The 72,089-nt window shown below is 38.8% G+C and overlaps 2 protein-coding genes across 2 annotated transcripts; one reads left to right on the forward strand and one right to left on the reverse strand.

Annotated features, from left to right (window-relative positions):
* The first annotated feature begins 25,505 nt into the window (after positions 1-25,505).
* Positions 25,506-35,531, forward strand: PolD2 (DNA polymerase delta subunit 2). The gene is made up of 10 exons (XM_071592192.1): positions 25,506-25,796; positions 25,880-26,007; positions 26,094-26,217; positions 26,317-26,461; positions 27,180-27,334; positions 29,346-29,494; positions 32,338-32,430; positions 33,287-33,479; positions 34,093-34,194; positions 34,275-35,531. Exons 1-10 carry the CDS (start codon positions 25,580-25,582, stop codon positions 34,379-34,381), a joined length of 1,413 nt encoding a protein of 470 aa, XP_071448293.1. The 5' UTR covers positions 25,506-25,579; the 3' UTR covers positions 34,382-35,531.
* A 22,156-nt stretch (positions 35,532-57,687) lies between these two features.
* LOC139694032 (cuticle protein 1-like) lies at positions 57,688-60,051 on the reverse strand. Its single transcript, XM_071592430.1, has 2 exons — positions 59,920-60,051; positions 57,688-58,720 (listed from the first exon to the last, which is right to left on the reverse strand). The coding sequence occupies exons 1-2, from the start codon at positions 59,932-59,934 to the stop codon at positions 58,391-58,393; spliced, it is 345 nt and encodes a 114-aa protein (XP_071448531.1). The 5' UTR covers positions 59,935-60,051; the 3' UTR covers positions 57,688-58,390.
* Between the last annotated feature and the right edge of the window lie 12,038 nt (positions 60,052-72,089).

A 72,089-nucleotide genomic window follows, 5' to 3' on the forward strand; every position in this document is an offset into this window, starting at 1 on the left:
AACGATACAACATTGTTTATAAAAATCAACCACGATAGAAGGCGTGCTGCAAAGTCTTTGTGGAGATCAACAATTTTTTGTGTTGCCAGCTCGGAGAGCTGTAATAGGTGCAGCGTCTGGATTGAGCGCAATATCAATGCGGAACATCCGCGGGATTCCAAATATTGATATCACCACGCTTGAAGCGTATGGGCGCCAAATGTAACCTTTGGATCACTTAACGGACCAGTCATATCCTAATCATTGAGTAAAAGGTTGCTCTGCTGGTCACTAGTGTGAGATATGTGACGCTGAACTTATGTGTTTTGATCCAATTGATAATGGGAATTTGATTCCAGCTTGCCTTCCCTCAAACCTCACAAATATCACCTATTCGTATGCCTGCTAAGGCATACGAGTAGGTGATATTTTTGAGGTTAGAGGGAAGGCAAGATGGAATCAAATTCCTATTATCAATTGGATCAAAACACATAAGCCTATATTATATGCGTATATACAGCGTATTATATATATATATATATATATATATATATATATATATATATATTCATTCAAATGGATTCAGATATAAGGAAAAGGAATAGAAACGCACATAAAAGACGAACATAGGAAAGGTGGGGCAAAGGGTTATATAAAACACCCGCAGATTTGAGTGTAATTTATGTTTCTTCGATAGCTCAATTGTTAGTGCTTCGGCCCGGCAAATCGATCAGTTGTTCGAGTTTCGGTCAAGATGATATTTATACGCTTGTGATCTCCTCGATTCCACCTTCCTCACCATTCCTGTGCTCGTCTTTTATGTTTTCCTATCCATTTTCCTACATATGAATCTATGAATGAATATGTGTTCACCGTGCGGCGGGTTTTCGTGTTTGAATTGCTACAAGTCTCGTATGATGCTCTATTATTTGTTTCAAGATAACCTCTGCCTGTAGCACAGTGGTCATCAGAATTAACGAGCGCCTTTTGAAAACCCATTCTTCGCTAAGTGTTGAGGAAAGAAGACAATGACATAGCATTTCCAGATTGAATGCCTCTAGAGATGGGATCCCTAAGAAGTCCGATCCGAAGAAGATCTACACCGATCGAATTTGCTTTGAGTCACGGACGAATGAGCGCGGGAAAAGTGTTGACAACATCTGTCAGTCATTTGAGATGATTGTGTTGTGTTGTTATTTTCGGTCAAATGAATGACATCATGCTAAATTGGTGTTCGTCAAGAAACAGAGAAACATCCGATATACGCGGAAATTGCTAGCTATTATTTTAGACAAAAATTTATGAACATCATTGGCTATACCATTGATTATACAGTATATACACTGTATACCTATAAATTTGCTTCTGTTTTCATCGTCTGATTCTTGTGTTACCTTTGTCTCTTGTGATGAGATTTTATTGAAGTTATGCAAACCCTACATTCTATTTGTTTGGCCCGGTGGAAAACGTCCTCATCACCTAGTCCAATGGCGGTGCATTTTAATCCCCCTTTGGGTTTTAGTAACTATCATTCTTATTGTTACTTTGTGTCATGATGTAAACTATCTGAGATTCTGAAAACTATTCATTCCTTAAATTTCGTAAAATTGGAGATATAAATTGATAAATGATTATTGAAAGCTTTATTCTGTTAATGAGATAGCATCTTTATTTGTAACTTTGATGGTATGTAATAATTTTCTGAAAAATATAAATTGAATGGAGGTCCCTATAGAATTGAACTGTAAAATATAGTGTTATTGGGAATGTCTTGGAAAATCAATAAAATTGATTTTTCTGAAAGTGTTGAGAAAAGGCAGCTTTCCATCTCGATACATTTACTGGCCATTACATCTTCTTAATAATCCACGTCTCACAGTTCACGTTAGGATTTTAACTAATCACGTTGTGAAGTTTAACAGCGGTATAAGTGTTTACCCTTATTGATTCACTCAATTAACAAAAGATATTTTTGAGTCTTCAAGAGTTAAAAAAATGCTTACGTTACTATCAGCAGATAAACATGCGAACAACTTAGTGGGCTATACGTTTTTAAAGCTGCTTTGCTTGACTACGTTGGGTGAGAAAACAATATAATCATAAAAAAAATAATATATATATATATATATATATATATATATATATATATATATATATATATATATATATATATATATATATACAACCGGAAACTATAACCGGTACAGGGAAAGGGACTGGCCCTCCTACCCTGATGTGTGACTATCAACGCCGTCGGGCTTAGTACTGGGTGAACTTTATCACCTATCAAATCGACCTTCGGGTTGATTACTGTGTTTATGGCTTTACATACATATATATGTATATATTTATTCATTCATTTATTTAAATAAATACATATTTGGACTATACTGTAAAATATGAGCTTTGGCAAGGCGGTGTCAAAAGCAATACCCATTAATGTATATATTTAAATGTGTCTATATTTCGTTATTTGTTCCGGATTAAATGCATTTCTTTGCCAAAGCTCAAATTTGACTGCACATAGCCCGTAAATGTATATATATATATATATATATATATATATATATATATATATATATATAATATACATATTTCAATAAATACATTAATGGGCTACACTCTGAAATGTCAACTTTTGCAAAGCGGTGTCAATACAATGCATCTTAAGGTGGAACAAATCATGAAACATAAGCATGTTGCTGGAGAATGGATGAATTTTTTTTCGACGTAATATTCTGGAGCATCTTTGGTTAACTGGAACACAATTTTAAAATTTTTTAAATAAAATTTTCTTGGAAACGAATGTGATACATTAAAGAGGAAAAACAAGCACGGAGTTCCTATAATGGCGCAAAAATCAACAAAATACTCGCTCGTTTTCAAGTTCAATCCCGAGAGTGGAAAGAAGCAAGTTACCGACGAACGCGCCAGGGGATGAGATACGAGTTGAGTATGTAATTACTGAAATCCAGATAGGATAATCATTTGGAAATCAGACGTCGGTCGCTCCGGTGCAACTTGAGACAGTTTTTAACGCAAGGTGCCCGGGGGGGAACGTCAGCTAGTAGAGGGAGCTTCCGCCACCCCGCCAGATCTTCTGGAAAAATCCCATCATCTAGTCTCGTTTGGGCCACTGGGAACGTCCTAAATGCGCCGTGACCCGCATTTTTCGTTAGAAACGCGATCGGCCCCGAAGTTGGCCGAGGCGCTGGCCAACCTACCGCATCCGTGTAATGTCATCCCCAGATTAGAATCCGCACCAAAACACTCCGGGGTGTGCAATCGAAACGCTTCAGTTGCTTCCGGCGTTTTGCTCAAGGCCCAGAGAAACATTTCCTATGATGTTGTCAGAGAATTCAAGTAAATTGCTGCATTAAGTAGGGAAGCGAAAATATCGTAATCTGTATCGTTTGTTGGAAAAGGGAACTGATGGTAATGTCGGGTTGCTGATGCCCTTTCAAATATTTTGTATGGTTAGTTAGAATAAGGTACGAATGAGGAGTAGGAGAGTGGGGAAATTCAGCATAGTTTCTGCTAAGCACTCCTGGGACTATATTTCAACGTTTTGGCCTAATCCGACGCTTAAGAGAGCGTTTGTTAGCGAGAAGAATCAAGCCAGAGAACGTGACGTGGATGGCGGCTAGCTCGGTAACCGACTCGCAGACCAAAGTTCATTAATTCAATATATTTATTATTGTTTGACTTGAATTGCAGGGTAGAGGAATGTCAGGATCGCGTGGTCTAAGAATTGTATAGATATTCCTTCCATTTATCGAATTTTAAGTCGAAAATATTCAAAATACGGTTATATTCATCGCATTACAGGTTACAGCCACTCCAAAACAGTTACGAAAATAATTGATGCATAAAAGCACCTATATATCGTAACTCCTTTAAAATCAATAATACCATAGATATCTGGAAAACCCTTATCCCAGTACGGCATAGTGGTCAATCAGTTAGTGGGTAGAAAACTAATCCCAGTAGTTCTCTAAAGTAATATGGAGGATGTTCTACGATACAAATAAAGTTCGAGTGAACAAGGAAATTCGTCCAACAGTCACGAGCATAATTTTATAAAGAAATTCATGTTCGTTTAGGAGATTACAATTTTTCGAAATCGGGCATTTACCATCTCGTCAGAAGATCTCAATTTATCGCTAACGCAAAGGTGGCAGATTTGGGAGCGACGACGTTCGTAATCTCTCAAGCGCGAGTTAAATTAACGGACAAGTATCTCATGCGGGTAGGATGAGGGTATGGCGGAGCTTCACCAATTTGATACCCCTTTTAAGTATTTATGTAAATAAAGGATGCTTGAGGACGTAGCAGCTCCGACCTGAGGTCAAGTCAATTGGTATGCGCATATCAGCGCGCCGCGCCGCCTCTGAAGGTAGTTCTTACCGTTTTAGGGCGTGATGACCTCGGGAGGGTGGGGCGAAGATCCTCTTTGGCCCTTTTGATCATTTGCAGAAGGTCTTACGACGTATTCCAACTGCTTCCTAACCCTACCAAACATTTCCTTGCGAAATTTGTGAGATGTATGCGTGTAGCAGCTGATTATTTACGTGATATGCTAATTACGTTATTCATTTTTTTCCTTACTTAAATCGGTTTCTTTATTGTTAATATTGAATGAGGATGTTTATTAATACCACAAATTAATGCTAAAATTAAAATGCTTCTTAACACATTTTCCTGAAAATATTGGGAAGAGTTGCGGGTTGCGAGAGGAAATAGGTTGCTCCCCACCCGAGGGCCTGTGTTCGAATCTCGGCGGTGGCAGGATTTTTCAGTAGTGTCCCGATTCCTGCTTTAGGTTAATTATGTGGAGAGTACATTAAGTGGAGTATGCGTCGGATGGGAAGTTAGATTTATGACCCATCGGTGTATTTCGTTATGAGTAGGCTAATGCAAACACCGGGTTTTTCTCAACCTTTTCTGCATACCCTGAACATCTCACCTCTACCAGATTACCCACATATCACTAGTGGCAGAAATGATCTCGGCTGTTGATCGCCAACCTGAATGGCCCTTCACATAGCAACGTTTACAGGTCTGGTTTACAGGTTTAGGGTTACAGGTTTCTGGTTTAGGGTTCTGGTTTACAGGTTACAGGTTTAGCAACCATAGCAACGTTTTACAGGTCATATGATCATTATTTAAAATTAAATATGTAAAAGTACAAATATATCTGTTGGTTAAGGAGACCCACGAATTACCATCAATTAGTTTTCCTCCCTCGGTGCTCTGATGATATTTGCATTTTATAGGCGAAATTTAGTCTTTAAACGGATTTGTAAACATTAAATAAAAGATTATTGCTATGACTTATCATCAACTATGAAATATCCTCCGCTGATGGCCGTCTCCCCTCTTTTAACTACTACTACTACAATTTGAACTGAAATAAATACAGATAATAAATCTTTACTCAAGTAATACCACACCTATGTATATCTTTCATGTCATCTTAAAAATTTCATTTCTGTGATCGGCTTGCATTTGTTTACTCCCTTATTCATTCCTTAACAGGCGGGCTGCTGAGGGTGGAATTTTAATTGGGGCAATAAAGAAGCAGCATTGGGGTGTTGGGTACACTTGCATGTTTAGACGCTTTAGGGTCTTTTTATGTTGTGTTCTGGACTTTTTTTTGGACGTTGGAAGAATTAGTTTATGGTTTTTTATGGATGTTTTCTCCGTATTAATCTGGCTCTTGGTGATATAATGCGGAAAGAGTTTTGTAATTGATAGCGGATTTATCGAAGGAAAAGGAGTAACGGATCAAATGCTACATCTTAGTGTTCCAAAGATGAATGAATTATAACGTTTAATCTTTCCAACGGAGGAGTTCAAAGATTTGTGCAAATTATGATTAAATTCAGTATTTTTATAAAAAAAACGCGGTTAATGTTTCATGCTTCATAACTGCGGCAAATTACCCACTTTCTTCCTCCTTGGTGCACTGAAATGCGTAAAGAAATGGGTCCACGACAGCGGGTGTATTCAGCAAAGTGAATCAGCCGCGAATCGAGATACCGAGCTGGAACATGAATGGCCGGTGTAATGGTCGGGCGACACATCTAACGGATATGATCAGAATTTCGGCTGAGGGGTTCATTTGCATCCTATTCTGTGAAAGTATTCTGGGCTCGCGCTATTCATGCATAGTGCAGGTCTCATACGGTTCCATGACTTACGATCCACGGAAGACATTGCAGTGTAATTTGTGGTTTGCTTTTTTTCATATGGTTTTATACCTCATCATGGTTGGGATCCAGTGAATTAGTGCCACTGGCTGGTTGCGTGTTTCTATTTGAATTACCAGATTGTGACATTATTTGTTCTACTAATTCATAAAAGGTCTCGGTTAAATTAAAGACCTGCTTAGTAAGATACAAGGGATACAAACATAACCTTTAATTGCTGACAATACTTCTCTTTTCGCGAAATGTATTCCATACCATTTACAATTACGGTTAACACTGCACAATTAATCCCTGGCGCGGCACTGACTGAACAGTTTGCTCCAAATAGGATAACTGCTGTCGAAATGTCCGCAGTTCGTTGAGGCTTTGAAAATGCGCCAGATACCGGGATGGAGGACAATCGGAGTGGTATTTTTGCCTATATTGAGAAGAAACCATAAAGGAAGGAGATGGTGAGCCAACCTAATTATTATTTACCCACAGATGTGCATGAACTTGACAGAGAAAAGTATTTATGGGAAATCGGAAAAGAATTGTTCAGTAAATGAGTGGTTAAATGACAGGGGAATCGACGCATTTGGTCATCGGGGCCACAAAGGCACGTTACCCAGATTTTCCTTGTTCGCGTTTCCTTTCTTGCGATTCGAAAGTTTAGGAGATGGACGGAATAAAAAACCGGTTGGGAAATGGCCCCGAGTAAACACGCATCAGCGGTGAATTTTAAATCTCGCACCATAGGGTTTTGAACATTAACCCCTCTCTCTTTACTCCTCGGTGCTTACACGGATGAGTGAGTTTGCCTTTCCTATGACGGCAACAGTTACTCTTGAGAACCCTTTGTTTTACACCATCGGAGGAGTTCTAAAAAAAGTTATCATTTTCCGCATCGCACCATATTCCGAGGGATTCTTTTTGACCATCGCTTCTTTTGCGTCATAACTCAAGATATTTTTGTTGAACTTTAAATCTACTTGCTTTGTTGTCATCATTGCTGTTTGCCTCCAGATTTTGTGTTGATCATGGCCCATGTTCTCAACGGATTCCGTTGTCCTTACTAATAATTCCTTAGAGTATCATAGAATGGTTCGTTGACCTCAAAATATTACCTTAACAGATTGAGTTCCACTTATGTCTCTCGTATTTTCAATCTAAGTTCGCAATTAGAATGGACATATTCGGATGATTCTCTTTAGACGTATGAGAGTTTTCTCATCCGAACATTTACTTTTTTAATCAGTTGCCCTGTATGAAAATTAAGTTGATGGGTTATGTTATTTTGAAGACTAATACTATTTTAAAGACAGATGGCATGGGCTAATTGGGTACGAGGTAGCTAGAATTCTAAATGCCATTTGCCCTTGTAAGGCTTGAAAAACTGCGAAGGATTACAAAATATACATGGATTCCAATAGTTTTATACATGTACTTAATCTAGAATGTTTGAATTAAAGTATATTTTTTTATTTATTGCCTTTTCAAAGGAGAAAACCACGTATGGAGCTAAAAAAAATAAAACGATTCGTGAGATACGCGTTTTCCCAACTTGCGGGTATAGTTTTTGTGTTCATAATAGTCAACTGTGAACGAAGCTACTTGGAAGTTGTTTTCACTCGTTGATTAATGTGTTAAGTGTGATGCCAACCAAAAAACACTACTCAGCCTTTGGAATAGAGACCGCCCGTTATCCCAACCTCAGCATCAAGAGATGTCAGTTGTTTAATTGCTATTGCTGATGTGAAGAGTGCGCCCCAAATCAACTCGAAAGTAATTTATTTTGAGTCTATTTTCTCAGTTCTAATTCGCATAGTTTTTGTTTGATTTGACGCTGCATCTTAAATGTTGTACGTAAAAATAATTGAATAATTGATAAGAGATTTTTGGAGGTTTTAGATAACTATACTAGTCGGCTTTCGGAACCATAGACTTGAATTAATAAATACCTGGCGGTGATTTATAACGCAAACTACAAGACTTTCGCGCACATAATTGCAATAGGTATAAATGCGATACTATAAATGAAAACCGCTAGCTATGAAGTAATTGTCCCTTGTTTTTTCGCTTAATAGCTTAGTTTTCTTTGGAGAACTCAATATAAAACCAATTATGACATTCATTTACAATATGTAATTATTCCATGCGTAAGCCTTTAGAATATTCCGTTTTATGTTTGTCTACAGCAATTGAGAGACGCGTCCTCAATTTCATGGCTCTGTTTTATGGGACTTTTCACTCTATACATTGTAAGTGAATCTGAAATATCGATATGGATAGTAGTTTTGAACTGTTCGGAAATTTGGTCGTTGAAGCAAGATGATAGGCTTAGATTGGAGTCTTTTGCGATATTGGTGTGGAGAAGGATGAAAATGTAAAAATGGACGGAAAGGAAAACAAATGATGAAGTACCAGGCATGGTGGGGGAGGAGAGAGGGTTGTTGAGAAAAACTCAAAGGAAGCAAGAAAAGTGGGTGTTGAGAATTTTGATTTGGGATGGTATTTTGAAGTCTGTGAAAGAGTGGAGAACGTTAGGCAAACGACAAAGAGAATGGGGATGTTGGCTGGAATGGTGGGTGATAGAATACATGTGGATTTGAAGAAGAGTTTAATGTTATGCAGTGTTACGTTGTTAGTGTCGTGTCAGGCGAGGTTGAAAAAGTTAGCTCTGATTAGTCTCTGTGTCCATACAAAACTTACCATGGCTGGAAACTCGTACAATAATGAATTCAAAGAACTGCTAGAATTGCCGCGATAGTAACTTTTAATGGAGTCATCCGCTGAAATGCATAAAAATGTAGAATGTGAATGATATTTACTCTTTGAAGTTTCTGAATTTTAATACAATAGTGATTTTTTAATGAAAAAATGGTCCTGTTGTTTTTTTTTGCAGTCTAGATTGGCATCTCATGTCCCGAAGATCAGTTAATTGCTCACGATTGTCGCCGTTTTACTCAACATCTAACGATTGAATAGCTCCCTAATAGATGGAATCGGTAGTATTGAGTTTAGATTTCCAATACCGACAGGTTGGTTTCGGGTACAAATCAAACTATTGCTTACGGATACTCCCAAATGAATCCCAAAGATATGGTCTTTGGATACCAAATCTTTCTGTGGTACTGCAGGCGGAAGGGGATGGGATCTGCCTCCCTACCCTGAGTGTGTAAATCTATGCTTCAAAGGGCTTACCACAGATTGAAATCATTCTTCGCTTGTAAAACTGATCTTGGCATCAAAGACTGCGGCTCATCAATGGATATCAAATTTTCAGGTGAACCCAGTAAAACTAATTTTTAGGACTCGTGTTTTTCCACCGCTGATTTTTAGGCGAGCTGACAAATTGAAGCCTGAAAGTAATTTTCTACATTTGATTTATAAATAAAGTTCCTCTGGTTGGCATAGAGAACGTAGCAGTCCATTGCGTTTAGCGCTGGGTTACTGACCTGATGATCCGGGTTCAATTCCTAGGTGACGCCTCTGGGTACCGTCAGCTACATCTACAATGCTACAAATATCCTGAGAGATCGCGTGAATGATAAATAAAAGTGAGTGAAGTGATGAACAAAAAACACGCAAGTGTACACCCACACACGGACGAATATATTAATGCAAATCTTATTTTATCTTACCCACATCCAAATACATATACAAGCGGCTATTATACGCTTGCACGTACACCTACGAATGAATGAGATACCTATGTTGCGTTTGTCTTGTCCTCACTTGTAGCTCTACCCAAACTACAGGATTTTTCGGGCAATTCACATTCTTGGGAAACCATTGGCGGTACAGAGAAAGAAACTGGCCCCTCTACCCTGAGTCAAACGAACCCAAACCAACCAACCAACCAACGGATTGATAGCTGTGTTGTTTTGTTTTTTTTGGTTAAAATGAAGACTAACGAGCAATAAACATGTTATACCATAATATCCTTTATATCTGAAGAATATTTAAGTTATTTTTCTGATTTCAGTAATATAGTTTTTATGAAAAATCGATAGCTCCAGATGGTCAAGGCTTTAGTAGCGATCTCAGTAATCATTTAATCGGCCAAAAATCATATTTTCGTTGAGTTCGTTTCCCAGATGGTATTTATTTTTTGGGTTACTCGACGATAATATCTCTGGGTCGAGACGAGACAAGAAAACAAAATTCGACGAAGGGTTCCGGATTCGTGAGCAAGGATCCTCCAGAATTCGGTCCTGAAACCCTTGGATGGCTTCCCCGCCCTCCGAAATTCTATGGGCGCTCGTGCGACTCGCTCATACAGTTTTTCGAACCAGTCTTCATATTGTTTACTGAGGTGTTGCCGTATCGCGGTGCAGGTGGAGGCTCCTCTCCGATCCGTGAAATCTGATCGTGTGGAAACGGAATGAAAAATATCTACGCAGGAGCGCTGGGCGATGTGAGAAAAGTGTTCATTTTTATAATCAACTTGGGGAAAGTATTAACATCCACGCCATCTCTCGTCGAATTTAACTAAGCTCTCGGGGATCATCTCTTTGTTTTCATGGGATGGGGACTTCATGTAATTTTTTTTTGAGTTACACGAATAATTTTATATAAAAGTAAATAATTTTATTTAGATGGATTAAATATCGATAGAAAAGTTTTTGGTAATTAGAGGCTAAGACAGTGATGGACTTGTGAAATCATCACATGGAACCTTATTTATAGCTTTGCATTGGCTCCACACTTACGTGAGCAGGGGAAATTATGCACTCCTCTACTTAGATACATGCTCTGACTCGTACTTGTAAATGGTCATAGGATATGCTTGGGCGTTTAGGTTCGCAGTGTATTGTGGCTTCCTACTCTAAGAGCCTGGGTTCCAATCCCGGAGGGGGCAGGATTTTTCAGTAGTATCCCGATCCCATACTCGGGTTACTTTATGGGGAGCACTTAAAGTGGAGTACTCCATTCATCGAATGAGACGTTTAACTGTGGACCCCTTGGAGCTTTTTGTTGAGTGTACGAGACTAATGCTTTAAGAGTACGAGGCTCGTAGGCTAATGCCGACACCTGGTTTCTCTCCACCCTTCCTCCATTCCTTGTAAATCCTCCCTTCCAAATTGCAGAAATGTCCTCAGCTGTCGATCGCTAACCCTAATAAATAACCATACGTACGATATATATTGTCACCCGATCGACATTTAATATTAAATTTGTACAAGCATATTTGTTGCGTAATGAAATCCACGAATGACCATCGATCAGTTTTCCTTCTCCGGTGCTCGGACAGTATTTACATTTTATAGGTGAAATTTAATCTCTTAAAGGAAATAAAACATTGAATTGAATGCTATGAGTTATCATCTTCGAGGAAGGTTGAGCCAAAAAAACTCAGATTTTTGGATGAATGCTGTTTGTTTGAAAAAGATGATTTTGTGAATATTGGTTGATGACTTGCCTGCATGTATACATTTCACACTGAAGATCCCTTATACTATTGGCAGTCGTGTTCAAATATTCAAGAGTTTGATGAGTCCTCAGCGGAAACAAGTAAGGCGTGGCTGGATAAAGGGAGTGTACTCCTCGAATTTGATGTTGGTGGAAATGATTAGGTGGTTGGTTTTTCTAGGCGAGCAATGATAAAATATTATGATGGACGGAAGACCTCTTGCACGTAATTCATTGTTGAGCCCTTGAGGCAATCTAGAACTCGACTTGACAGCAAACCAAGGAGAAGTGTTGTCGCACTCGAGAGACGCGAGGTGTTATTCGAAAATGAAAAGAATCCGGTGTCCACTGTGTCCGTTTGTTCGATTTGCATCGGAGACCCGTTGAGTTCCAGAATCTATTTGGAATTAATCTCTCTCTCCGTTATGCGTAGCGTTTTGTCCCGAGGGTGCAAACTTCTCGTTGGAAGTTAATCGTCCATTTTCCTCAATATTCTATATCCCTTTGCTATCCCTTTTTCCGTTCTTCTTGGATGGATCATGTTTTTAGTATTGCGTCTAAACCCCCGCTTTCTTACTCTTTTCACGGAAGGACCCTTCAAGCGCGCTGGATCGACGATTAATCACGTAAGGGGAGAGGATGGGGAGAAATACCCGGGGAATGAGAAAAAAACCAAGCGAGAGGCATCAAGGAGCTTCAACTGTGTACCGTTGTGTCGCCCCATCTCCTCTCGCCGAATTCACAAAGAATTTATTTACTTACGGAATGCCCTCGGAAGGACTCATACTTTTACTGTCGTTTTTTTTAACGGTAGTGGATCATCCAGAGAAAAGATGTTTAATTCATATTGATTGACGTTACCTCCAAGATTTTTTTCGAGAAATGTTGATGACGGACGCAATCGGGCGATTTGGTTTTCGCTTGATTCAAAGTTAGCCAACCCAACATTCAATAAACTCTTACGAATATGAATTCAATAGCTGAGCATTTCGTCAAAAGTATGACGCCCAGGAAAAATCGTTAAGCTTACTGAGTTCAAAAGGCTGAAATACGAAAGACTCGTAACTCACCACGCCTGTATACTTGAAGATTTAATGAATATTTAACTTCAATTTTAATTGATTGGTTGTTTACTACATTTAGTTGTTACTAGATCAAGAAAAAGATTACCTTTATCCTCGGCACTCATTAAATTAATTGGTTGTCATAATTCAAGCTAGGTTAATATTTAAACTTGGACCCTTAACTGGCACTTTCTTGGAAATGAGTCCCATCAAATACACCATAAGTTCGCGATTGCATTAGCAATCTTGAATAACTTTCAGAACAGTGGGGTGCGAATTCCTACGGCAAACGAAAAGCGCAATTCTCATTTCATTCCAGGTAAACCTTGTCCTCTGGTAATATCTCGAATTCCATGGACATTTAATATATTTGACAGAAAAATATCCTTGCCGATGAAATCCTAGCCTTTTTACGTCATCTTGGATATCAGACGAAGTTGAGAACTGTAAGTTCCCCGCATAACTCTTTCTGGGAATATAACAACTTTATCATTGACATCTTAAAGAGCTTGGGGACCGGAAAAAATTGAGTTAATATCAGTTGCTAACAAAATTCGCATTTTTATTAGTTTTTGCCAATTATTTCGCTGGAGCCCTAAGGATTTCTGCGAGGATGGATGACCTTTCTCGGTCACAGAAAAAGGCAAGGTTCTTTTTGATGAAATGAATTATTTTCTTCAGTCAAATGACCACAGAATTGACACTTATTGTGACTATGTGGGCTATTTGTTTTATTTGTGACACACTTTTGAAGAAATATGTATTTCGTGTCGAATAAGGAAGTACGTATATGCCTCAGATAAATATTGGGAAAAAGTATTGAAGGAAAAAATTTGCCCCACAGGGATTAGGGAATGCACTTGCTGAAGCTGATTCAGGTATCTTTACCGCTTCCAACAATCTTACTTTATTTTTTGAGGAGGCTCAGTAAAATACAAAATATAATCAAGTATTTCTAGTATTCTCGGTAGACACAAAAAATCGCTATCTTCTCTTAGGGACGCTTCTTGTGCCTTAATGCACTAGAATAACTTAATAAATGTTACTTTCTTGTAAAAATTAGAAATTAAGTGAAATATTCAGGTACGTAATGAGAATGTTACTTGGCTCGGGAAAAATAATGCACGAGACTGAACATCAGAGATATTATAAATAAAAATATTACCCTCGATTCAGTTGTCAGATGACTACCATGAGAGGCAAAAATATCACATATATCTTATCCTATGATCCATCGGCTATCTGTTCCTGCTTAAAAGCCATCTGTTATCTGAATCCGCGAGATTTTTTCCACCGATACTTGGCTTTAAACATCAGTTTCTAACATATGTTAAATCATTAATTAATATGCTGAAACCTCTCGGTTTTGTCATCGCAATTTGAGCGATGTTATTCACTTTTCGTGATTCCTTTCAGATGGACCTGTGGTTCTTTAGCGTGTTGACCTCATCACTCATCTTCCTCGAGGCGGCGGTGGGGACGCCTGGCACGACAGACACATCGGTTTCTCCAGCCAAACCCCGTTCCGCGTCGCCGGAAGCTGCCGAATACCTGAAATCCGCGATGTTCCAGTTCAGACCTGATCCTCACCTTACCTTCTCGTCCAAGGCCGACTTCACGTCTCCTGAGGACAACATCGAGGCCGGAGTGGTTCGAGAAGGACCAGGGCCGACTATGACGGAAGACCTCGAGTCAGGCCTGAAAACCGCCATCCTTAACAGGATCCAGATCGGTTACGAGCACGCGAAGCACGCCCAGATGATCCAGTCCCAGCACAAGACCCCCTATGAAGAGCGGCACCCCGTTTATCAGGCCCCTCAGCCTCATATGCCCCCTCCTGGAGAGGGAACTTACGGGCCGGGTCCCCTGGCCCCCCCTACGACTGATTACCGCCAGACCCATGCCCAGCCTCAGATGGACTCCGGAAAAAGCCAAGCCCAGTCTCATATGGGCTCCGGTCAAAGCCTAGCCCAGCCTCCGACGGACTACGGACTGATTCAAGATCATCCTCCGGTAGGCTACGAGCAGAACCAGGCCCACCTCGCGGCGGAATTCCACATCCAACAACCCCCAGCCCAGCATCAGCAGCAATCATATCAGCATCTACCCTCCATGGACCACATTCTACCCGAAGCCATACCACCCCCGATATCGAAGGAGGAGCTGGAGGCTCTGTACCAAGCCGCCCTTCAGAAAGGTTCCCATCTCGACCTATCCAAGCTTCCGCCCAACTCGGAAGGGCTCGGGGATCCCAATGTGGGTACGATGCCGGGCTACCATTATTACTACTACCCGATAAAGCAGTTCCCGAAGCCGAACGAAAGCGGTAATGACGGCAAGGATAAGGATCAGGGAGGTGACGGAAACGGCGACGGAAATGGGGACGGTAATGGAGACGGCAATGGAGACGGGAACGGAATGGAAAACATGAACGGACAAACCAAAGTTGAGCCGCTGTTCGTGGCGATGTCGGCCTTCATCGGCGTCTCGGTGGTGTTCATGTTCTCGCTCATATTCCTGCCTAAAATCGGGTTCCTGAGGTCCAATGGAATCGGCCTGATCTCGCGGTTGGCTCCGGACGACTTGACGGCGTTGACACGGGTGGTGTTCGAGTCGATAGACGGGAAGGATTGCGATCTAAGGATTGCGTGCGAACTCGGAAGGGTTCTGCGCAAGTTTCATTTACACGACAAGCCGATCAGGTAATGGAGTTGTACCGGAATCTTTTACTTCTTTCCTACTTATACTCCCTTCCTACTTTTTTCCTTCCTACTTATACTCCCATCTACTATATACCGATATAAATGTGATTTCGTTCATTTATGCTATATCTCTCGGCTTTGTCCGTTGATACTATGATCAGATTCTTATTCTCTGACTTATTTTCCGTTCGTGCTTACTTACATCTTCCCCTTTCGCTTTGCTCTCTAAATTTCGTCTTAATTGATGCATTAGTCCTTTTCAGCTCTCTACTTTTTCCCCTTCTGCTTTCAGTTGCTCTTGTCATGGATAATATTTGCGCTGCACTATTGCTTTATTCTTCATACTTTCTCAACAACCAACAACACTGCACCTCCCGAAGACAGATATTTCGTGCATTTGTCATTGACGATTCACCTTCAAGCATGAGAAAATAAAGCGCAAAGAGGAAACTAATTTTTTTTTGTTTCCATGAATTGGTGGTCTTGAAAGGCGTTTCGTGCAATAGCTTAAGTACTTATTTTATATATATGCCATTTGGATGTAATTATAAATGTATCAACATTTTTAGTAAGCCACTATTTTTTATTATCAGAGCGTTCAAGAGAATGTGGCACCAGAATTATGCGGTACGGTCTGGTAAAATTGCTTTAGTATAACTGCTTAAAAAATGTTTTATAATGGAAATTTACTTCAAATATGATAGTTATATGGCTATTGGCGGGACATGTTTTTTTGTGAACGACATGCGATAACAGCGCCGATTCCAGAAAGTAATTCTTCGTTAAATGTCGTGTCATACGTATGCACAAATAATTAAAAAAATACAATTCCAAATATGTTGATTGCGCTGATAATGTTTGTGACGTTGCCAGCAATTGTGGCATTTTCAGAAAGTGGCCTTCCTTTATTGGCAAAATCATTCAATTGTTCTACAATAACTCATTATGAATCCACTGGCCCATTATTAATATCTATAGAACACGAAATTTGTATGACAATTGATATAGATGAATAATTTCAACCTTCGCCAGGCCAAAAGTCTGAAAAATTAATTTTTGATATTTTTTGGAATTAAGATGTATCCTGTATGAATACATCAGGAGTAATCATGTTAGTATATAAGTGTATTGGTGTTAATTTATAACTTTAAAAATATGTGTAATGGCACTTTTATTTTCCTTGCCTTGGAGTGTTTATTGCTCTTGGCCTGGCCCCGGCTCATTGCTTCATCTCTCCAGATATGTCAGAAGGGAGCCGTACCGCATATTAATAAATTATAGTTTCCTTAATCATTCAAGTCTATTTGGTCATCCAAGGCAACTTCTAGCTTGAAAGTCTTCCAACGAGCGTATATTTGGTTGTCGGGAAACATTAACTATAGAAAAAACTAATTCAATGTGAAATGTGCTGGCGAATATTTACAGAGCAGACATTTTGTTGACGAGTAACGTTGCTTTATTGAATCATTACTTGTTCAAAATGGCACGTTCCTGGCATCATCAAAACACGACGCTATCTAAGATTCAGCGAATGACCTCACGGCACGGTGTTACTGGTGCTGTTTATTAGCGTTTCTGTGTGAAGATCTTTTTTTAATTCTACAAAATGGATCGCAAGGAGAAAAGCGTCCATTAAACATATATCCCATTTTGTGCCTTCTTCAGCCAGCGCATCGATTTCTACTCCGGAAAAAGTTATTGTTTACAACCCGAAGGACGAAATAACCCCGCGCAACTGCTGCATATCAATGTAAAAATATGGCATAAGAACGCACATTTTGAGTCTTGTGATTTAGTTTAAAAATAGTAATTTTAAATATATTCCATTAATTCCATCACCATGCGTCCTCAATCGAGGATCTTGGCGAATTAAGAGACAGTAAACTTAATGTCTCTGACCATATCCAGGGATTTAAAATAAAGCCATGCCCCTCCAAGCCCCCCCTATACCGCTTCGCGGAAATTAATGACCCCCGTTACTCTAAAAACGTGCTATTCAGCTGTTGTATTTGGAATTATTTCATATTTCTCGACAACTATTTCGTACCCGTATCATCTAATCTCAAAAATCTCAGCAGCCTAACTGATTTTTGTGGTAAAATAGTGAAACAATGAACCCCCCATATTTTTGCAATATACCCACTGATGCTATACTTTATTCACTCTCCATCAGTAATCAACCTTATCAAAGACTCAAAACAGAATAAAAGGTATTTTATGACATTATTATCTCCGACATTGATACGCCGTTTTCTAGATTATCACTCACTACTTGCACTCTTATTCTTCCGCCTCTATTCTCTTCTAAATTCACTTCCTGACAGTCTTGATCCAATTTCTTCGTCCTAAAACCCCTTCATCATTAAAACCTCATCCCATCTCTCCGTAAAATTATTAAAACCCTCTGTTTCAATATTTGTCAGTATTTTGTTACCATTGTTCTTGCTGATGTTTGTGTGTCCTCGTATACCTATCTTATTCTATGTTGCTTAGATATCCCACTGTATAAATTTGCTGTATTGCTAAATGTGGGCAATTTTTCTAAATATATAAATATGCATGCAAAATATTTCCAACGCGCTGAATTACCTGTACAATGAAATGCCGCACGGTGACGTCAAACCAATGAGAAGGCGTCTCGTACCACAAGACATACCAAAGTCAATTTTAGGGCACATAGTGATACTTGATATTTGTGGTTGAAATTCGTCCTTGTGGCTTGTATACTCAAACTCATTAGAGAATTTTCAATAATATAAGTTATGAGAAACAAATTGTAGGTATTTTTCCCCCGCTGCTTCTCTCGTGGCACGTATTCTAATCATCCACCGATTCCCACAGATTTCTGGAGTCGTTCGTGTCTAAGGAGGCGAAGGTCCAGCTGCAGAACGTGAGGCGAGCGGGTATCTACAGGCCTAAGTGCGGTGTGATTCGGTGCAAGCGCAGGCAGCGCAGCTCGTAATTTGGGGTGCTGTGGACGGGGACACTTGGTCCTTTGGTGGACATTGGTGCTTGATCACTTCCGACGGCGTTCCGAGAGTGAGCTGTGCAGCGACGCCATGTTACCGCGCGCTCTCTCTCTCTCTCTCCCAACATTATTGCCAGCGTCGGTGGACGGAGTATTTATTGATTAATTTATTCGTTTATTTATTTGATGAGTGTACTTCTGAGTGAAATTCAGGAACGTGTCACATTTCCTGAACGTGTTTAGTAATGGTATAAAGGTTGCCAAGTCATCGTTGTGGGCAAATGGTTGGTGTTCACCCACCCAGACGGTGCGCCAGAAACTTAGACAGACATTGGTTGCGACTATCAAATGCATATGACCTCTCCGGTGGAAAAACAGATTCGTGTTTGCTAATAAGGTTTTTGCCTACGAAAATATGAAAAAAATGGCGCAACTGATGCAAATAAAATTATCATCATAGGGAAGGATGGTACGCAAAAGAAACAGAAGGGCATGAAAAAAACAGCAATGATTGTAGACGGTACTGATTAGTACTCTGCCTTAACTTGAAAAATATTTTCGTGCGAATTCCAAAAATTCAAGATTTTCGATGAAGTGACGTGCCGAGTAAACAATGACGGTTGATGACGCATGGAATACCGAGTGTAACTTGAATATTTTCATTCTTGAAATGTCAATGATTTGGTTGTTTTTTTTCTAATTCCAGTAATTTTGAAGGAAATTTCACGTCATGGAGTGCATTTCGTGAATTATTTCATTCGCTGGATTGAGCAAATAGCAGTGATTAATGGGAGTGGTGATGTTACTCCACTATGCCCTCCCGCCGATGTTTTATTTATATAAAATTGAAATGTTAAATGCAAACATCCTTTATGTGGGTGCCTTTGTTAATTAAATCAGAAAAATTCCTCAGTTGTGTGCGTGTTTTTTATTTTCCCTCCCGTAAGTTTCGGAGTAGAGCAATGTTATTAAGTAGTGGAAACGCATGAACGCAAGTAATGATTTTATTGAGAAGAATTTGTCGGATTGCACCAGGCTCGGTGTGGCAACTCAAGAGCTCTGCAAAATACGATGGTATATATTGCACCAATTATCATAGGTTCTTACCTAATTCTTATCATACGTTCCAAAGATACCAGAGAGATCTCACGGAAATTTCCAGGTCACTCCAATTTAATGACTCAAGACAAAATCCTTTCATTCAACTTTTAAAAAGACATAGTAATCAACCCGAACATTGGTCCCATGGGCAAGGTTAGAGCTCTCCTAATACTAAGCCCAATGGCATGTGAATTTCACACACATCCTTTACCTGTGCCACCTGTGGTTTATCAGGACGATCTCGTATCCGAAAATTAAACAGCTAGTGTGAAGCTGAGGGTGTCTATAGGCGTTACCCAGACTCGAACCAAGGATTTCCGATCAGTAAACCAGCTCTCCTCCCACTGGACTACCACGGCCACTTCAAATGTATTGTGATGCCAAGTTCATCAGATACCATGCAAACACTTAATCTGCGATCCCTGTCCAACAAAGCCTTTACTCTTGCAAGAGTTCTTCACTTTTTGAGGTCGAAGGTCTTCCTGAACGTTCGGTGTCTTCAAAATCTTCTCTACACTTCCGAAACAATTTGTGGCACTCGAAAATACCTGATCTACCCTTGGCGGAATCTCACTATGTTGGCTTGAGCATGTCTTGAGTCTCTTTCCCGGTTTTCCAATACCCGGTTCATGACGGAGCGTAACGAGGTCACGTAATAGAGGTTTCGCAAACGAACGGTGCGCACTCAGCAAAGGCTGGGAGCCGAGTGCCGCCGGCCTCAAACCTTTCCTGAGACTCCCCTTCCTCGAACCCATCCAGAGAAACCGCCACTCGTCCATCCATCTATACGGGAAAAAATATGTCATACTACTTTTGGGTCAGACCTCGTACGTAATATATATATGTAGACTACAACTCACATTGCACAGTCCTTTATCATCCCCTTTTAACTCTAGGCACTTTTCATAGCCCTTTTGATATGTTTTATTAACCCGGTCTAGCTTTCGTTTACCGCTTTTGGCAGCGCTCCGCCAGTCACGGGGTCAAGGCTCTTTTTTTCGGACGACAAGCTCACTCGTTTGAATCGCACACTTTTCGTGTACTTCGTCTGTAAGTCCATCCCAAGGCCTATTCCTCCTTGGCCAATTGGACACGGATGGAGCGAGCGTATTTCTTTGAAATATAGGTAACGAGGGCTATTCCCCTGTGGGCTTATTTCCGTATTTGAACCGTCTGAAATTCCAAGCGGCATTGCATGCAGTACCGCTTGGATGTATCACCGCGAAAACAGTATCATAGCTCCTGATAAAGAAAACTTTTATCGGCAATAGAATAATCCCTCGCTTTCATGGGTTCTGCGTTGTCCTTGCAGCATGCAGGGGTATTCACTCATAATGGAAAATCTCATATATTTTTTTTGTAGTAAATATTATGAAGCATTTCATGCACCGATATCTAAGGTATTTCAATGACGTTTCTGCATAGAATCACTTAAAAAATAGAATTTTGATGTGAAATTGCAAACACAAATTGGTATGGCACTATGATCTGAAAAAATAACCTTAAAATTATTATTGAAACTCGCCCCTTTGAAACTTTATTTGGCATTCCCGTACGATTGTTTTGTTGGGTAACTTTTACAGGACTTCAGTTAAAAAAATTTTCTAAACTTTTCGGGCTGCTGACGATACTAATGTACGAGTTGACGCCGAGTCGCGTGAATTTTTAACTGTAGTTCGGTAAACGTTTCCCGACAATATATAGCCTTAATATTAAAGCCTGAAAGCATGACCACTTCTCAAACTAGGTAAAAATCAAGATGAATCAGATCATTGTGTTTATCTATTTTTATATCATTGAGAATTGTTCTATTTATTGTTGATCGCCCCTAGAAGAAGACTTCCCATCTCAGGTAAGTTGCTCTGTAGTATCCGATCGAGAAACATAGCTCGGCAAAAATCGGTTGAGTTTCATTACCACGCACGCCATTCATGCAACGGGAATTTATTTTAGAATTATATTATGTTTTAGGTAACCAAAGTGCCATAAGAAAGGAGCATATCATACTAATACTTATAGTTTCGTCGTATTGTGCTCGTAAGGAAATTTCCATGGGAAGTTTCCTTTGGCCGTTGGCGTCCGTGTTACATACGGTTCGACTGTTAAAAAATGCAGAACCATCGCGAAAGAGCATTCACCACCCCCATGGGACACAGTGTCGTGCCATTGTCACCGGACGGCGCCCCTCACGGACTGGAATTCGGAGCACGTGCCTCGCTGCTGCGCCCTCGAGACAAACATCCCTGGAGAGGACTGACTCCAGAACCACCGGCGACTGGAATCAGGGCCACACGACCAATCTGCATGAAAGTTGGGCGTTTCCTTATTTGAATTTTATAACTTAGCATCCACGGAAGAGTTTATATTTACAAAGACAATTTTCACAAGTACATATTCTAACCCTGTACTTAATTAATTCTTCTAGTTTGTATTGACACCTCCCTAAGGTCGCGGAGCAGAAACAGTGAACTAGGAGTAGTTATGTGACGGGTTAAGATATTTTTTCCTGTTAACTTAAAATCCTGTTATTGGCCATACCCGAATCATCATTCTTAGCACTTCTAATACTATTGTCGTAAGTGGGAAATGTTTCATAAACTCTTTGAGTTTCTATATGAATGGGTTGGGAACATTGATAAATTCCTTGGGATCTTATCAGCGATTTTTATGTGAACCGAAATACTTAACGAAACAACCACGTTCAAAAACAATTCAATGCCCAAAGAGTAATAAAACCTATCGCTATGATTTTAAAATGTTGAATATCCCAGTCTAGGTGAATGATTTTTACACTCTGAAATTGTTGCATTGAAATGCACATTAGCGGATGACTTCGCTAAAAGTTCCTGTTGCAGCATTTCCAGCAGTTTCTTTGGAATTTGAATATTCTATTCATTATGATTGTTAAACTCATCGAAAACTAAAAATAGTCATGTCTAACTTTGGCACCAAAGAAAATTCAAAAAATGCATAAGAAGACGAAATTGCGAATGTGCTGTACCACATAGATATGCACCACGTGCACCGTTTCATCAAAACGGGAGTCTGGTTTAACCTCTCTTCCTTCGACAGCAGGATAATTCCGGTTAGTGTTTCATTGCATAGTTTTTACATTCGCCCCGGGTCGCCCAGGATTTTCGTTCGTCAAACCATATATCCAACATCATTTGCCAAAATCACTTTGAACCCCAACAAGGTGACTTTGATATTCATTTAGCTGTGGACGGCGAAAGGGCAGAGCGATGGACTCAGCTCCAGAGATGGATCCCTCGATCATATCTGAGTGCTGTCTTCGTTGAGCTCCAATTGAAGTCAGACGGTGCGATATAATGGGTACCATATTTATCTGAGAAACCAGAAAGTGAACAATATCTAATCTATCAAGGGAAATTTAGGGTTTTTGTCTGATTTGCCGGTTGAAGACTACGGCATAGGCATGTCAGAGCTGATTTAATGTGTAGGAAAAGTGCAAAAACATGTGTCCCAGAAAAATTTATGTCAACCGTGATGAGTAGCTTTACTTGCGTCGAAAACTTCACTCCAATTTTGGAAGGAGTTCAACACGAAAAAAATCATTTTTTACTTAGATTCGAACAACGAATCTCCCATCAGTGGAACTAGCCAAAAAACCCGCTCAGCCACTGTTAGACCACTATGACTGTAATTATACTTAATCTGTCCTGAATTCCTCCGGAGTTTAACGTTATAAGGGTGAATTACTGGAGAAAGTCATGTTACAAACTCCTGATATGAGTATCGTAGGAATTGTACCAATGTACGTACTACGAAATTTGTTAATCTTGTTTGAAAAGTTCTAATCGACAAGTACCTAGCAAATATTCGTGTCGATCAGTCGTGTTAGAACACAAAACAGCCGAATATGTGAATACAATTCGAGACATTCAGATATCTAGCCCTTTAACAGTTAAAAAATCTCTAACTGCCGGATGGAGATTGTTTTAAAATAATTGTTTCAAACAAACGTATTATTAATTGCACCAAGATTGTGATATTCCCTAACTGTAGGCTAGAATAGCTCTAAGAAATACTCCAGTAATGAAACCTTTTGCTATTGCTTTTATGACCCCTATCATTCCATACTACATGTCCTTGCGCCACCGTTTTTGGAACATGCTGTAGATTTAAACGTACAAGAGTATGTAAGAAAATAAAGTCTACCGCCTAGAATTCTTATTTTCCAAAGGAAGGGGCATAAGCAGTGAGTTTGCATTCCTTTAGAGCTAGCTATCAACCATTCTGGACACGCACCCAATCCCTCACGAGAGATATGCAACGGGAGTTTCCATCTAGTACTCCGCTCCCGAGTTGAGGCGGGATTACCCAGAATTCATTCGCCACGGTCGAAGTGACATCTCTCCACGACGAGGGGGCGCGTGTCCTGGTGGGAATGTGGGGAAGAACCTTTCCACTCCCCCATTCTCTACGAGAGCGGGTATAATACTACCACTCCATGTACCAGACAAGCGCACCGTCATCCGACCCGCGTTCATCGCTCTTTACTCCCGTCTTGTCACGATGCATCACTTGTGGCGGTCAGCGAAGCGCCATCGAGGACGGAGTTGAACAAATGGCGTTTGCTCCTTATGGCCCTTTAAGAACGCTTGCCAGTGACCCATATTTGGACTCCGTGACGTTATGGCGAGTCGCGAATGTCGAGAGTCTCTGGTGACATTTCGAGAGTTTTGAATTGGTGACGATGAGGAGGGCTGTCTTTTGAGGGAAGGCGTATTTATTTTCGACCTACTTAATTTAATGTGATGGCTGAAGTTTTTTTAATTTCTGTTTCACCAGCGGGGCAAGGGTGGTGAATAAAATATCTAACTACCAACCCATAGGTCGCTGGCTCCATTCCGCTCTCGGACATTGGTATTATATGTGCTCTGGTGCTTTGGCTCCGTGGCTAACGCCTGAAGATATTGTAATACAAACTCGTGAGTCTAGCGAACATAGGGTCCAAGGGTATTTCAGGGATAAAAAACTAGCAAAATTTCGATGTGTACAGCATTTTACCTTATTGAACTAATTGTATGCGTATTTCATAAACTTTCGTACGAACTTTAAATAACTTTTTATAATATTAAAAAGTGACTCAAATGCATGATTTTCATAGTTATGACCCAAGAATGACCATAGTTATTTTCTAAGCTCCCATTTTATTAATGCTGAGAACATCAGAATATTAATCATGCTCGTGCAGACAATCCAATGTGGCCAGCACAAAGCTTTCCCCATGCGTTTATAATTTTATTTTAAGGATAAACCAAATTAAAATCAAGCCAGTTAATTGAAATAAAAAACAAGGAAGAAAAATGATAAAAAATACTGGAGGAATTAAACTTATCTAGAGGCCAGTAATCTTATTTATTACAGCATAGGTATTGTTTTTCATAATTTTGAGTATATTTCCATATAAGACTAGCGCCGGCAATTAATGACTACATCAGAACCGGAAAATATAGAACTTCTACCAGTCCTGTGCCACATATACTTTGATAATTAACAATGGGTTTTTGCTTAAACATAGTGCACATAAATTGGTTCCATTGAGTTGAATTGTAATGGGAGTATTGGCTGAAATAAACGGTTTATTCTTCAACAGCAATATAATACCCTCTTAAATTTTCTATTGCACCTAAAACCATGAAACCTTCAAATTATGATTTCAACTGCGATTAGTATCTCATTAAAAGAGAACAGAGAGCATTGATGTATGTATGCATTTCATGAATAACATTTCTCTTTAGTAGATGTAACGAGACACTTTTCAGAAGCAACTTATCTGTATTGTCTCTGGTTTTAAACTGTGATTACAGAGCTCGATAAACACCAACCCAACCAGGATTACTAATTTTGTACTCCATTAATTTCATTAAAAATGTTTGATAAATGTTTATTAAATTAACATCAAGATAATTAAGGAAATAATTTCTTTGTTATGATCGAATTTGCTCTTATAAAGACAGCGTGAGGAATGAATCGCGGAACTCTTCTTCGAATTTCCCTCCTAGGTACTCGATAGCCAATATCACATTTCAACTGTTTTTGATTTCGCGCCAACGTAGTGTCTCGCATGGATCTTGTTTAGATTTGTGATTTTATTTTCGGTTTCGTGTGTTCATTTTGACAGGATCTACCAAAATGATATTAGAAGCGGAATCATCTGGTAAATTACTTTCCGCTTCAAATTTGGGAAAGTTTGATGGTGTGTTTGAAAGGAGTAAATGTGATTATAAAGACCTCTCCGCTAGATTTCGGCTCAAATCGAAGGAATATGTGAGACAATTTGCTCACATTTACGCTGTTCGTCTATGTAAGATGAGGAAAACCCTAGAAGAGCGAAGTAAACTGAAGTGGGGTTAGTTTTTGCGATCATTCCTGCTAACATCCCTTCAATTTGAACGATATGACGGAATGACTGAAAATTCCTTGCTATTACAGGTTCGAAAGTACAGATTCGGAAATTATATGAATTGCGAGAAGAGGACGGAGAGAAGTGCATTGTAGTTGGAACCTTGTTCAAGCATCAAGAGCTGAAACCCAGCATTTTAAAGGAAATCAGTGAAGAAGTAAACTTTCTGTGATGTAGTTTCTCTAAATTCAGCTACTTTGTATTATTGCCTTTAATATGTTTCTCACTCCCCTTTTACCATAGCACAATCTTCTGCCTCAGCCTCCAAGAAGCAACTTTACTGATGATTCCGATACATTGATTCTGGAAGATGAACTACAAAGGATACGTTTAATTGGAAATGTGGACATCCATGAATCAGTGACAGGTTCTGTATTTACCAAGTGTAACTTTATTTCCTGAAACTATTAGACGTAATATCATCTTTATACAGTTTTAATGTCATGTTTTTATTTTACCACGATAGGCGTTTTGTGTGCGGTCTACGGCTGTGAAAACAGTGATGGACATTTTGTGGTAGATGGCATTTGTTGGGCTGGCACTCCTGAAAAGGAGAAAGCAAATTCTACAAAGTTAGACCTACCTCCTTCAATCAGGGATTCCCCGCCGAGGTTGGTGATGTGTTATCTTTATAGGTCTGGTCATGCATATAGATCAAGGGGTTTGTAGTCATGTTGATATAATTAAAAAGAAAACAACTTATTCAATTGGATAGTTTTCGCCTAAAGTAAAATTGTAGATGTTTTCCTGGTGTAGGTTAGGTACAACACATAACGTCATACTCGGCATCCTGTACAAAATTTGTTGTTCCACCATTTACGTTTTAGCCATATTTCAAAAATTAATTGAAGTGAAATTAACTGATTTTAGGATTATGCAATTCAGTGAATTCAAGTAAATTTTTCCTGGAAAGTCAGCTCCTTTTGCCTGGAAATTCAATTAGAACTTTTTGACATTCCCTGACATAGGGTTTCTTTAAGATTTTCCCAATGAATTGACTGGAAAAGTATTTGTAGTGGGTGTTAGTGAGTGTGATCACGCGGTGTTAAATAGTTTCAATGAAGAAGTGAAATGATTTCATCCTCTGCAGTCCCTGACCCTAATTTTATTCCTGATACTGGTACTAGTATTATTTAAAAACATTTTGAGGATTACTGCAAATATGTTCATTCATGTGGCTTATTATAGCTTTCTATTGGGGTCAGCATTGATGTCTTCTTGTACAATTATAATTAAGTGCCCTGTGTCATATGCGTTTGACTGTTTTGTATTGTGTGGAAGATTTTAAGAATGATTGTTCGACCTGAAAATCAACTCTTTCTTTCATAGTTATATCCTCCTGATCTCTGGATTGGACATTTCTAGTCTCTCTGGCGATTCTCTTTTACCAATGCAGATGCTTGCTGATTGGATCACTGGAATGGCTGGTGATCCAGGTGAACAAGAACAGCAGATTCGTAGGATAGTTCGTATTATCATAGCTGGTAAGTATGCTTTTTTCAAGATTTTGTTATCTCTACAAGCTGAAGTGCAGTGTATCTATTTGATAATTAAAAGTGTTTGTTTCTTCACCATTGTGATGCCAGGAAATAGGTGGTAGAGTTTCTGTAAATTCATTAAAAATCTGACTTAACACTTCAAGTTTGGATTGCATAGTGGTGGTCTTTCGCTGTGGGGGAGATATGATAAAAAAGAAGACAGCATGAATGCCATTCATTGCTTAGGAAAAATCCACCATGGCTTAAATGCTATTTATGTTGAATGTAATTCAGTTAGCGATTAACTTCACCAGAAAGATAATGTGTTGTAACTTTTGGAATTATGAATATAAACAAGATAAGATTTGTATAAAATTATCCAAAAAATATCAAAACTCCACTGTCTTTTGCATGTCTTGTAAGAATTTCCACTTTAATTTTGGTTTTCTGCAGTGAGAACATATAGTAAAATAATATTGGAATGCCGAATAAGTGGAAATATATGTTTGGTCATCCTAATTACATAGGGTTTGGGGACAAGCTAAAGCTGATACCCATATGAAGATGAGGTAATGCCCCCTATTCATATTGACACGATAAATCCCAAGCAAATTCTTTGAAACAATTTTCATGAGGAAACATTATGACTTTCAGACACTTGTAGGCAGATGTTTTGTGATTTTTATGAATGAGTGGAGTGTATTTGTGGAAATAAAGATCTTTGGTATTTGCAATTTCACTCAAAGTATCCTTTGATGACAGGTTTTTGAATTATCCTAGTGTCTTTTACTTTCAAGTCCTGGCAGTCACTGCCCACCCCAATTTCCTCTCTGCTACCCATAACTGTTGCATCTGATTCATGTTTAAGTTTCCATTAAGTTGCCTATCCTTCCATTCTACTGCCACGTTTTGCGATATCACCATTAACTTCACCCACAGTATTTACGGTTATTTCTTTATAAAATGGCTCCCTAACCATCAACCAGTTGCTTACCCAAGAGGAAATAATGGTAAAATCATAGAAAATTATTTGTTGTTACATTTGTATAATCCATCGCATGATGTTATAAGTATTTGATTGAAGTATTTAAAATTCTAAGAAATTCTGTACTCTCTACACACACCTTATCAGTAGTCTGCTTTGGATATGAAATAATATGCCCATTGAACAGGGTAGTGCTCTTCTAAATTTGGCACTCTAGTCAGATGCTAGACTTACTTTCATGATTTACTTACCCCTGCCTTTATTTTTATATTCTATTTTTTATCAGCCCTCTTCCATTATTTGCTCTTATCAAAGTCAAATCCATTATGTTTTTTAACAATAGTTGGTGATAATAGCCCTCACATGGCATGTGTTAATTGCCCTCAACAAAACCTTCATTTGATGCTGACATGATCAATGAAGGAATATCTCTGAAATCTGGTTTCTATTTTGATTATCATATTGTTTATATAAAATATTATAGAATTATCACTTCATCATCATTCTTCTGTTTTACATAAAACTTTATGAAGATAAAATCAGATTATCTCTACTATAAAATTTTGGTTATTACTAATTCAAAAGAACTATAAGATGCATAAGTGACTTTAGGTATTGGTATTAAATTCTTCTGGTTAATCTTTTATTGATTATTCAGTTTTATTTGCAATTTGTAATATGCATCACTTTGAAATACATGCCAATTCACTTGAGGAGAATTATGGGAAGAGCATGATAAAGTTGACTGTGAAGGAAAGTGACAGTAATTTCTCTCATGGACGCTCATGGCATTTGACTTTCTCTCCTGCATTGAGAAAGTTTTTAGACAACCCTTCCATGGAGAAGTGGCTTTTGTGCAAACGCTACCAAGTTTTAAGATGCATATAAGTCTTATCCCATAAAGCTAGAATTTATTGAGGATTTGCATTTGAACTTTCAAAGGTAGGCAGCACAGTGGCCTTTAATAACCGCTGCTCGCTGTGCCCAGGTGCCCCTTATGAATTGCTTCCTCCCAAATATCTCTCCTTTCAGGAAACTCTGTGTGTGGGAGGGTGGGAAGAAAAGGAACTGGCTTGCACAGTGCAATCACGACACCCATTGGCAGTGGTGCTTCTGCTAGAGGAGCTGCAGGCTCATTAAAAGCTGTACAGACATGTGATGACATTCTTACCCAACTTGCTGTAAGTGCATTTGCTTCTTATTTGCTTGGTTTGGAGTATGAATTAGTATTGCCAATGTATCACTCTAGCATTCTTCATCACCTTATGTATTCTGAAAATGAGTAATGTGTAATGTTTACTGATAGTGCATATGTGGGCACATGGACATGTGGTTGCATCCTTTTTTTCCATGCCTGATGGATAGGGAGTCAATCAACTTACAACTTAGTTCATTCATTCATTATTGAAAGGAAAGGAATGGTGTTTTATTATTCACTCCATGTGAATATTTTTATTGCGTAAAGTTCATAAGAAATAAGGATCTGATGTCTTCCCAGCGTATGTTCTTGGTGGATTCCTCTCTGGATTAACCATTCATAACAAAACTTGATAAAAACTTTGGTCTACCATTACACAAGTTGCAAGAATGTGTAAAAATTCACAAAATTAATGCTGTCTTCCCCAGTGAAGACAAGAAAGAAAATGATTTCTGCTGTGTGGGTTAATTCATTACCTTTTTCAATCAATTAAATTTCAGAAATTATTATTTGATACTTCTTAAATGTTTACAGGAAACAGTTTTGTTACTTAATTCAGAAGCATATGTTGCCATGTTGTGTGTTGGTCCAACTTTTCTTTTTTGATGAGTGAATAATTTGCTATTGGGTTGAGAAAGGTGATTATAAACTTCTTCCTATTGCAAGTGTGAAAGTGGCATGGTATGCCCCACAGTAATTCATTGACCTTTCACCATGCTGTGGAAATGTTATGTGCATCCCTATAACATTTTCACAGATGTAAACAGCACTTATTATCATAGGTGAATGAGGTAAATGTGTTTGCTTCCAATTAAAGGCAATCAATTAAATGACATTAGTGTATTCACGTTTCAGTGTGAAGAAATATAAACATGCCCATTATATATTTTGGGATGCTTCTCTAAATTGATATGGTAACCTATGTAAGCTACCGTAGGATAAAATATTGTTCAATCACATACTTGGGTCTTTAAGAACTTTATTTCTCAGGATACATTGTAAAGTGTTTCCGGATCATAATTACCCATTAAGTACCCTTTTCACAAATACTATGTTTTAGTTTCAACTATGTAATTGAATTATCTTTCGAATATCCCACTATGAAATATTCATGTTAATCATGCTATTTGTATGGGTTTTTATTTTCTTTGCCATTCAATAGTATGTAGATGCAGAGAGATTTAATGTTGTAATATTTAGATAATGGCATATTGAAGGTAGAAAGCAGAGTTGGGTTGGTGCAGTGGCTAGTGTACTGGCTTCTCAACCTGAGAGCCAGAATATGTGGCAGTGGTAGAAGGATCATTTAAATTGTGGGCCCTGTGGTACATTTTGTGAAGAGTTGGCTAATGCCAAAGCAGGTTTTCTCTCCATCATTTTCCCATCTCCAGAAAATCCTATCGCCACCAAATCCCCTATGCATCTGAAATGGTTCAAATGACTTCAGGTGTTGATCGCCTACCCTAATGACTGCTGCTACTAGTAGAAAAGGTAAAATACTCAGGAAAATCATTATATTGAAATGTGTTTTTTTAAGAGCATCCACATTTAAATATGTAGGAAAATTGCTCAGTATTAATGGATTGAATGCTCGTAGTGGATCATTATGGCAATGCATCATGAACGTGAAACAAAGGCACAAATTTCTTATAACCTTAAATGTTGCATTAAGTATTGAAAATGCATTAAGTACTGAAATTTAGGGAATGGTATAAGGATTACAATTATTGTATTTACTTGAAATGATGCGTTGCTGTATATAATAATATATCCTTGGTAAACACTGAAATATGTTATTGCCTCTATTGGTGCTTTATCAGCATATATTTTTATTTAAATTCTGCTCTTGGGAGCTTTCTTCTGCATTCACTCACATGCCATGTTTCATATTGTTTAAATATATTAAAGATTTCCCAGAGAATATTGGAATGTATAGTTGAAAATTCAACAAATAGCTCTTCCAGGCATTTAAAGCTTGCTTTGCCTATTTCAGTATGGTTGAAGTGTTTCCCATCCTCACCTAATTAATGCAAGCATCTTCTTGACATTTCAAGTGTTGAACTTGAAAAGTGGCCGGGGCTTGGGTGCAGTGAGTCAGTTTGTTTCATATATCCATGAGTATAATAAACTAGAGCAGGTGGAACAGTTTACTTATCTAGAAAGTGTTTTTGACAAAGATGATCAAATTAGTGAGGAAATAAGAATTGCATCAGGCAAAGTTTTTATGAAGAGGAGAATTGATGATTAGGGAATTGTGCCTGGTTGTCCAGAAAATATTAGTGAACATTTTTGTGTGGAGAAAAATAGCTTTGTACAGTGTGAAAACTTGATTGTAGTGGTAATGTGATTGGTGTGGAGTGGAGGCTTTTAAGAGATGAGCGTGAAGGTTGGAAAAGGTAAAACGTATGAAAAGGAAATCAACCAAACAGTACTAGGGATGGTAGGGAAGGAGAGAGTATTGTATGGAAAAATCCAAAGTAAGCTAGAAAAGTTTGATTGACAATGGAATTTTGAAGGCTAAGACTGAGGGGAGAGTGTAAGAAAGCAAAGTAGGGGGAAGAAAAGGACTGGCTTCTTGGATGGAATGAAGGAAGGCAGAAAGTATGTGGAATTGGAGAAGGGTCTATTGTAGAGTAGGTTGTTAGGTTGTGTCCATTCAGGTGAAAGTGTTGAGAAATTTAGCAGCAGTTAGCCCCGAATTTCCATCCAAATCTGTAAACTATCACAGTAAAATAAAATTTTTGTATGAATGTGTCTTTGTTAGTACTCTTTGATTTTGTATGGGTGTTGAAAGTAATAAATATGTGATCATTTGAATCTTCTTAGGCCTCTGTTCCTGTTGACTTGATGCCAGGGGAATGTGACCCAGCCAACTTCATGCTGCCCCAGCAACCACTCCATCAGTGTATGTTTCCAAAGGTCAGTAAGTTTATTAAGGCATTAATTGATCATATTTGATATTGTATTGAGATATTTATTATTATGCCAGAAATGGGATAAATGTTCTGTGTTGAAAAATGTCATTTCAAATCTCATCTCCAGCATATTTCAGTGGTTGTGGAGGGAAAACAACAAAATGTAAAAGTTCATAGAATTGATAATTTTCAGTAAGAAAATGATTCCTTGGAGTGTGATTGCTCTGTCTCTCTTTAGAATTTTGCTGTTTTTTTGAAAGTTCAGTACATGGGCAAGGAAATATGATACCTGGCTGTGTGGGTAGTGGCCATTAGCTTCTGAAGTAGATAGCTACTGAAAGGTGAGGAAATTAACCCTGATTATTAGGGAAATACATTTGTTTCTAGAAAAAAGTGGCTGCACAAGGTGGTGACCATGTAGTTGAGTTAACTATTGAGGCAGAGTTCACTGTATTTCATTTTCATTGAAAATTCCTGTTGAACTTTCCAAGTGTTTTGTTTCCAAGTAAACAATGAATTAGGCTGCACAAAGCTGTCATGGTCACTGTGGAATGGTCCTGTGTGCACCTTATTAGTCCAAAACTATCAAAATGCTATCAACTAGTGTTCTAGTGACAACAGATCCTAGGAAAAGTGTAAAATTTATCTGAAAAGTCATGTCTAATAATGGATTAAACAAATAAATCTAGGTGTGGCAGTGAGTGAACTTCAAAGGATTTAATTTTATGATTTATATGTTGCTAGAGTTGCAGTGGTGATTCACATTAGTAGTACTTCTCTTGAAATCTGCAAATAAATGAATAACTTTGTGCATTGAAATTATTAGATGTGTATTAATGATGTTTCATGGCTAATTCCAGTCCAGTAGGTATCCAACCTTCCATGGAGTAACTAATCCCCATGAGTGCGAGGTCGGAGGGAAACTGGTGCTCGGCTCAAGTGGTCAGCCAGTTGATGACATTGCTCGCTTCTCTCGACTTGATGACCCACTGACAATTCTGCGAACCTCTCTAATATGGGGACACCTTGCCCCAACTTGTCCAGACACTTTATGTAAGGATTATTATTATTTGGTAATCTACCGTTTAAGGTAGGTTTTTGGATGGACACTGCTACTAAATAAATATTTTGTGACTCCTAACAAAACAAAATCCATCATCCCACTCTACATCAGGTCCCTCTTAATCTCTGAGTGTTATCTTCCTCCCTTCATCCCATCCAACATCCCTATCCCGTTCCTTCCCTTTCCTCGTTTACTTAACATTCTCCCCTCTATTACAGTCTTCAACATCCCACTGCCGGTCAATACCCCCTTCATCTATTTTTCCTGCCTCCATATTTGGTTTTATTTAATATTTTCTTTTGAAAGACATGAAATTAGTAAATTTAATCTTATTAAATTCTTGATATCCTATTTGCTTTTAGTGTGGATTAACTTGAAAAGATAATTTTGCACCATGTGTGGTGTACTCCTATCAAACTGCATATTTTAAGTCATTGAGCAAATCTGAAATTATTTCAATCAAATGCTCTTTTTATCTGTAATGATGTACATGTGTTTCAATTGAATATTGCATCATATCTATGTTTAATATCTCTGCATTATTGTCTTTAAGAATATTGTTTTTAAAGGAGCCAATGGATTATTTATTTCCAATCTTTTCAGCATGCTACCCTTATTTTGAAGATGACCCATTCATCATTTTCCAGAAGCCTGACCTCTATTTTGCCGGGAACCAAAACAAATTTCAAACTGAAATTTATGAAGGTATTGACTTCGAAATTTATATTATGTTACCATTTTTCTATTGTATTCAATGACTGTACTCATTCTGTTCTCTCTCATAGGCACACGGCTGGTATGCATTCCTGAATTTTCCACAAGTAAAACAGCTGTTCTAGTTAATTTATCGACCTTAGAATGTGAGCCCATTAACTTCGACGTTATACAATGAAGGATATTTTTCAATCAGAGTGACAGCTTCAATAATAGGTTTAAATATATGTTAATTGTAATTTTTACCATTGAATGTATTTTGATGCGATGAATACATTATTTCTTGTGTGATTTTTCTGAAATATCCTTTTTTGAAGAACTCCTGACTGAAAAGTTGTGATACCTTTCAACCCTCTATGGTTTACCTCTGGAATCTAACTAAATTATATTGTAAATATTTTCTATGTAAGGGTTGACTGTTAAGTATGCCGAGAGTGGATTCAACTTAACCATTTAGGACATCCTTCAGGATGTGGTGAAGAGAGGAAGAGCCTATTACAATGACAGTTTATAATTGCTTGCTGATCAATTCCTGTCAAAATGTAGTGACTACTGAATGAGCTATTGTTTTCTTGTCCAACCTCAGTTGCAATCATGGGGAATTGTTCAAACTTTGTATACATTCCTTAGGCCACTCTTACATGAGCAAAGTGTTGCAATATCTTTATATGTCTTCCTATTAACTGTTTTAAAACCTTTGAAATGATAACCTAACTTTGGGAAGTTTGGATACTCGTCAATGAAAGCAAATACAGCACAGTGTGGCTATTGATTTCCATTCTGCCTTTGCATCTTATGGAAGGATTCATGCTATCCAGGTTTGAATGTACTTTCAGAAGTGTTAGAACTTTTATCTGAATCAGCCAAACAAAGACATCTCCTCTGTCTTGTTTGGATCAATTACTTTGAGTGAGATTTATGTTGATAATCTGGAAAGGTTGTTAAGCCCTATTGAACAGGGCTTAACACTCTTTTCTAATTGTTACTGGGCCTATTGTAAGGATTGCTTAACCTTCTCAGTGCCATTTTTATCTAGCAGGAGATGAGTAGACACTATGTGAACCTCTCAGGATTGCTTCCTATCTCAGTATTTTATTGTGCTTCATGTCCTGTGGTTATTGCATACCTTTTTCAATTTCGTATTAAACATGAGATACATCTTTTCTTTTATCCCTTGTCAGAATGCTGACTTTTGCTAATACTTGATATCGGTCATCTTGTAAATACTTCTTTCTCCTGTGATTTTTGTTACTAAGTACAACCAATTTTTCAAAAATATCGTAACTATTGATGATGATATTTGTGTTGTTTTACTTAAATTTTTTTGGTGTATTACTGCAACTCTAGTGAAAGATTATGGCACTGAACAATAAACTATTTTGGTACTGAAAAAGTTGAGTTTCTAATGAGCCATTGCTTTTGATGAAGTATAATGCCTGTGAGCCACTGTTGGCAATGATTCCAGCATGTCTTTACCAACTTCAGAAAATGCCATAAGACATCTTCAGGTATGCCGTGGACAGAGGGGAGAGAGTGATGTGACCAGGAGTGGTCATTTCCATCCATAGTACAACAAGAATTTTGGTTTAAAGAACACTGAGCTATGACGCATAAGCAGGCTTTCAATTGCAGTAAGATAATGCTTTTTTCTTTGACAATAATCAAAAATATATTTATTCATGCTACTCATGATTTGATAATTAATGTGACTTCATATGGCATGTAATTGTGTTGATTTCAAGATATGAACTACTGCCTAAATGTATCAGGATGTGTTACTAAAAATCAATGGAATTACATGAAATTTGTGTTCAAACTAATAATTAGAAGCAAGGATTTAATAAATATATATTTACTTTTAATTTATGTTTAAGAAAAATGTTTATATATTTTTCTATATCTGGCTGAGTAATGAGGGAAATCAATTATATTTTCAAGACATAGGAAAGCTAAGCAAATGTTTAAGGAGGAGGGAGTAAACTGGATCAGGGTAAGCAATTCATGCATTTTTGCTGTATTTTAGAGGAAAAGGGGAATGGTAATGGATACATTAGAAGAAGAATTGAATTTTAAAGAGGCATGTGCAGGAAACAAATTGATGACAGGTGCACTGAGTGAAAATGTGAAATTAAATAAAGACTTGTTTATTGAGAGCACTGCTTAATGGGTGAGACTCTTTTTGTAGCAATCAAATGGCCATATATTGGAGGCTTTGAGATGTGGGCGTCATAGAGAATGGAGAAAATAGGTAGGACAGGGAGGCAGACAATGCCAGGGTTTTGAATAGGGTTGTGAAGAGAGGAAGTTGCTGAGAATTTAAGGAAAAGGCAAAGAAAGTGAGTTGGAAATATAGAAAGGTTGTGGGATGTTGAAGGGGGAATTCTGGTTAAGCACGGTAGATGAAGGTAGTCAATAGTCTTTCTAGTTGGAATGAAGGCAGGTAGAAGTTGCGTAAGAAAGAAATAAAGTGGGGCAAAGTACAAGGAAGGAAGACAGTAGTAGAATACATGAAGACAAGTGCTAAGGGAAGGATTAGTGCAGGGCAAGCAATAGGAAGTTCTCTTGAGTTGCTGAGGTGAAGTCTTTTTGGATTTTCTATTTTCTTTATGTATTCATACCTTAATTAGATAAAAATCCTTGAATGGCGTGAATCTGTATTCATCTAGTCAGTTGAGCTACTGAGTTTTCCTTTTCACTTTGAATTACTTAGTGCTGAAAGCAACAAGATGCTCTGGTGAATTATCGCATGTGTAATGCTTCCAAGTAATTGCAGGGTAGATAGAGGAAGAGAATAGGTGTTTTTAGGCAGTGTGAAGGCAGGCAGAAGTTATATAGGAAGGTCTAAGGTTGGGCAAACAAGAGGAAGTTCTTATGATATGCAGAATTAGGTATTAAGAACTGTCCAAAATGTACCTTTGATATAGAATGAATCACTATAGCTCATTAATTCATCAGTAATCTATGAAAACCTATATCATTTAAGAAGTCAACTTTATGCCACATTGTCCCCTTCAGGCTTTGGATGCATTGTATATGGTTGCCTGGAGTTCTGAAGAAGATGGTCTCCTCCAACTAGTTATCATTTAGGATGGTAATCTTTTATCAAACTTGCTCACAAACTGATCATTTGAAATAATGGCTAACAATCTTGTATGACTGCGGAAAAAACCTGCGAGTAGCCATTCCCATAATCTTGTTTTTTGCAGTGACTAAACATCAGTATTTGCTCTAGTGATTGGACACATTTCTTTAGGTTCTCAAGGAGACAGCAGGGGTATTTCTTTCATTTATCAATTTTGTGTTTAAGGATATAAAAAAGTGCTCATGCTCCTATAGAACTGAAAATTTTTAGTTGTAATTGTTTTACTACTTTTACCCATCAGTACATTTCATCTGCAATGGTATAAATTCCAAGAAACTGCGGGAGATTTCAGAATTTAAGAGGATGCATCGATACCTTAACTGGCCAAAGCACTTGGCCAGACATCAAGGGATCCGGGTTCCTATCCCGATCAAGGCAAATGATTTTTACACTCTAAAATTGTTCCATTGAAATGCAATGGTATAATCAAGAAAAATTCTTGTTTTTTTAAATGATAGGGATGGCGGAGGAACCTCCATGTCTTTTAATAAATAGGGTGCTTTCTACCAAACCAAATACTCGTTAGGGTTTGCAATATGCTTCTCTTGCACACCAGTGAGAGGTTAAATTATGTCATGTTCAATTTCAAAAAGTTGTATTTAGAAAATTGACAAATTTGTATCATTTGGAGAATTTTAATAGGTATTTCAGGGAAAAAAATATCTGTGATGGCAAGCCACATTGGGGATCATGTTCACCCAGTAGTTCAAAACACAACAATGCTGACTTTAAGCATACAGTGGAAAACTAAGTAATTATTATTATTTGATATTCTACTGATTAAGGTTGGCTTTGGATGGAGGCAGGCTACACAATGGTACAATTATAATTCCTTTTTCTCCTCAGAACCTGACATCCAATTATACTATATTACCGATCTTTTCAATTCCTCATAATTCTTTCCTCCCTTCATTGCATTAAACATCTCTATCCTATTCCTACTGCTTCCTTACTTGCCCAACATTCTACCCTCTATCCAAGTGAATATATTTGGTTCCGGTAAAATATATTCCATCATTTCTGATGCTATTTTCTTTTGACCATTTTCATTCTCATTTCCCTCTTACTATCTAATTCTTGGCAAGTGTTTGACCCTTTGCCTTCATCCTGTTGTCAGGATAAAGTTGATGAAAACTCAGAATTTTTTTGTAATTAATTGTTAAAGTCGAGTTAGATTTTTTGGGAACCAATTTAGTTGACTTATTGTACCTAGCCATTCTTTTCATTGCGATTAGGTAGGTAGGGATAAAGTTCAATTACTTAGCCAAGATTAACAAGTTCATCGGCTTTTGAGTTTAATGCTGATTGGAACACCAAATTATTGCCTCATGACCTTTTACTACCCCTCCCTCGTTTACCCGATGATTTCCCTTCTGTCACAGTCTTCAACATCCCTTTGCTAGGCCAAATGCTCCTCATCCAGCTTTATGGCCTCCTTAGTAATAACTACTGTAAACAGTAGTAATTTCATGGAATATAATTAGAACATATGTACTGCTAACACTTGTTCAAAGTAAATGGAAAGAACAAGTTGTGAATGTGCCTCATTTGAATTTTTATAGTGCTCATAACTCTGTAGTAGGTAGGTACTGTATTTGGATACAATTGATGTATTTTTACTCTACTATGGTCATTTTTACCCTCATGAGAAGACGGGTGCAGAGATGACAGAAAAATCTATCATGATGGCAATAAAGAGGTCTGAGTTTGGATAAAGGATTTCTCAATCCAATTTTTTTGAGTGCCATTATTATTTGCTCAGTGTCTTGCTAAAAAAATTGTTACAAAGGGCTCTCTCATAGTCTGTTCGTTCAGAGGGTCTGATTTAGATGAGTATCCTTGGCTGCTCTTAAAGGAAATCAAAGGCAGCTAAAAAGGGCCAAAAGTCTAAGTAATTTCCAGAGAACAGGGCCGGCCTGAAAATCCTTGGCTGGTTACTAAATAACAATAATTGCGGCAAAGAGAGCCAGCTGTCCAAAAAATAATGGCTACAAAGAAATATGGCAAGCAGACACAAATTAGGATTACATGTTGAAACAAGTTAAATAGATAGTTCCCCAAATATGGAAAGCTTTGAATTAGGAGGGATTGATACGTGCAGCCTTGTGTCCTGATACGGACCTCTCTGGATCATTGATACCAAAATGCAAAATTCTTTGTATCATTTTTCTCTCAAAATACTACTGATAATAGCGGTAGGACGAAACTTCATGACACAGCATATGCAGTGACTTAGTTAAGTATGACCTAATAATGTGTCATAACTCTATGAAAATCATGACCAACATTTACATAAATAGTCATATTAACGGCAGGAACAGAAATACTTTCACAGGGTACCGATTTCCGTTCTTCTACCACTTTAATTAGTTACTTTGGTGTAAGCCATTGTTTTCACACACAAAATAATTTGATGAAAAATTATGATAGTGATGTTAGAATGAAGTGAATAAAATAACGGAGCATTTCAATATTTATGATACTTCAGTGAGTTGGGGCTACGAAAAAATACTTTAACGCCGAATTCTACAAGAAGAAACTACCCCTAGCCTCATGTAATCTCTAATAAATGAGAACTTGCTATTACTTTAGATTTTAATGGCATTTAATAAATAGGTCTCGTTTAATTTTAGTTTGATATTAATCACATTTACAGATAACACGGAAAAAGAATGATTTCTCCCTTCAAAAACTTGTTTGCATACTGCTGCCACCTTCTGGTATTTTATTACTACTCATTCCAACTGTTTTCCACGAAGAGTGGCGGGTAAGTTACACTTTGGCATCTTCTCTTTATTAATTCATTCTTTTCAATAAATTGCGCTGTTGAAATTATTTATTGTAATTTCTAAGGAAAAATATTTGGAGGCAATGAATATTATCTTAGCATTCTTTTTACTGTTACGTATTTATAGCCAAAACGCTTTACTATGTGACCGACACCTATGTGAATTCTCCAAATTTGCGAGAACGGATTCAGTTAATGTTATTTGAAATACTTACTGCAATGCGAGATGCCAAGGTTGGAAAATAATCTTAAGGACTATTGCCTATCAAGATGCGTATCTTAACTTTCTCAATTTGGAGCTTTCCCAAATAAAATTCTGATTAGGTATACTGTGTTATTGGATTGATGATGGTATTTGATTAGATTGAGAGTATCTGTTACCATTAGCATCATACATGGTACTAAAGGAGGAATACGTTTTATCTCCGGAAACTTGTAAATTAAGCAATTTAACAATATATGTCTGATTTCTCAATTGGATTGACTGTGCAGTATAGTTTCGCTTCAAATCCAGAGTGCTCAAAGCAGTTAAGAACTGATATCCATACATTTAGATTGGATGGTAACTGTATCTGGAACAAGGTACTTATGTTTTTAGTAAGGAAGTTATATTGTTTATGCTGACGTTAAGATATTATAGTTATTTTATGGTGTATGTATTTCCGTTCCACATCCATGGTTCAAGGTAATAATGAGTAATAACTGATCTCCACGTTGAATACATGGTGATGATGTGTTAACTGCTTCAAGAACTAGGTGCCTACCTACATTTTTATTGTGAATAGTATTTAGTATACAGTAAAACTAAGGTATCAAATTCGTTTATCGTATGAATTAAGATCTCATATAAAATATTCGGGAGTCGTTAAGCGTCCTAAATGAAGTAAGGCCCTCTGAAATGAAATGAAATGATAAATTAAATTCAATCAGCTTCATTTGAATTTAATTCAAACGATCGCTGAGGCACGCGCTCTTGCATTTCTTATTTTTCAATTTATTTTTAATGATTCATTTTGTTTTTTGACTTAATTAGGTTTTTGTTTATATTTTATTACTATTTATGTTTTTAAATGGAATTTATTCTTGATCGTTACTTTTACCGGTCTTATATATTTCAAATTAGTTTAATCAAATTTTTGGTCAAAGTTGCCAGGAAATAGTAGTAGATTTAGGGGAGGTGGCCGACAGCTGAGGTCATTTGAGCCATAAGGGATGAATGGGAAAGGAGGAAGGGTAGAAAGAAACCTGTCGTTGACATTAGCCTACTCTGCCAAGGGGACCCCTTGGCAGCTTGACATCTTACGACGGAGGGGGTACTTAATCGAAGTACTCTCCACAAAGCACCTAAAATAGGGATCGGGAGAGCACTGAAAACTATCTGCCTTCGAACTCGGGCCTTCTGGGTGGGAAGGCAGTATGCTGGCCACCGCACCAACCCAATCCCCCTGGGATTCAAATTGTCAACCCCTTGAAAAAACATCACCGGGAAACAAATTTGAATAACTTTATTCTTATTCTAGGAAATGTAAATGGAGACAAACGTTTCTTTTACCTTTTCAATCGTGTTCTTGCGTTTTATAGCCGACAGTCGCGTCGAAAAAGACGAAACCCCTCCATCGATACTGAAAATCTGTTAGTGAATGTATTCACTCATTCGCCTTAGAAATGAGTTTGAATGGTAGATGATCATGGATACTTTCCAGCGTTAGTGTATTCAGTAGTGCATTATGTTATTACAGACTTAAGAAAAGTACGGCCATATTATTTTAATGACGATGAACAATTTGTCGTTGCGACCTGTGGCGACTTTTCTTCAACATTTATGACTTGGAATATTCCGCAATAGGATCCTCATCCAAAGCCCCGTTTCATCCGGGCTGTTGGATTCTTAGATAAACCTTCTGTTCTATTAGTATTATAAAATTATCTGGACTTAACGTTAATGACTTACTTATAGGGTACCGAGGATGTTCACTCAGTCGGGGTTGATATTTATTAGTTATCAGTTCGATTCAATTTCTTAAAAAATTCGGGGAAATTGTGGAAAAAATGTCGGAATGTTCCAAAAATACTTGGAAATTTGCCACTCGAATCGTGAATATGATATATGAAAAGGACATTCCCTAGAAGAGCGATGTTCCTTTTAGTTGTGAGATCATTTCATGCTTAACGTATGCCATCGAGTATGCAGGTCAAAAATGTAACAGAATGGACTAATCATATCTGTGGCACGTCAAACCTTAGACAAATTCAAAGAACTGCGGGAAATGCCGCGACAGAAACTTTTAACGGAGTCAACCGCTAATATGCATTAATTGCAGGCATTTAAAAGTTTCAAAATCATCCGCCTTTCCCTCAAACCCCATGAACATACTATTTCTTAACAGCTACAATTTTATCTATGCAAAAAGTTTGCTTAAATCTTTGCCATTGCCTTAGAACAATTAACATTTTTAAGATCCCTCTTTCAGGAATACATCTGCTTAGACCGATATTCCAGGTATAAATGGTCTCAGCAATGGATCTTTACGAAGGAATACGCAAAAGAACGGATTTTCAACAGCAATGCACCCCTGAAGTTTCATGAGGAATTCATTTGGTGATTAACAGTTGATTCTCAATCTATTTGCTTGTTCGCGTTAACACTATTCTGTATCCCTCGATACGCCAACTCCTATCCCGACCGTTCTAATTCATTGTTAGTGCGTGGAAGGCCTCGAAATCGGATCCCCAGAAGGGTTCTCCACGGCAAAAAATGTTGACAACCTCCGATTCGAAGAACTGGGAATGGGAGGCGGTTGATGCGGAAGTGGATGCGAGATTGGTCCGTGGAAATAGTTTTTATAATTCGTGGCTCCACGATAAGCTCATATTAAGGTCACAACAGTATTCGAAGAAACTGTCGCCGCCGTTTTTCTTATTTTTGTCGTTTCCTAGATGATTCTCAATACGCAGGAATGCTCTTTTTTAACCTGTGATCTAATATGTCTCCTTTACTCTTAGCAAGATATTTAGCCACAGCCTAATTTTATAAGCTCGGTCGAGAAAATGTGGGCAATTTGATCTGCTATCAGCTAGCTTTTAATGTTACATTCTCTCGATCTTATATTTTTTCGAGTATCACTTTCATTATCTTTTTCTTAGAGAAACTTAATGAAGTGATCACACAAACCCAAAAAATTATTAAACCTCACGCGCCAAATCGACTAAACAGATAATGTTGGGGTAGTTTTGAAAAATTACTGCCCATAAAATAGTGATTTTTACCGGAAGACGTATAAAACTGTAGTTAATTTAATATTTATCGCGGAAAATAATCTCTGATTAACACGCTTCCTCTTCTTTTATCGCATGCAAACCTAGTTTTTTCTTTATATTAAATGATTATTTTGACAACCGCAATAACCTAGTCTGCTCAAGTTAATTCATACCGAATGGCATAGCCATGTAACCTATAAAAACATTTGAGATTACTTGCCACCTTTCTAAGTTCGGAGCTCAATTCCAAAGGTAAAAAATTTAAAATGAATTAAAACCTTACGTATTTTTACCAGAGCCTGCGTAGTGCCGGTCAGAAGCTATCTTAAGTGACATAGTTATTTTTTTATGGAAAAATGTGCTACATTCTTAGCCCGGAAATCTCCATTTTCCCAGTTTGAATGCAAAAAAATCTACTGAAGCCGCCTTTGGTTCCATTCACATTCATTCTTAGAAGGATTTGGTATTTGGTACCTTTTGGAATCAAGCTCCACAGATATTTCCTCTTGGAATGGAAAACGGTGCCTTTTGAAAAGGCATGGCCAGTGTTAAAGGAATGCAGGAAGAAGACCTGGGAAAATAAAATGCGCTGGATAAAAATCAGATTCGGATTTCGAGTTTCATCTGTAGCTTGGCGCTCTTTCTCTGTGTTTTGTGTATAAACAGACTCACGGTTACTCGATGAAGAGACCACTATCATGCAATTGGCTAAATGCTGCGACTCACTTCTCATTTTTTATTGTTCTTTGAAATCAAGTATTGTAAATCTGTCTATATTGTCAAAATTCCGACTAAATGTTTTATATTTCCATTGAAATTTATCCTATTTCCGTTTCTTTAGGTGCCCATTCGTTCTCACCGTAGTTAATCATCTTCCATGCTAACCTTATCCTCATTGATAATCAGCATGGGTTTTGTAATTTATTATTAATTACCAAGCCTCATTATGATATGAGGTTGTTTCTTTTTTTTACAGGTTGCTAATAGCTTTTTGGCTAACTTCCGCCCATAATAACGTGAAGTTCCATATTTTAACGGTTTTATCAACAATTAGATTCAAAATGTTTTCTCGGAAAGTATCCATCAAGGGAGAAAATACAATCTCGATTTATTTCTTCCGAGCAATAAAATTGCTATGATTTTAATCAGTTTATACGATTTCATTGAGTTTTTTTAACGTTAGCACCATAGTGTGAAAAAATTGACTAGGTATAATAACATTGTTAAGCTGGAACTTTCAGCATTTTTTCATACCTTACCGGGGAGAGAATTAATTGGGAGGCTTACGAGGACACTTTTATCCACACGAAGTTTCCAGGGAAACAGGAACTCATCCAAGGGATGCACGTTCTATGGGATAAACAGAATACGTCACTTTTGTTTCTAATATTGGTGAGCCTCAGTTAATATTCAACATATTTCTACCTCAAGTTCGCATTTTTGTCTAATCATCTCTAAATCTAAGTTTGAATTAGGATTCTGGTTCGGAAATATCCAAGTTTGTCGAAAATATATACGTCGCATTACATCGGAGAAATGTTGTGACTGATTCAATCATCCTTTTCCATTCCTTCCCAGTCCTTTTTTCACACTATGGTGCTAACGATAAAAAACTCAGTAAAAACCGGAAAAAGTGATTAAAATCAAGGCAATTTTATTGCTCGAGACTCCATCTTTAACTGATGTCGTAGTAGTTTATTTTCACAGCGTGCTATGAGCCTTCCGTAAGTCATGCGGCTAGGAATTTTCTTTTCTCACTATTTTTGGGAAGTAACTTTGAGGGAAAACAGAAATGAATTTTTTCCAGCCTACCGAAGCCTAGGAAGAGAGCAAACTAGGAACCCACTGATACCTATTGGATTTTAGGTGCTAAAGATAGGATTCTTCTCCTTATGAGTGTTGGTAATTTAACCGAAAACTAAGGGGTTCGAGAGATTTTTAGACAACTCCAGGCTGTCTCTGCATTCATAAATATAACTTGAGCTGTTTGAATCAAACATATTATTTTGATGATGTATAATCAAATGATATATATATATATATATATATATATGTATATATATGTATATATATATATATATATATATATATATATATATATATATATATATATATATATATATATATATATATATATATATAGATATATAAAGTCTGCAGAGGAAGGGTGAAATCGGTGCGCTGTACAGCAAAGTTAAATCTTTATCGGGAAGTAAGAAAGGAAGAGCTATGCTAACAGTTAGAGATAATGCGGGTAAGGTAATAGTTGACGCAGGAAAGATCCAAGAGAGATGGAAGGAGTATATAGAAGAACTGTATAGTAAAGAACTCAGAACAACAAAGTTAGACATTGAAAAAGAAAATGACGTAGAGGAAGACAGCTTAGGTCCAGGCATACTAGACAATGAGATAGAAAGGGCATTAAGGGAGATGAAACTAAATAAGGCTGTTAGGGTGGATAACATTCCCGTGGAACTTTTTAAATGCTTAGGAAAGTGTGGGAGGAAGAGGCTATATGGGCTGATCCGTAGTATTTATGAGGAGAGAATCTGGCCGGAAGACTTCGTGAGATCAGTTTTAGTTCCTATTCCGAAAAGGGTAAAGGCTACATCATATGAGGACTATAGGACAATAAGTTTGATATCCCACGCAGCTAAAGTTGTTCTCAGGATCATAAACAAAAGGATAGAGAGTAGGGCAAATGATTACTTAGGGGATGATCAGTTTGAGTTTAGGAAGGGGAGAGGTACGCGTGATGCCATTGCAGTACTGATATTATTAATCGAGAGGAATATAGAACACAACCAGGAGGTAATTGCCTGTTTCGTAGATTTCAAAAAAGCGTTTGATAGAGTGAATTGGGAAAAACTAATGAGTATATTGCAGAAAATAAGAATAGATTGGAGGGAAAGGAGGCTAATCCGCAACCTGTACATGTCTCAGACTGCTCAGGTGCGGGTGGGAAACGGGGAGTCAGGATGGGCAGTGTTAGGAAGGGGTCTAAGGCAGGGTTACCCATTATCACCGTTGCTGTTCAACCTGTATGCAGAGGAAATGATCAAAGAGGCATGGGAAGAACTCGAGGTAGGAATGAAAGTGGGCGGGGAATTCGTAAAATCAGTTAGGTTTGTTGATGACCAAGCTTTAGTTTGTCAGTCAGCCAAGGGGCTGCAAGCATTGCTGAGTGAATTGGAAATTCAGTGCGACAGGTATGGGATGAGAATCAATAGTAATAAAACAAAGGTTATGCGATTTTCTAGAAAGAAAAAGGCCAAGCTTAACATTAAAATAGGAGGGCAAAAACTAGAGCAGGTAGAACAGTTTACGTATCTTGGTAGTGTTTTGGACCAACACGGTCAAAGTACTAGGGACGTAAGGAGAAGAATTGCGCTAGGCAAAGAGGCTTTCACAAGGAGGAGGGAGTTGATGACGGGGACATTGAGTAAGGATGTTAAGAAAAGACTCGTAAAAACTTTGATATGGAGCGTAACTATGTACGGCGCGGAAACGTGGTCGTTGAAGCAGGAGGATAGACGTAGACTGGAGGCTTTTGAAATGTGGGTGTGGAGAAGAATGGAGAAGGTAAAATGGACAGAGAAGAAAACAAATGAGGAAGTACTTGGTATGGTGGGCGAAGAGAGGGGTTTGCTGGGAGCAATCCTATGGAAGCAGGAAAAATGGATGAAGAGGGTATTGACAGGCAGTGGAATGTTGAAGACTGTGATAGAGGGTAGAATGTTGGGCAAAAGAGGAAAGGGAAGGAACAGGATAGGGATGTTGGACGGGATGAAGGGAAGAAGAAAGTACTCAGAGATGAAGAGGGACCTGATATAGAGTAGGATGATGGATTTTGTGTTTTGTTAGGAGTAATAAAATATTTGTTTGGTAGTTGTGTCCATCCAAAAACCTACCTTAACCGGTAGATTACCTTAAAAAAAAAATATATATATATATGTATATATATATTCATATATATATATATATATATATATATATATATATATATATATATATATATATATATATATATATAATGGGCTGACACAATATAACACAAATAGAAAAGAATAGACACATTTAAAAGAACACTCACACGGTAAATTGTTCGAGCTTTCGGCCCTCTCAGAGGCCTTCTTCAAGAGAGACTTCAAGTCAATTTATATATATATATATATATATATATATATATATATATATATATATATATATATATATATATATATATATATATATATGAATTATAATTAAGGTCTAAAATCCCGGAAAACAATTGTTAACGTCAAATTAAAAGAATAGCATTACCCAAATCGTTATAATTGGTCGATCTTTAATACAAACAAGCTGGGGATTAAAAGGAAACGGAGTGATGGCCTCTAAGTTTTATAAGTTGAGCATTAGTCCAATTGTGTTGGATATATTTTATTTAGATACACTATCTAGGTAGTAGGAAAGCTGCCTTCTTATTCACTAGGAATTTTTTTCTTATCTTTACAATCCAGGCACCAGTTAATTATTTTTAAATTGGCTGCTTTAACAGACGCGGCGGGGAGGAGCTCCAATTACTGCTATGCTTTCTCAGCAATGCAAGAAACAATGCGTCTGTCGTCGGATGACTTTGCTTTAGGCACCGAAGTCAGCTGCCATCTAATTAAAAGGGTAAGTACTTTTTCGAATCTTAATTCCTGTAGTGTTACTTCGTGCAATAAGCCTCGTTATATTACTACGTGTAATTTAATGAAAATATAGTTGTCTCTCGCGTTTTTGTTGATGTTTAGGCAAACCTCGATGAGATTTTTCCTTTCTTCGTCCGTGTTTATCGGCAAAATAACCATTCCTCTTTGATGCGTCGACTTTTCCACATAGTTTTACACTATTTGATACTTTTTACCTGATTCTCTGTGCTAAAAAAATAGAATTTATGCCAGGAAAGTGCCCTTTGGTGGAATACCATCATGCTATTACTCTTAGTGCCAATTTACGAATAAACTATGTTTGCAATGAAGCATTTAGGGCCTTAAAACCACCTTAGATGTTATCGCTGGGAAAAATTATTAACTCATTTGATGACTTCCCTGGCCATCGTCTGGTTGGATAATATTAGTTTCACGTTGCACCCGTTGTTGCCAAACAAATATTCTGTTAAAGTCATCGCCCAGATCAATACTCGAACCTGGACTTTCTGATTACCATGACAGCCTAACTCGAGGGAGTTGTGTCTCCGTTGATTTTCTCAAGGTATCTTCATACTGGTATGGTATACGAGTAGGTGAGGCAAGTGCCAGTTTGGAAAAGAAATCGTTTTTAGCTATGAACAGGCCATTCGTTTATCTCAGTTGTGATTTGAGTGCATTAAAATGACCTAGGTTTCCACAAAAAAAATATTTACCCAGGTGATTTCAACCAACATCGCTTGAATGGTTTAAGAGTATCCACGTTCAGCTGTGGTATGACCACAATCGTGGTTTGTTTGGGAGTCAAAGTCAGCTGATGAGTGCCGCTTTTCTCCATCAATTTTGTTTGTTTTGTACCGGTTTTGCACTATTTACCGCAAGGAAATCACGATGACGCGATTGTTTTTTATTCCCTCGAACATTTTCAGTAGAAATCGTTTTTGGAGCCATAAATATCATGCTTTGGGCTACTCGATTGGCTTATGAATTAGGGAATTTTTTAGAGTTGCGTCGACATACATGGGGTTGATAACTCCGAGAACGTTCATCTCCAGCAATCATCGCCATGCACAATCCCCACCGAATTGTGAGGTTATGCAGCATAAAAGGCAGGATTTAATTTTTTTACGACTTCGTTTTATTAGCCTATGAAAAGAAAATAACCGAAGGTCGTTTATATTATAGAAGATTAGGTATGCATCCGTTATGAGTTTTAAAACGCATATCGCGTTACTTATATCGTGACGAAATTTAATTTCATTTCAATCGGTACAGACATTCGTAGGGGACGGGTCGGGTTGCCTTGGGGATCCACCTTTTATTGCCCCACCTCACCTTCGATATTTACCTTCATTATGACGCCATCTCCATTCGGGTCTCTCTGCTCGTTTATTTACTGAAAAGAGAACTGATTTTCTTCCCATATTTGCGCTCTTGGTCTAGTTTTTAATTTAGGGTCCATATTCTGTGCTGGAATAAACGGGGGGATCGAGTTGGTGCGGGGGCTAACGTACTGGCTTCCCACCCAGAGGGCGTGGGTTCAAATCGCGGCGGTGTTGAATATTTTTCATAGGTATCTCGATCCCTACTTGAGGTGCCTTGTGGAGGGCACTTTGAGTGAGTACGCCGTCCGTCGGATGGGACGTTAAACTGCGGACCCCTTGGCGCCTTTCGTAAAGAGTAGGCTAATGCCAACGCCGGGTTTCTCTCCACCATTCATCCTTTCCTGTCGATCCCCTATGGCGCAAATGACCTCTGCCGGTCGCCTCCCCTAAAAACTACTACTACTGGAATAAACGGTGAGTGTTGAGCAAATATGTGAATCAAAAGTCGAAGATAAATTTCGGCGATAATACAACATCTGTATCAGTCATTAGTTAATAGTCATCTTATTTTCATGCGGAAATAATTAAGAAGACTTCGACAATTGCTATTTTATATTCAAAGAAGTTCATATGAAGACTGCGAGGACTATACTTGAGTTTGAGGGGCTCCCATTACATTCTTTGGGCGCGCTGCCTTTGGCAGTGTAGTTAATTGGCTGTGATTGGATTGGTAGCAGAATCAACAAGGCACTTATGGTGGGCTGCCTAAGTTTTCATGCTCATTGTTATTGTTACTTTATACCCTTCATCCTACAGTAGAAAGGAGAATTTTTTGTGGGTAGGTATTTGAAATGAGTTTTCTGTTCCTAAGTCAGGTGAAAAAAAACATTTAGCAGCACTGAGAAGAGATGTTTCACTTTATTAAAAAAGCGAAAAACACACTAGTGGATTAGTTTTGCCATTTACAAAGCCGAGCCAATAGTGATGGGAGCTAGATAGATAGATAGAGGTCTTTATTTGGGCGAAATTGAGACCTAAAGGTCCCTTCTTCCATTTAACCCACGGAAGAGTATAATGAATAGTATAGGAATGACAAAGAAGGCTTTCTATCAAAAGGAACGACTACTTACGGCAAATAGCGCTAGCATAAATGTGTGAGGAAGTGATTTTTAAAAAGTTATATGTGGAGTCTAATTTTCTATGAATGTGCCTTGGGACGATAGGAGCTGCAGGGTAAAGAAGATTGGAGGCGATGGAAATGTGGTGCTATCAAAGGATGCTGAAAATAAAATTGATTGACAGAGAAACAAATGAAAAAGTGATGCAAAGAGCGGGTAAAGAGAAACCGACGGAGGACACTTACAAGAAGGAGAAAATTGATTGGACATATCCTGAGGAAAGATGGTTCACTGAAGATCGTAATTGAAGGAAAATATTGAATAGACGAATTAAAAAGGAAGGCCTAGGATGAGTTATGAGAGGCGGGCAGTGAAAATGTCGGTGCAAGGAACTATGAGAAAATGAAGAGATTGGCAGGGAACTGGATGATTTGGAGAGATACTACGAACCAATTCACAGAATGATAACCCATGATAATCCTGTGAAGGTCCAATTCGAGAATAGAAGACGGAAACAGAATATATGAATCCATAATTCGAGGGAAATTCAATGAGATATTGAGGTTTGATTTCAGAGATCTGGTATGTTGTAGAATCAGAGGATTGAGTCACGAAATTAGGTAATTGATCACAAAGAATCAGTTGGATCAAGCCCTCGTTGCCACTTTTTTCTTCTCCTTAAGAATTTCTTTAAATGTATACCGGAGTTTTTACCTTTCACAAAAAATACAAGAAGATTCGTTTGGTTTAATTTAAATTTTGCTCCTTACGACAGAAAGCGGAATAAGCAGTATTCATATTAAATATGAATTATAATCTGCATTCATACCTGTACTCGTGTGAGGAAAGTAAAAATAATTTGTTAAGGAAAAATTTACTGACGCAAGAGACCTGTAGCCTATAAGTAATTCAGAGGACACGGAGCCAACTGGCAGGTCTTGTTTTAGCTTCGGATGCTGCTGTGGTTTGAAAAAAAACAGTGCAAAATAACAGCAGTGGTCTTACTGACAGGACTATTTACTCTAGCCGCTACGAAACATGTCCAAGGAATCAAAATTCAGTGTTAGTTTGATCTCTGGGATGAATCTACATTGAAGGCTTATTGGCGGTCGTATTTACTATTAAAACAACTCTGGGGTCCTTGCACACTAGTCTGAGCGGGTTAAAAGAAAATGACCACGTCACTTATGGTGCAAGAATCCTTTACACTCATGCGGGAAGTGGTGCGGGAGGGAGAGTTAATGGTCATGGAAGTACGTACAAGGGTAAGCTGAAAAGTTCTCGGCCTGACAGAGAGATGGCGTTTTAATCAGCAAAAATTTATGATGCCTGCCTGGTTGCACGTATAATTAGTTCGTAAGACAAGTTTCAACTTGTTCTCTCAAGTAGTTTGTTTACACGTATTGTTGCACTAGAGGTCTTTCAAGCTTTTCGTTAACATTGAAAGACTTGATTTTCCTGGGGTCATAAAATTCTTCGTTTTGTATTAATTAACCCCTAAAGAAATTCAACCAAAGTTGACAAAAGTTTACGGGGACTGCTCCTTCTATGTCAACCGTTAGAAAGTGGGCAGCTGAATTTAAATGTGGTCGCATATCCCTCGAAGATGACCCACGTAAAGGACGGCCAAAAACCGCAACCATATCGGAAAGGATCGGAAAGGTAGATCGGGATGGTGCGGTGGCTATCGTACTAGGTTCCCACATAGAGGACCCGGGTTCGAATCCCGGAGACGGCAGATATTTTGCAGTGGTATCCCGATCCCTACTTGAGGTGCTTTGTGGAGAGCACTTTGAGTGAGTCCGTTGGATGGGAAGTTAAGCCGCGGACCCCTTGGCGCCTTTCGTTAAGAGGAGGCTAATGCCGACGACGGGTTTCTTTCCACCCTTCATCCTTTCCCATCCATCCCCTATGGCGCAAATGAATCCATCCCCTCGACTGTCGGTCGCCTCCCCTAAATACTGCTACTCGAAAAGGTACATGCTATAGTGTTGGAAGATAGGTGAAGGTGAGCGAGATAGTTAAGGCCGTGGGGATATTGGAAGAAAGGGTGCGAAACATCTTGCAAAAAGAATTAGGGATACGAAAACTCTGCGCCCGGTGGTTGCCGCATTTGCTAAATGCCGATCAGAAGCAAATACGCGAGCAATTTTCGCAGCAAAGTTTGGACCGATTCAGAAGGGAAGCAACCGATTTTGTGCGGCGATTTGTCACCATGGATGAGTCATGGGTCCATCACTACACGCCAGATACGATAAAGTAGTCGAAGCAGTGGGTTGAAGCCGATGGTTCAGCGGCAAAGAAAGCGAAGTCGATCGCATCTACCGGAAAATATATGGCTGGCGTGTTTTGGGATGCAAAAGGAATCCTGGTAATTGATTAATTTGAAAGATGCAGAAAATTTCCTGTGGAAGATTACTTCAACCTTCTTGACCAACTGGATGACAAAATTCGCGAGAAGAGGCCTGGCTTGGAGAAGAAAAAAAAATCATTTTTCACCTGGACAACCTGCTGCCTGGGCGATAGGAAAACTACGGGATTTAGGGTACGATATCCTCGGCCATCTCCCCTATTCTCCTGATTTAGCACTCTCACTCTTCCATCCGTTCCCATACTGGAAGAAATTTGTTCCTGGGAAGCGCCTCGCGTCCACTTGAGAGGGCCTTAGATGGATATTTTCACAGCCTTCCAGACTCTAACTTTCGGGAGGGACAACTGATGTTGAAGGAACGCTGGACCAAGTGTATTGAAATCAAGGGAGATTATGTAGAAAAATAAAATAATTTTTCAACTGAAAATGGCGCTCTTTCATTGTTAGGCCGACAACTTTTCATCTTATCCTTAAAATTATCAGAAGTGTACAATTTTAGTATCTTCGTCAAAAATGTGTTGAAATTTCCGATATATCACTTTACAAATGAAGTTTATCTTTGAATATTAATAAGTACCCGACCAAATTATTTTTCTTTGTAGTGAATTGGTCAGTTCCCGTATTTATAAAAAAATCCGGAGGAAGAATAAACGGTGGAGTTCAGTCCTGTGTGATTCAGGCGTGATGGTTAGGGATGCTGAAAGTGCGATAAAGGAGGAGATGATGATGAGTCACAAACAAAGTGGATAGGAAATCGTGGACAAACCTGCAGCCGGTAGCAGATCTAGAAAACCTCTGAAGTTGAGGGAGATGCATGTTCATATATGAACAGAAGTAGTTATTTAACCCTAAAGAAAGTTCAAAAATCATGTTAAACTCTTAACTAATCGTAATTATTTACAGACCGCAAAGCAACGCGCGGTAATAATTTCTCATTTAATATTTTCAAATATTTCATTTATTGCCCTGTTGACAGCAGGATTTAAAAAGTAGTTTCGTGTGTCAAATTAATAATTATCATTAATTTAAAATAAAAATTTCTTCAAGGGAGCATGATCCCCCTTCCTGTAGTACGAGCAACGACATATTTCTCTATTACGTGGATTATTTTTCATTAAGGAATGATTGAACACGTGGATGATTTATTGTACTTGCATCTTGGCAGAGATATGACATAAGATGGTGGGATAAGCGGAGAAACTGCTCGAGAAGAATCCTAGACTTGCAATTGCTGGCAGTATGTGGATTATATAAACGAATTTATGTTTCTCATAGGCAGGAAAAAATGGCACTGTGTAAACGTGCGCTCCTTTCGACATTATTATTGGAGTAAAACTGGCATATCAAAGTAACCATCATAATCACCCTCATATTGCCAAATTAGGTGCACATGAGGAATATAAAAAATAATTGTGGCAGAAATAGAGAAAAAATAGTGAAATGGGTTTAAGGCGATGGCAGCATAAAATCATGGTATCGCGTTTCCTAAAATTGTGTCATTTTTAATGCGTTCATCTTCTTTTCATCCATCTTATAATATGTAGGCACCAATAAGTATTATCTTCTATTCCTCTCTGTCATTTCCCAGTCTTTTCATTACCATTTAACTCTTTGCTCCAGCATCCTTCATGATGTGCTTGATGAATTCTTGCCTTGACCTCTTGCCCTATTTATTTTATTCCTTTCCTTTCATTCTTCCTTCCTTTTAATTCACCATGGACTCCTTGTTTTTAAAAATAAGTCAATCAACTTTCTTTTTCTTTGTTTTACAGCATTCCATAACTGTATTCATTCTCTCGCTCTCTCTAAGGTCTCTTCATTACTCTATCCATCCAAGAAATCCTTACTAATGTTCTCCAGCTCTACATATCAAAGGCCTCTATTATATTTTTCTCCTCTTTGCCAATTGTCCATATCTCTGAGCCTTACATAAATGTATACTCTGTATTAAGATTTTTACATACTTTTTCTAATTGCAAGGCTAATCTAAGCGTTAACGTGGCAATATTGGCTCATGTATTCATAATAAAATGTCAATGGCACAAAACGGGTCTTAGAATTATGCAAAAATAAAATAACACGATTAATTGTTGTATCACGATATCACAAATGCCAGTTTTTACCCGAATGCCAGTGTATTAGGATTAAAGATGGATTTGATTTACCAAACGCATTGAAGGAATCGAACATCTTGTTCAGTTATTAATATTGCGAAAGTATTTAAAGAGTATGTGACGAAAGGAATTTATCGATCGATGTGTTGTGGGCGAGTTCCATATGTTGAAATCTGTTACTGAGAGAGAATTATGAAGGAGCGTAGTCTGGGATGTAGGAATGTAAGTGGGAAAACCTATTCTCTAAGAAATGCATTCTTTGGTACCGGTCATTTAGAAAAGTTACTCGTTTTAATGTACGAAATCATAGTTTGAAATTCTGCAAATAAAATTAACACAAGCATTATAAGTCCTTTTTAAATTTTGATTTATATCTTCCCAAATATTTTGACGGGTGACATCACAGCACTCGAATGATGCGTGAGGTTATATATTTTTGACTGTGAATGGGAGGGGGGCTTATTCCCATTTCCTCAAAGTTGGTGGAGAACCAGAAATACTTTACAGGAGTCTTGGAATTCTAGTTCATCCCAGCAGAGAATACGATTGTTAATTACAGCATTAAGTTAGTTACCGACGAGGAGCATAACTGAAACCCCATGCATTAAATTTGGAGATTTGATCTTGAAAATATTCGATGTTTTTAGCTAACGCAAAACGATTTTTCATTATGAATTTATTTTATATTAACGAGAAAATACTCTCGATACTTTCTTCAATTAGCTGTACACTCTAAATTTCTATATGCTCCGAGTATTTGAATAAGAAGCACATAAATTTGGCAGTCGTCCGCGTGGAAATAGCAGTCGCACTGCTAATGCACGACGGAAATTCTCATCAAGGGATTCATCTTACTTCAACCTGTGATCTCATTTGATTCGCAGCTATTTTGCCCATCCACTGCCAAGTTAATTTAACAAGAATGTCACATTTTACATTTCACGCGGAGGTTTTTTGTGAAGCTCCTTCCCTTCGCGTCGATTTTGCATACTTGCCCGAGAAGAATCTGGCTGTCCGTCACATAAAATCTCGGATGCCTTTGTGGGAAGCAAAAGAGGAATACCTTGAGGAAGAATTTTGTCTTAAAATACCCCAGCCCACGTCTGTGAAAACTATAGACGGCGAAGATAAAATAAATTTGAGGCTCCAAAAACCGACGCGTCCGAGAAATACAAGAGATAAGGCACTCCCAGTTAAGGTGGAGCTGCTTATTTTTTATTTTTAGTGTCCATTAGTCGTGCCGAACTCGAATAGAAGAACGCTTCTGGACGTGCTGGATTCGATAGAACTTCTTTTAAGGCCATTCTCGGGACAAATTAGCTATGGAACTAGGAGAGCGTTAGAAAGTGTAAAAAACTTTGTCAAATCGATAGAAAAAGATCTTAATAAAATACTTAATTTTTAATAACTGATCATATTTAATTCTTTTTACTGACACTATGACATTTTGGAATTCATTCTTGTTCTCTTTATTGGTTATGCACATATCACTTGCATACATTTATTTTCATTCTCTAAGCTCCCATCTCTCTAGATATTTCATGTTTGAAGTAATTCCGATTAGCATTCACTTCGATATCCTCAACTCGATCAATACCTACTTCTCATATTTTCTATTGTCTAGTTAATTTTCTAGCGATAACTCCGGCTGACTGTTTTCTTTTGATAGTGTACAACATGTAGGGGTTTCTTTCTTTTAATTGTTGAGTTCTTATGCATGTACTATGGTCAGTTAGAAAAACAACTGGCATTTTGAAATAAACATCATTTGATAAAAGCTGAATGGGTTGGGTTTACTGGGTTGTTAACTCTGAGATACCCGTTGCTCGTTATTTTCGAAATAATTTGCGTTTAGCTATGTTGCTCATGATTCATCTCTATTTTACGAGTATCTTCCAATAATTACAAATCTCTAAATTTGGTTTTATCACGGGATTTTCCGCTTAATCGTAATAATGGGAAATTATTAAAGTTAAAGGAATTTTTCAAGCATTATACTTATTGATTTGAAAATGTAATTCTTTGCGCTCCTTACACGTCTTCTGAATTGACAGGGCAATTTTTCCCTGTAGACTCATGGCCAATTTTTTGTAGTTAATTCGACTGTTGCATGTAAATAAATAATGACTTATAATTCAATAATTAATTTTTCCGACAAAGTTTCAGCTGGAACGTAATTTTTAGGGCAGAAGTTAGAGATTTCAAAGAATGATTATAATTTACTGTAACGCGAGTTACAACATCAGGAGTATTAACGCAGGATTTTGAAATGGCTTTCAGATCTATGAAAAGCAACTATTTTATCAGGTAACTCATTCTGAAAGAATTATTTAGTGTACCGTTCTAGTTATGGAAATTCAATCACGAAAGCTATACATTGTATGCTGTCTAAAAAAATATTTTTTGTGCATTTTTATATACTTGTACGCGAAGTTGATCAATGAGGTAACGGTCTCATAAGCGTAGGACGTTGATAAATCTTAACAGTTCGCTTTTTGTGCGAATTAAATAGATCAAATATTTTTTTGAATAGACGTCAGCGGCAAAAAGCTCTAAAAATGAGATTGGGCTCATTCCCAAGCGTGTATCTGGAAACCGCTTTTGTGAGGCAGAGCTAAGGTACTGGAGACCGTTCAGGAGGATGGGAAAGGAGTGAGGAAGACATCAGGGCAAGGATTATTCAAATGAGAAGACAGTGTTTATAAAAAATGCTGAATTTATTTTTTGCAGTGATTTTCTCCCATTTTTGTACAAAATATTGCAAAAATATATTTCTACTATGGCTAGCATTTTTCATATTTTTTATGGCGGGTGCACAAACAAGAGCCGCTTGGAAGGGATGGCTGGGAGGATTTTCGGCGTGGCCGTCCGAGAGGTGGAGGAGGGAAATTGAAAGAGACCGCAGGGCTCCTTCCTATCCCTCCGGATCCACCCACTCCTCCTCCCCCTTCCCCGCTCCCCCCGTCTCGTAGAGAGAGAGGAGGGAAGAAAGAGAGAGAGAGAGAGATTCGGCCGACCGTTCCGCCTGAACCCACCCGCATCCCCCACACACCGTGATGGACACATGAGGAGATTCCAACGACCGTCCTCTCTCCAGAGAACGAAAACAAAAGAAAACAAGACAGTAAAGTCTCTGACAGAGCTGGGATCTCGAATCGAGCGCCAAAGGGGGGATGATGGACCCGAGGCGTTTGGCGGTGAGCGGGAAGCTGCTTAGGCTGAGATGTTTTACGTGGCTTTTTCCTTTTCTTTTCGGCGGCGTGTTTTTTTAAATGTTATTTTTTCCTCCTTTTGTTGTTTTTTGTTCTTTTTTTTCTATCCATCAAGTTCCCCAAAATAAGTCTTCAGACGGGAGAGCAGCACCAATGAAAGCCTTCAGGGTGTTGGTTTTCGCACTTGATTTAGCAGTAGGGGTAGTTGGGGCAAGCGGCGGGGTGGACTCCAGCGGGGTACTCCCTGGTGAGTGGGGCGGCGTAGGGGTAGGGGTAGCCGACGGTGTTGCAGTAGGGATAGTTGGGGCAGGCGGCGGGGTGGACTCCAGCGGGGTATTCCCGTCCGTAGTGGTAGAGGGGAGCGGCGTAGGGAGTGACGGCTGAGGGGTTGCTGCTGTGGAGAGCGATGAGTGCGTTGTCGCAGTGGGGGTAGTTGGGGCAGAGAGCGGGGCTCAGTCCGGCGGGGTAGCGGTCAGCCTCAACGCACATGGCGGCGGCGACGCAGGCGGCGAAGACGATCTGCAGGAAAGAGAGAAGAAAAAGTTATTAAAATTTGTGATCGGAAATGTGTGCAGGACGAAGTATAAAACGAAAATAAAGTTGGTCTGTTTAAGTAATGGAGAGAGATTTTCAGCGACTTTTTTTCGCTTCAGATATGATGGATGATGTGCAGCCGTTACACAACAGAAAAGAATTATCTTAGGTACAAAGATTTTCTTCAGTAGGAAAGTGTAAGTTGAAGTTTAAAATATTAATGTAAAATGAGAATAAAAATATTATTGGATGTGAAACTAGCGATGTACGATTTAGTTTATTTCGGATTGAGATCTGCAAAAGGCGAAGTAAAACAATACTTAGTGATTCATCAAGGAAAATATATTTTTCGCAGATTAAATGATGACACTTGTCAAGTTCCTTTTTAGCAATAATTTCCAAGAAAAATTGTAGAAATATGATTTCTAAACGATGTGCAGGAAAATAAAGCAGCAAGAATTAGGTGGGTTACAGCGTTGCAAATTAAAGCGTTTGTTGTAAAGTGCTTCTTAGGTTGACTTTATGGAACAAATAGGATTCCTATTCAATGGGGCAATGTTTATCCAAATATTAGATTAAACGTAACAAACGAAGTCCAAGAGTGAGGTAGAACAATTTAGACGTAAAAGCTTTCTCGCAATCTGTGAAAATGTCTAATGTTCAAGTTGTCCATGGCAGTAAGTGGGAAATAGTAGAAGCATCGAATGAAAATCACAATTTTTACCAGTTTCCACAGAGGTTAAGTTACTGTTTCCCGAATCAAATCTAATAAGGGTTTACCTCGGAGAGGATATACAGTTAAATGTGAATTTTTATGATGCAAGTAAAATGGTTGCTCATGAGAGGTCTACTGAATTGACTGAATGAAGAGAGAAATGAAGGGATTACTCAGTATGAAACAGAAAGAGAAGGGATTACAGAGAATGAATACGACAGAAAACTTTAAACTAAGGTTTCACCGCGAATGGAAGGCACCATAAAATGCTTCTGAGAGTTAAAAGGGGTAGCGGTTATGCTGATGGACAGCTCACAACCACGCTTCGTGATGAATGTAAGTTTTCAGTGGGGGTAAGAGCAAAATATCACGTCTCCAAGGGTTGGAAAACGTATTAAAAGAGATCCTAGTGAAAGAGAAGAGAGAGAAAGAAAAAGAGAGGCACTTAATCCTACTGAGGAGGACTTACCAGTTTGGCGAACATTTTGTCGGTTTGGTGGTGTGTGTTTGCGGTTTGTTTGGCTTGTCAATCCAAGTGCTCCTTGACTGGTCTTGGCTGCTCAAGTCGTGCCTTCACCGTCGTCTCCGGCTCCTTATATACTCGACTCAACTCTTCGCCCCCGAAGCACTCGGGACCTTCCAGATCGCTGAGCGTCGGGGACGCCCGATGGGGAGAGGGTAAAAATAAAGAGAATTAAAAAAAGGCGTGGTTATCACGTGACCCTCACCCACCACACCCTATCACCCCACCCAACGCGATACGGAGAGGAGCAGGGCAGAACGGTGGTATTCCTCTCCGGGAGCCGAGGTGGGAGCGGGTGGGGCAATTCTTCGCGGGCCTCCGCCCCACACCAAGCGGGCGGCTGGCGAGAAACCCCTTCCCATACCCTCCCCAGTCATCAGCCACAATCCTCGTGGCCTCCACCCCCCTCCTACTGTCACCCCTACCACCTCCAACTCCCTACACACACGCAAACAGATACACAACCTCCCACCGTTCCCCTGTCCCCCCCCCGCCACCTACATTCACGTATATCCCCTCCGTCTCCCCCCCTCGCCCCTTACGGAGACGCAGTGCGGCCATCCTTCCTCAGTGCGAGGCGCTGATGGACCTTGGCTGACGACGATCTCTCCCTCCTTTCCCCCTGCCACATGCACACCTTCCCAGAGACCTCACCCTACCCTATTCCTCCTTCCCTCCCCCCTTTTCTTTCGTTCTCTCCCCCGGCCCGCTTCCCAAGGTCTCTCTCACTCCTTCCCCACTCCGCCACCCTGGCCCTCCACCCTTCCTCACCACCGCCTCCTCCCTTCGATCCCACCCCAATTGCCCTCTCCTCCTTCAACCTCCGAACCTGCGCGTACACGCTTAACCGCAAAAGACTCCTTCACACCTCGCTCTTCGACCCCCTCCGAGTTTCCTGACATTCTCCCAAGAGCAATCCCACCCGGCACTCGGAAATTTATCTAAAATCTTTTGGGGATGGGTCCCTGAGTCGGGAGCCCCTGAATGATCTCACATTTTACCCTGATTAGGATTACATCTGAATAGCGTGGCGCATTAGTATCACACCTGAAGAGCGCGTATTAAAACATAAAACCTTTTCGTCTTTCAGGTTGTGGCGAAGGAATACTTTATCTGATCACACAATAGGATTATGGGAATGAAAAAATAGTAACCTGAAACCATCAACAATAAGAATAGTACGATAAATCCGCTATCGACCGATCGAAAGGAATCGTGTCAGGGATGGTCGACAAAATAAGAATCACATAAAACAGGAAAATAATGATGCAGGTGCTTCAAGGGTCTTACTAGAGGAGTGGTGTCCTGACGCTGCGAAAATGGAATGATGGAGAAATATCGGTTAAAATCATAGGTTTGAAAAATGAGGACATGTAATTTTCGTAGGGGTTCAATTTGTACGACTTCGATCCAAGTCATTTAACTCTTTTTTTGGTATTTCTCTGCTTCGCTGGTTGTGAGTACATAAGCGTTCGTGTGGCACCAAGGTTTTATCGTATTGAAGACAATCAGGGTCCGACCGATGAACTTTCGTCCTCAGGTAATGAGGCGAAGATGATGAATGCTCTCTCTTGTACCTTTAGGCACCATTCAGGTAAAAATTCACATGAAATCATGAGATCGTAATAGTAGTCTTCTTTCATCCTGACATTGAAAGAAAAGTATTTTTTTTTCTTTTCAAGGCCACCCATCAATGCATATGGTGAGGCAGAAGAATTGTTATGTTAAGAACTCTTACTATAAATGTTTGGATACATTTAATTGGTCATTTACCTGGTACGTGCATATTTTTCTCTATCATTTTAATTTAAAGAACAATGTAATTTAATAAAAAATTATTGATTAAATCCTTCGGTACCATTTTACCCGTATTAAAAGATTCTAGATTAAACTCTGAAACTCCTACACACCATCGTTATTGCCATTATCTTAGTTAGTGTCCGTAAGGAAAAAATCGATAAAAATGGACGAAGATTTTGCTTGAAAAGAATGTGTTTGAACTTATTTATTATTTTAGTCACCGGGTAAAATGTCTTATATGTGATTAAGACGACTAAAAAAATGCCACGTAATGAAATGTGTCCATAGTTAATGATTTACGTAGTTACCTGCAAGGCGATAGTATAAATGTTAAGGAAGATCTACATTTAGAAGTCTACATAATTAAATTCTGGGAGTACCTATGAGAAAGTTATTATAATCCGTTAATATTGCGAGGGCTTTTATATAGCCAGGAACAAAAAAGGACCGTTTCTGAAACTCCCGTTGATATATTAAGGCTTCTCATGTTTCTTGTGTTCATTAAAAAAATAATTTCTCTTCTGCATATTTAGAGATCGCAGAAACGGCTCGTAATTTCCCTGACCATGGTCTAGGCCAGGTACGACATAAAGGCAGCACGGCACGTAAGCTGGCAGCAGAGCGTTGTGTGGGCTTTCCTTTTCACGCGCGTGACGAGTTGAGGGATTGAATGTGTGATGCTATTGGGTCTGAAAATTCATTTCCGTCAATATGCCTTAAATTTGCGAGCGAGAGTAAATTTTGTCTGTTTTATTCCCAACGTTGCAGGGCCATTTATTTACCATTCGTAAAATTTTCGTCTGGACCGGATATCATTGTGTATTCTAGTGCTTTCAGTTAGCAAGATGTACCAAATCTTTGGGTCACGTATCATTTTCAACATACGTGCCGGCCGAATAAAAAAAAGACCACCGCCGACCTTGTGGCAACCTATTCGGCGCATATTTACGAGATCTCTTTCATTCATAATAGTTTCATTCATTCGATTTTTTTTCCTTGCTGGGCTCCCTCTGTTGGAAATGGTTTTTACCCAGTATAGGCAATTATTCTCCGACAGAATTCGTTTCCATTCCTCTCTCTTTTTCCCGCTCACTTCTATCCACTCTTCACTGTTTTGTTTCTTTATGCATCCTCCTCTCCTCATCGTTTTAATTAAGTTCATTAAGGATTTACGGTTTATACTTTTTTACCTTAGAAAATACGTAAATAAGAAATTTCTAAATAAAAAAATAGGCATGCGTGGAATTTTAAGGTATTCCAAAAATAGTTTCTCTGAGTGGCCATAAAATTGGTGATATTTATTTTTAATTTATGAACCACTGTATGAACATATTTAACTTGAAACCCTTGTAGAAGTACGCAGAGAAATGTGATGCTATTTTTTTATAACAAAAGAAAGCGTGGAACGGATTTTATGGGTAAATGTTTTTGAAACGTATTGGAATATTGAATTCACGAATCAAAAATGATTTTATATCATATTGTGTAAAAGAGTATTGTTGGAGATTCTCCACTCCTGTTTGCGTGAGCTAGCTTTTCATCTTGGCGCCAAAGATTCTACGCGTCCAATCGCACCATGTGCACATATCAGGTTTCCCCAAGGGCGTCAAATTTTGATTGGTTTTATTATTATGCTCCGGGATTAATTTTTACGGGGTTCGGAAAGGGGTGAGGGGAAAATCTTTTGAAATCCTCTTCAAAAGTCCGGCGAGTCTCGCATGACTCGCGTCATTAATAAGTCTGCCAATCAATCATTTTGCGTTCCTCCATCCAACGAAGTATTCCCCGGGTTTCCTCCGCCTCCGTTCCGGTGGGCGTTAAAAATTGCGTCTCCCATCTGCCCCACTTGTCTGGGCCCAACTCTCCGTCCATCCCATCATTTCCCACGGACCTAATTTTAGTTTCTATCACAGTTTTCCGTATTCAAGCCTTCTCTCTTTTCCCTATGGACTTCGGAATTTTGTTGAATCATCCATTTTTTTGCTACAGCAGAATCGAACAAAACGACGCCATTATGAACTGGATGTGGCTCCCGGAATTTTTTTATTTTGGGCCCATCTATTGTCCAAGGTCTCAGGTGTTCACAAATGTAAATCGCTGTGAATGAAATATACGACGTCCAGCAACACCTAAACCAGTTTAAAAATATAATTGTGGCATTTATACTAAGTGGGCGGATTTCTGCTGCCTTCAACATGTTCCAGTACCCGCCTGGTTTTATCTCGATTTAAGTTTTAATTTTCCGGTCAAGATATTGATTGACTCTTGGTGACTTGAATGCCTGAATTAAACGGTTGGAAGGTACTCGTAAAGAAAGTTCTAACTGTAATGCCTAACTTGTCCATATAAGAATTATTATTTAGGACATGGTCAGTGCGTCTAGTCAAAGTTTTAAGGGCTGCATCTGCCCCCAGCATTATCGATCTCGAAGGCGATATAGTGAAAGTATTAAACTAAATTTTAAATGCATTCACCATAAATTCGGGAAAGGTTTAATTGAAACATAGCCTTTAAACATTGTTCGCGAAACTATGTTTTGGTTATGGAATAAAATTTGAACCAACTAGACATCAATGCTAAAATTCCTGGCTGTATACATGTACATTGAGCACATGCAAAATGCGTTCAAGTTCTGAGGCTTCCCAATTTTTTCTCAGGACTTGGAGTAGGCATAAAGATGAAGTGGAGTTTAAAATACACGGGCACTCTTTATAAATACAAATTATTGAAAAATCATGTCTTCAGAGAATTTTCGGAACAAAGAAGGACCATGATCACATATCTAGTTTATATTCCCCGGAATGAATCATATGTCCGAGGGAAATTTTAATAATGATTATTTTTCGCCATTGAGACCTGAAATAGCCATTCAATCTTCCGTCAAAGTTACAGATGGCACGAGGAATATGTGTTATTTCTTTTACTCTTATCATTTTACCAAAAAAATAATAGAAAACTCGGAATGTGAATGCAGAATAGGTCATCATTTACACAATACCCCGCTAGATGCCACAAGGGTGTGATGTGGTAAGGGCTATTCCATCAGGTTGTTATGTAAAAATATGGAATCATACTTAAATATTACTTTATTTTTGCAACTACATAAACACACGTGCACTTACACATATATACGCCATGTAGATGTTTGTGTACGCTAGGAATATTTGAGGAGCATGAAATTTCGGGTGAAAAACTCGGGAGGAAGTTTTCGAATTCGCTCCCTAATACCTCTTCATAATTATTCCAAGTCGTTGGATCCCTTTGCAACGGCCACTATACTTTCCAAGTCGTTTTGAATTTTCGCAAAAATCGAGTCCTCTTCCCACCTGGCTGAGCGTCTTCCACCTCCCCTTCTTCGTCACATTTCACTTTCGCTGATCCCCTCTCCTCCTCCTCACGTCACATCCCTCCGACTCCACCCTGTTATTTCACTCTCTCCCATCCCCTGGTTGAGCATTCCACCATCCTTACCCGCCCGGTCTTCCTTTAGGGGCTCCCATACCTGCCACCTTCTGTCTTCCCTTTTTGCCCATCCACGCGTTCCCGAGACCGCCCATTCCAATGGACCGTCCTTTCGTGATTTTTTTATTTCCTCTTTCGATCCCTCGGGGGCTTAAAAATAAAATGGGAGCGTTCTTGGTTTGGATGCCTTTTTTTTGTAATTTGAATCTTCCCCCTTCCAGTCCACACCTGGATCTCCTCGACCTTGTCGCATAGTTTGTCATTTTTTTTCTCCGCTATTTTTTTGTCGAACCTCTTCTTTCTCTCCATCGGGCGTGCCCGAAATCATCCCGAAACCTACCGTTTCGCCATCCATTCCTCCCCCTACTTCACCCACTAGCCCGTCTTTATCTCTCTCTACCCACTCTCCCCCGGGTCCTCGAGGTGGTTGAGGACGAGACTCCTCACCTTAATCTCCCTGCACTGTAAGAGTCTTCTGGAATCTGCAGCCACACCCCCTTCTCCCTTTCCCTTCCTCGCCCTCTGCGAGGCAACCCCCTACCCGCCCTATCCCTCCCTCTCCCCCCCACGCCGTGCGCTCCACGGGATGCGTCCGAGGCGGAAATCGCAATCTGCGGCGGCCGCTCCCGAGTAGGAGTCCGTGAGATCGGTGCCATTTCACGGCGGAGCTCCGTCGGGGTACAACGTGGTTTCGCGACGTTCCGTGGCCTCAGCGAGGATGCCAGCGACCGCGGCCGACAGCCCGCGCGAGACGTCTCGTTCTGACCGCCCACAGCTTTACATTTCCGTATAGCTTTTAAGTTGTCGCCTGCACTCATCTTTGTTCGGGAACATGACTCGAAGGCGTTTCTCGCGACCATTCTCGCTTCTCTATCGACCCGCCAGGGAACACCTAAGATTCCTGTTTAAGCGTCGTCAGTATTTATTGGTTCATGTCATTTTACAAACAAATCTCACCACGCAAGTCGAGTTGAAGGTGTGTGTTGGGGGGTGTAGCACCACCAGCCATTCGTTTAATCGGTGTCAATTTGAGCTCGGCAGTTTTTTTTTCGGGTAGTTTAGATTTTGACGCGTGGGGGTTTTCAAGTGACGTTTCAAGAATCGCGATTTTTGTGAGGGAAAAGAGGATTTCTTTCATCGCTTTGTTTGACAGATAACTTCCGTTAACTTCCCTTTATGGTTTGGGGCTAACATTATTCTCTCTGTGCCAGAATTAAACTCACACTTTCGTGTTTTGAATATTGCATGACATTTTAGACTTTTCACCAAGGGTTTCCAGGAACACCGTAACTTTTTTTGTACATTCATAACGATTTTTCACGAAACGACTGGCTCTACTTCATATTTTGCTCGGCTATGAAATTGCGTACTGCGGAGGGTCCTGAATGCTTGATGAATATCCAAGCGGAGGTCTAATCGACGTGAAAAAGTACCATTCCTTAACCGTTCCATTCGATTATTTTTTAACTGTTGGCTTGATGAGGTCCATTTCCTTTCATGCAGCTCCGTAAATGTTACCAACGTATCGTACCCATACCAGTGTTCTTTAGGTAAGTCCAGTACCTCGTCTGTTATCCTTCTTTTTCTATCCATCAGGGTGAATACATAGGTGTGAGGGTGATTGGCCAAGAGATCCCCATAACACGTACTTTTTCACTTGAGATCTTGAGATCACATAATATAAATGAAGAAAACACTTTGTATTGTCCACTTATGTAATTTAAAATAATACAAGTCACGTTTCAACTTCAAGGTGCCATCATCAGGTTCACCTAATGATGACACCTAGGTGTCGGGGCACGCGGGGCGGGCGGGGTATGTCATATTAAATAGACAAGTGGAATTACAAAGTGTGTCCTTTATTTATACAATCATGCTCAACCAAGTCACGCGGGACACGTTCGATTTAATTTGCAGTCCACATTCCTGATGCCAAGTACTAATATTGGCGAGGACGCTAGAAGAAGACTCGCAGTCCGATTTGTTTCTTATATTTCGATAGATTATTGCATCGTTTGTGTATTATCTGATTATTCTGTTTACTGTATCATTTTTACTATGTAAGTAAATGAGGATAAATTAAGGGACCGATCAGGCTTCGGCCTTGGGGACGCCTTAGGGACGCTTTGGGAAACTGGCGTAGTCGTTAGTATCTGGTGTGCAAAATGCTGGACTGTTATAAAACTTGGTGAAAGCCAGGAAAAAGATCCTTCGGAGAGAAAATATTCGGAATTAGGAAGGTTGATAGAAGCAGAATTCATCGTAGTCAACCTCCGACGTACAATGCCGAGGATACCACACATTTAGCATGCCCAGAAAGACAATGCGCAGTCTTCTCAGTTATTCTTTTACAGAAATTTAAAACGCGATCATAATCGAAAGGGTCTTTGACACTCCGGAATCAAATTCGTGGATTCTCGACGCAGGAACTCGCACCTATCAGACTTTCCTTTCCCGCAGTAGAATCCGTTCTTCGCCAATGTTTTCAGAGTCTGGGGAAAACGGGTATCTCGGTTAAACCAATAACAAGCGATTCCATTGGCGTGTTCCATTGGCGGGGACTCAAGTGGAAATATGCGGAAAACGACCGCCAAACCAAGGATTGATAGGAGAGACCTATGTAATTGTGAAGACACGACGTAGCTTCTCGCCTTCTAGAAAAAGTCAACCGGGAAGGGGGCACGGGGGTGAATGGTTTTATTTCCCCATCCGACGGCCTCCTTATTCAATTTACTATATTTATATTATTGGGGTTATTTATTGCGTTATGCTGGATAAATTCTTACGATATAGCACGAACACGGATGGAAATTACTGTTTTCATTAGGAGGGAGTTTCTAAAACAATAAAGAGAACGAGGAAATCATTTTACATCTATGTACATATTAATATTTTGGCGACAGATGAAAAGGATAAGGAAATAACGTTTTGTTCCAAATTTTACTGGTGAATTAGTGATCAGTTTCAAAATATGTCATAAAAATACAAATTTCAAGTTTAAGCCTTCCGGATTTTTTATTATTACAGGTATCATGATGGTAACAAAACACCTTTATTTATTTTATTGAATTGTATTAGCTTTTAATATCTCCTTTAGTTTTCACATAGCGGAATTCATAATACCAAGGTCGAGATTATATCTGTTTGTGAGTATCAGCTGGATGTATTACAATCAGCTAAATTCGAGAAAATATTTCAAAGAAATGGGTATAGAAGCTTTTTTCTCATAGCTGACAAAGTGGAATAAGCAATCTCAACGCAAAGAAGTGTTTAGTGCAATTAGTTTCATTGAAATCAGAAATTTAAATTTGTTGAAAATATTCTGCACCATTTGTCGTTAGCAGTACGCGAGAAAATGACCAAATATTAAGCTAGTAGTAGTATTAAGGGGAGGCGACCGACAGCTGAGGTCATTACCGCCATAGGGGATGGATGGGAAAGGATGAAGGGTGGAGAGAAACCCGGCGTCGGCATTAGCCTACTCTTTACGAAAGGCGCCAAGGGGTCCGCAGCTTAACGTCCCATCCGACGGACGGCGTACTCACTCAAAGTGCTCTCCACAAAACACCTCAAGTAGGGATCGGGATACCACTGCAAAATATTCAACACCGCCGGACTTTGAACCCGGGCCTTCTGGGTGGGAAGCCAGTACGACAGCCACCGCCATCTCGATCCCAAAAATATTAACCTTCTCGTCAACATATAACCGATAACATTTTGCAAAAGAAATGCTAAATTACGAGCGAATATTTTACTAGTTCAGTCCAGATTTCTATGTCAGTGGTATTATTTATAATCTAACGGTTGACGTGGGTGCTGCCTATTTAACGTGACCCAGATTTTAAATTGACCTCCAACATCAGAAGTGTTCAGGGTACTGTCCGTTATCCTGTATTTTCGACTTTCACATTGCTGCAAGTATTTAAAATAATTGGTTATGACATTATCATAACGCCTCACGGTAAACGCGATCACATCCAGGAGTAGATTCTTAATAAAGTCCACTCGGTCGGTCGTTTATTACCTGCATCATCGCCATTCATTTGAAGTTCACCGTCAACCACGGCATCTCGTTCAACCTCGACTAGTTCGATATTCGGACGCACCATTCGCTCTGATACGTTAGCCACTATCTAAGTGAGTTGCATTAACACTAAATTTCGACCGATCAGTTGAGATTTGACTAAAGTAAATCGAAAACAGCGCACTTAGTATATGTATCGTTTGCGTTGAGCATCAAACTAATAATTAATGAATGTGGTAATTGAAGCTATTGATTTTAAAATTTGTTGTCTCAGGCGTAACTTTATGGAATTTGCATAACATATTGAAGTGAAATGAAATAATTTTCTTTGTAATTCCACACGCTTTATTTAAAAAACATGTTCCAGGTTTCGACGTTGAACCTGAGACGATCCAGGTTTCGACGGAGAGTCTGAGACGTTGAGACCTGATAATGACGTTCAACGTCGAAACCTGGGTCGTGTTTTTTAAATAAAGTGTGTTAAATTACAAAGTAAATTATTTCATTTCATTTCAATATTCAATGGATTTTACTCTCGGAAATTGTATGAGGTGGTTACATCTTTGCTTCCGCTACAGTTGTGTGTATGCTGTTGATATATTCGAGCGTGCAGACACGATTCGCCTTCCAATTTGGGCCGAAGTGGTACTCGAATCGACAAAGTCGAAAAGTTACGATTCCTATGTGTTATCCCCGCTTATGCATGCATGCACACCAAACGAGGATAATGTATGAGATCCCTTGAAAAATCGGCATTGAAAACTCTTCGAAGACTAAAATTTTCCAAACATAATCATTCTTGACTTCATGCGATTGTTTCTCCCCAGATGATGCCTCAAAACTTTACTATACAGAGGAAAATATGCATTAAAATACTCTCTGAACTGAAATACTGAATACTCTCGCAACCTCCTCGATTTGCTTAAAGTCCTAGCCATGTTAGGCAAACACGCCATTTAGAAATATCGGTTGAAACAGACTTACGTCTCTGTAGTAATAAAATTATGTGACATAGTTCACGAATTAACGAAGTTTTATCGTTTTTTCTGTCAAAAAATTCTTATTTTCCGTTATTTTACCCTTGAGAAATGGGTTTAATCTATATTAAATCAAATTTAATCAGATTTTCGTATTTACACACGGACAAAGATTCCATGTTAGTGGCTGAACTTTCCAATACTCCATGTTTTTCGACCGCTCCTATCACAAATGATCGGAGGCGGATCTTAAGCGCGTTAGGAAGTTGCGAAATGCTTGATAGATTTAATGGTGATAGCCATGATGGGGGAGGAATAGCGGACCTGGTCTTCGTGGGCATAGGAGACCAGGGTTGTTTCGAAGTAGATAAGTGGGAAAAACGTTTTACTGAATTTATGGTGTTAATTTTGTTACGATCGTTGGAAGTGCGTAGAAAACGTGATCGATCTTAAAGAATGACGGGATTACGGAAAGAAATGCTGTTCTCCTTGGCCTTGCATCTGCTTTAAATAACCGAAAGTTTTTTTTTTATTCTCTATTTTATGACTGCAGATAATTATCATTGCCGTGAATTCCTATAGCATTCTGAGCCACCCACGACACAAAATGCAGAGACGTAAGTGCTCATGCGTCCCCACGTCGGGTTTCTTTCGGAGTTGGAACGTTTTATCATTGTCGTAAACTGCCACGAGTGGGTATATATAGTTATGTGAAATGCAGGCACTTCATGAGTCGGAAAAGATATTTTTTAAGATAGGTTAACAATATTTATAGTTGGTATCTAAAGGGTGAGAAATTGTCCTAATATGCCCCAAATTATTATTATTAATAAATTGCAATCCTTTATTAATAATTTATCTGATTATTATAATTTTATTTTGTTTTATCATCAGGAATAGCCGTGAGACAGAGTGGAGTTCATTTACAGTCATACCAAAACATTGTCTTACCATATCTTAATTCATGATACCCTGGAAGATCATTTTTTGACCGCGTATCGATGTGACATCGCATCTTCTTTGTATTTGTGGTAGCTGATTATTGTTGACGAATGAACATTTTATTGTTTAACAGTAAAACTTTAATGATGAAATACTCTGGTGAGATTACATGGAGATTCACCTCCATATCACTGACAGTTACTGATCCTATTAAGGATTTGTAGCAACTCTCCAATCCATTCCCTTGTCAGCTAGCAACTTTATTTCAGCTTTTATTCATAGTATTTTATATCCACATCCATCATTTTCTGCTCGAAGTATTCTGTTCTTGGTCTCCCTATGCACTGCCTTAACGTTTCTGACTGCAAAAGACTTTTATACCCAAGTCCGAGTTTGTTTCACATTAGTCCGATGCGTTATCTTTTTATTAGTGTTATCAGCATTCTTTGTTTAACATTCGCGGGACGTAGTTATTGGTGATTCTCCTGTGGATGGTTTTATACAACTATACTCTGATTTTTTTTACATATATTCATTATACCATGTATATTTTTCAAATAATAAAATTGTGGTTGTTATCGGGTCATTTTTGCATTTAAATACTATTTTTGTTCCTTCCTACGTTTCATAGTAGGCACTGTTTAAGACTAGCGGCGACAGGAATGAGTAAAAAAAAAAGATTTTACAAAATATCATCACAGATAATATTTAATGCTTCAAAATAGAACTTTTCTTTCATCAGACGCTTCCGTGTCGGCTTCAACATAGAGCATCATTACTCGCATTAGTGAAAAATCAGTTCACCTATTTAGAATGAATTTTCACGCCCGGCTGAGTGATTAATCGTGGCCGCCACACCGCTCGCAGTTCACAGCTGGGAAAATAGCAATCCAGTGCCATGTGTCCGCGCG

The sequence above is a fragment of the Hetaerina americana genome, unplaced genomic scaffold (genome assembly GCF_022747635.1).
Source record: "Hetaerina americana unplaced genomic scaffold, ioHetAmer1.1.p SCAF_5, whole genome shotgun sequence".
NCBI lineage: Eukaryota > Metazoa > Arthropoda > Insecta > Odonata > Calopterygidae > Hetaerina > Hetaerina americana.

Bases quoted from the DNA above. Each gene is read 5' to 3' on its own strand.
- PolD2 (XM_071592192.1), top strand. From the start codon at position 25,580: ATGATATTAGAAGCGGAATCATCTGGTAAATTACTTTCCGCTTCAAAT. The intron at 26,008-26,093 runs GTAAACTTTCTG...CTTTTACCATAG, and splicing joins TAAAGGAAATCAGTGAAGAA to CACAATCTTCTGCCTCAGCC. The intron at 29,495-32,337 runs GTAAGTGCATTT...GAATCTTCTTAG, and splicing joins ACATTCTTACCCAACTTGCT to GCCTCTGTTCCTGTTGACTT.